The sequence below is a fragment of the Lepisosteus platostomus genome, chromosome 5, assembly GCF_059453375.1.
Source record: "Lepisosteus platostomus isolate fLepPlt1 chromosome 5, fLepPlt1.hap1, whole genome shotgun sequence".
In the NCBI taxonomy this organism is placed as follows: domain Eukaryota; kingdom Metazoa; phylum Chordata; class Actinopteri; order Semionotiformes; family Lepisosteidae; genus Lepisosteus; species Lepisosteus platostomus.
Window position 1 is genome coordinate 44,724,394 of NC_142615.1, and position 72,089 is coordinate 44,796,482.

The 72,089-nt window shown below is 44.7% G+C and overlaps 1 long non-coding RNA gene, 3 other non-coding genes and 2 pseudogenes across 6 annotated transcripts; 3 read left to right on the forward strand and 3 right to left on the reverse strand.

The window, feature by feature from the left end:
- Positions 1-11,934: 11,934 nt before the first annotated feature.
- Positions 11,935-12,027, forward strand: trnar-ucu (transfer RNA arginine (anticodon UCU)). The gene is made up of 2 exons: positions 11,935-11,971; positions 11,992-12,027. It is a non-coding gene; the product is annotated as a tRNA-Arg (tRNA).
- Positions 12,028-16,164: 4,137 nt separating this feature from the next.
- trnam-cau (transfer RNA methionine (anticodon CAU)) lies at positions 16,165-16,236 on the reverse strand. The gene has a single exon. It is a non-coding gene; the product is annotated as a tRNA-Met (tRNA).
- A 4,942-nt stretch (positions 16,237-21,178) lies between these two features.
- On the forward strand, positions 21,179-21,260 carry trnal-uag (transfer RNA leucine (anticodon UAG)). Its single transcript has one exon. It is a non-coding gene; the product is annotated as a tRNA-Leu (tRNA).
- A 13,815-nt stretch (positions 21,261-35,075) lies between these two features.
- Positions 35,076-35,194, reverse strand: LOC148667034 (5S ribosomal RNA; annotated as a pseudogene).
- Positions 35,195-35,731: 537 nt separating this feature from the next.
- LOC148667035 (5S ribosomal RNA) lies at positions 35,732-35,850 on the reverse strand (annotated as a pseudogene).
- Positions 35,851-43,546: 7,696 nt separating this feature from the next.
- Positions 43,547-48,694, forward strand: LOC148667036 (uncharacterized). Of its 3 annotated transcripts, none has more exons than XR_015936964.1 (4): positions 43,547-43,623; positions 45,122-45,323; positions 45,819-46,089; positions 46,543-48,694. It is a non-coding gene; the product is annotated as an uncharacterized LOC148667036 (long non-coding RNA). The 3 variants fall into 3 exon arrangements; XR_015936963.1 differs by having other exon boundaries at positions 43,548-43,623; positions 45,052-45,323; XR_015936962.1 differs by lacking the exon at positions 43,547-43,623 and adding an exon at positions 43,937-44,169 and having other exon boundaries at positions 45,052-45,323.
- The last annotated feature ends 23,395 nt before the right edge of the window (positions 48,695-72,089 follow it).

Here is a 72,089-nt window from a genome sequence, read left to right on the forward strand (position 1 = left end):
CGCTATCACATTTGGCTGCAGTATATTGTGTTGAGAGCAGCAATAACTTTCCTGCAGAGATGGGAATGCCTTTCATACAGCTCTTTCAATCGGACAGAGTAACAGGAACCGACCTAAAGTTTCGGCTGTGGATCCATCTCCGGAGGAAAGAGACAGTAAAATAGCAATGAAGAAACAGAAAGAATTGTGCTCGCTGCAAAGTAGGAAAGAGGTGGTCAGATACATAAAACAGCTTGGTGATAATTTGCAGCGACAGTTTTATGTTATTTAGTACACGGATTTCTCTTCATGTTCCTTAAGATGTGTAATTTGTATGTTGGTTGTATGAGAACAGTTTCTTCTCAAGTCCCGTCAATTGACAGTGGAGAGCTAGCTGGTGCACATCTTCAAGAAGACTCTCTTTAAGGCAATTACAAGTTTCTCAAACAAATCTGTGTCATATTTTTAAAATAATTTAGCTAATGAGCAACGAGAGTATAAATTAATTCTCCCAATCTCCATACAAAGATAAAACTCCATGTGTGAGTCTAAGTTTCTTTGAGGCTACTGATGTACGTCATTATTGGACATTCCCAGTGATATTGACTAAGGAGCTCAATTTTTACATGTTGTAGTTCAACATGTGCAAAACATTCGTATCCCCTGCAAATATCGGCAAGGTCAGTGATATTCTCAACAATGCGTGACATTGCAATTCGTGCCATACTTTTTCCCGATGTATTCTGACATGCCAAGATCAGAGGGTCATATTTAAAAAACTGGTGCATTAAAATTGTTTGTACTTCAGGATTTTGATAGTCTGTTACATTGTCTTTCACACATCAGTGTCAGAACTGTGAGACATTTTCATAATCGGGGGGGAGGCCGTAGAAATAAGCAGAAAGTGCAATCACTTTTTCCCAGTGTAAGTCCGTGTTATGGTGAGTTTTTAAAATTGGTTTGCGATTTTCTGAAATATATTCCATACAAAAATATAGTTTGGACAGTCGCTATTTGGATATTCCCTTTCAGTGAAGATGTCTACAGTTTTCCAGCCGGATTAGTACTGATCGAAGAGAGCCATCTACAGGCGAAAGGCGACATAACATCACAGCAGCAGCATTAAAGGTGGAACGAAAAACACGCATAAGAAGCTGGCGAATAAGAAGCCAACTTCAGCCTCGTAGCAGACCCTGGGAGGCACGCTCAAAATAATCATCTTTCCCAGTACTTCAGAGTCTTATTTAGATCGCTTCACTGCAATTTTATTTGATTGATTGGAGATGTGAAGCCATCAAGCCTGAACTGCGCTTCACATTGAAATTGAAGCCATTTCTCATGTTCTCTCAGTGTCGAGGAAGCAATTGAGTGTAAAGGAGGCGACTTGAAAATGAAACGTGTAATCACCTTACAGAGGGTCTTCACGACGGGGTGCGTCAGCTAGTTCTCCATTATTGTCAATTTACTGGACTTCTGAAGAAACCTATCTACAACGAAAATACAAACTGCACAGTTCAAGGCACATGAAGAGAAATCAGTGTGCCGATTGACTCAAAAATGTCGCTACAAACAATCTACCAGGCTGATTTACTTGTCCGACCACCTCCCTCCGTCCCCCTTTGCTGTTAGCACAATTCTTTCAGTTTCTTTTCTTGTATTCTCCTTGCTATTTCAGTGTTCCCCATGTATAGATGGATCCACAACCGAAACCGTTTTCACCCTGTGTTTCTGCAGCGTCAGTCTGTATGAAGAACACAAGTTGCACAGCTCCAGTGGCGCAATCGGTCAGTGCGTGGTACTTATACAGCAGTGCATAGCAGGTTGTGAGTTCGAGCCTCACCTGGAGCAGCGTCTTTAGCTACTGAAAGCAACTGTCAAGTTTAGATATTATTAGGTATCTGATGGAGATAAATTAACATCAAACGAAGAAGTAAAGGTTTACTTCGAGTCACAATCAAATAAGGCTCCACAGCTGAAACATTGTGTTTCCTTCTCTTTTCAGCATGGAATAAACCTTGACTTTTTCCTTTGAAGCCCATGCATTCTGACGCAGCTCCCTACTTAAAATACCATCAGCTGTGTACCTCCAGCTGACCTGTACACAAATATATGAGAGAGGTCTACTGAGACGAGAGGAGCACTGAAGACTTGAAAAAGCTCTCGAATTAGACTCTGTGTTTTTGTTGTTCCCCAGATTTGTTTTTAATGTTCTTTTTCTTTTGAAGTTGTTGCATTTGTTTTTGTTTTTTTTTGTAGTTGTTAGACTACTACAGGGATTTACCTAGGTTCCTGGAAGACTTCTTGTTTTGTGTTTGTTGTGTTTTCGGGTTAAAATTGTTTTTTTTCTATTTATAGGACCCCACGCATTACTATGGGAGTAGATAACTTTAGTTCTTACATTGTACCTGAAATTACCACATAAACTACTACTCTGTTTCCCTTTTTTTAAAAGGCACAAGTGAAGTTTGTTTTTCCTTGCTGCTGATTGGTAGCTACAATGGGTCAATTGCAATAAACCCTTATACAATAAACTCCACTGAAATTTGTCAGCAGCTCTGTACTAAACCTGTTCTCAATTGCAACAAACCTAAAATAACAGCTGCTGCCCGTTAGATGTTACTGCATTAGGAGTCTAGCTTAAACCACCTCTTCATAGGTTTTAAGCTACTCAGTAGCGGACTAAGCAGAACAATCGATCACATTAGAACTGTCTTGAATGTAATGGAAATAATGTACTCATTAAGTAACAAGCTTATGCACCACTTGCTTGAAAATTATTATTATATTTAACTAAAATTGCTTTCCAGACACCACAAATATTCACAATGAATGTTATCATTACACGTATTTACTAATAAAAGTGTTATTTATTAATAATTATGTATATGTTCCATGTATATTTTTATTAGTAGCTGTATTACAAGTAATGCATATACAGTCTTTATTATAGTTAGTTTTCAGTTATCCTGGGGAGGGAAGAGAATGGAAATTAAGGAAATAAAAATTTAAAGGGCTTTTAAGTCTTCAATGTGTTCTGTCATAGCTGTGTGTTGTCACATCTGGGTGTTAGTTTAGTATATTTGTTGTATTATTTATTGTGATTTAACACTACACTTGTGTTTCTCAGGAGAAAGCAGTAAGATTTTGTTTTATTTGAGGGTACAGAAAATTGTATTGTACGCCCAAATGTAAGGTTACGTTAAGAAAACATTATTGTTACCTTTTGCAACGTTATTTATTTAAGACGGTTCTTCAGAATAGTGTCCCTTACGTATCTGTGACTGTGGTCCAACAATAACGGTGCTGAAATAGCCGGAATGTGTGGGAAGAAGATGGAGATGGAACAGGAGGCTTATTCAGTCGATAGAAAGGTTGTGTAGGACTGAACACACTACGGTTATGGTACTGGGTATAAGAACATTACGATCCTACAGTCTCCTGATCCATAATCAGATGCGTTATCCAATGTACCACTGGCCCTTGTACCGCATTCCTCAAGTGCACCACTGTGAGCTTGCGCCGCTACAATAATACATCGCCCCAGTCCAAATGTTCTCAATTAGGTGCACGTTTTCTATGTGTATTTAGTTAATAAGTCTTTCATTTTGTCTGTTTTAAAAATTGCATCTCTTTAAAACAGACAAACGAGTTTATGTGTTGTGCTGAGATTCACACATGAGGGCATTCAAACGAAAGAAATCACAGAAAAGATATCGCGCTTAAAAAGAAATCAGAGTGGAGACGCTGGTGATAGAAAACAGAGCTTCATACGATGCATGAGATGCTTTACCTCTGAACTAAACTTGGCTCTTTAATCGTGTTAGGAAGAGTGTATAGTCAACAGTGTACATTTTAAAAATCTAAGCAAGATAATGAGACACGAAGTGAATTTGGAACACGAGCCTCTCCTTCATTGTTTAATGAGCTTTTGATGAACATCTAAGTGAAAGACAAATTCACTATTTTCACTTTGTGATTAAAAAACACTTTTATCACACGTTAAGCACTCCTGATGGTGTCGAATAGTTCTCTTTTCTACCCTCATCATTTGAAGATCCCCAGCTAAAATATCTTTTTAAACTACAACAAAATTGCAATATTTTGAATACTATTTAAGTTTACATAGTCACATTCCCAGTGATATTGACTTAGGCGCTCAACTATTAACTTCTTGTAGTTTGACTTTAGCCAAAAGTTTGAAATCTCTGCAACTATCAGGATGCTTAAGGACATCCAAAGAAACCCCATCACATTTAGGGGAGACGGTGTTGAGGTCCGATTAATTTGAAATGCGTCTCTGGGGACTTTTGATTTACCAACGTTATGTTTAACTGAAGGATATGCGGACTGACTGTGCCATAAAAACTAACGCACACATCACCTTTTTTCTACATTCACAGGTTTTTGGCTAAAAACAAAAAAATCGTTTTTGTTTCCTTGCCAGCTGGCAGTAATTCCTCTGCACTGACAAAACAGATGAGTATTTTATCTTTTGCAATTTGTATGGATTTTTTTAAAAACAAGTTGTTCCAAAAATTAAATGAACACTTCCATTAAATTTAATGTAGAAGGATGTTGCTTTCCATAATGATAAACTGTGTGGCAAGACAGGCACCACTGAGACTCAACCCCAGGATCTCCTGTTTACTAGGCAGGCACTCTAACCAACTAAGCCACAGCATTCTCGCATCCTAGTGTTAATCCCGCATCAGCAGGGTCAGCTTGTCGGCACGCCTGTCTCCATTTGGTGGTTTGAGCTGACGCTGCCATGACGTTCCCATTAAATGCGACCGAGAATACTCCAACCGGCGTGCCGCTATGCCTGCCGTCGGAGAACTAAGCCATGGCACTGGCATCAGATATCCCTTTTACAGCCACTTGGACACATCTCAATTGCTCTGAGACACCTGCATTCAGTGTGCGCTGAGCCTGCTCGCTGAGCAAGTGACGAGAAATGGCTTATGTCCAAGGAGCTCAATATGCTTTTTATGTTCAATGGGGTGTCCACTACAGCTAACACTGAAGCGCAGCACAGGCTCTGTGGTTTGACATCTCCCAAGGTAAATGTTGAAATTGTAGGTGGAAGAGGAAAATTACCCTTGAGTATGGGGAAAGAGGCAACTCATGTCCGGAGGGGGCTGAAGTGTGTATGGAGGTGGCCTAGTGGTTAAGGCAATCTCCTCTTAATACATGATACTCTGCACAAGTAGGTTTGAACCCCATTCTCCTCGAGGAAGGGCTTTGACACATTTTGACCTTTTTAAACTTGGTGTGCTTTCGTTTTGTTTCTTCGCTCCTGTCCTACAGCAGTAATATTTCTATAGGTGTATGATCATGGTAGGCTGACAGCAGGAACACGTGGCCCACAAGCAGTGACAATATCAGAGGTGTCTGCAGTGTGTTGGTTTGTAAGCAACGATAAAATAACTTGACATGGAAGCAGGTGTGCCTGCATTAATACAGCTCCATCGAGAGGAAAAAGTAACACAAGAACCGACATAAATTCAACAGCACGTTTCTGCAGCTGAAAACGGAACATACTCCACGTGATGATTGAGCTCACAACCTCGGTATAACTCCACTATAAAAGCACCACAACCTGACCAATTGCGCTACTGGAGCAGCACAGCACAGTAGCACATTTTCCTCAGTGCACTCAAACAGTGCTTCTTCCCTAGCCTACCAGGTTCAAGACTTTTTTAAATTGATCAAAGATTCATTGGAAAAGGTTTGTTGATGGGTCATGTGGGAATCACACCCAGATTCACTGCTTGCAAGGCAGCTATGTTCATCATTATACCCAGGACTGGCGCCAGGGGAATGATCTGTAGGGGGGGGGGGGAGGTCTGAAATCCTGAGGGGGGTAGTGATATTTCGGTTTAAATGGAGCCATTGCAACCAAGTGAATTCTCGCAAGAATGCCACTGATTAGTATTTCATGTTAGAAGATAACGACAAGCAATCTGGTATTTAGTGATGAAGAACAGTTCCACGTTCATCAGAACTCACGTGATTATTTTTGCCTGGAGCGTCAACCATATGTGTTCATTTTTGCAACAACATCAACGGTAACGAGGTTCTGAATCATTAAGAAATCATTGTAAAACCAACAGAAAGTAGAAACTTCTATAACTACAGTCCTAGTTATATAACGATTGTAAGTATAAGGATAAACTACTGCAAGGCATTGGTCCACCTGAGCAAATAAGGTCATAATAATGTTGACACCCCAAAACATAGACACTATGTAACGTGCTGTTCCTGGACAGATAGCCCTTCTGCACATTAAACAGTCTGATGTAGTAACTGTGAATTCGGGGTTAGTGTAGTTATCTGACCATTGACAATTTATCCAAAACTGAGGGGGGTGGGACTGTTCAGTTGAGGGGGCGATTTTGGCATGCCAGTAACATTTTGACAAAACGTCCAAGAGTTACGAAAACACTTACTTTGTGTATAAAGTACATTGTGTACACACTGTAAGTTCAGAACGCGAGAAATACTGCTCAATATGGGATCCTGTCAAGGAATATCAGGGCTGTAAGGGGGTCAGATCTATAGATGTAGTAAACACATTAGTGGAGACAGTGTGTCTGCCCTCTGTGTGAGAGCCAGACAGGAAAAATAATCTGTGGTCTGGGAAGAAGAGACCCTCGTTGGAAGAGCGGTGCTTCTCACAGGAGAGAATGAAAAAAAATATTTTTCTCCTTCGGGGAATTAAAAGCACTTATGGGGAGTGGTGTGATGGTAGTGCATCTGATACCACATCAAAAGGTTGTGTGTTCAAATCATGTTGAGATCGGATGATGTATGTTCAGGTTCAGCTGGTGCCGAACCCAGGAATTAGACCATGCCGTTTGGTTTTATCTGTACACCACATAGATAATCTAAATGAAATAACAGAGCAGTACAGGACACGCATTCAGGAAATTACACAGCAAGTCATTTTGAACATGACAAGAGAAAAGGCACACTGCACATCCGTGAAACATCACGTCCGACTTTAGAGACAGTTACATCACAGAATGGAAGTTTCAGGCCCCTTTTTCATTACAGGTTCAAACTAACCTGAAAGTTACAGAGTTTTAGGTCACTTTTGTATTAAAATGTGTCTGAAGCCTATAAATATAATTTGCCCTTTTTTAAATTGTGGATGAAATCCAATCCCATGTACCAAGACCTTACAGTATATTCATGTTAATTAAAATGATTAATGCTATTGGACATTAGCTGGTGCTTTTTGTAACGATTTGCTATTTCATGCTGGAAAGAAGGAAACCCGACCAACGTTTGCTTTCAGGTGCGGTTCATTCACATAATGGACTTCTATTTCTGAGTAGCCTGATTTAAAAACACACGAACCCGGTAGAAGTCGAACCTCCAATCTCATGATGCAAAATCAGACGCGTTATCCATGAAACCACTGGCCAATCATGTAACTGAATTGCACCATGGTGAGTTCAGCACTGCAACTAGTAATTACTAGTAATAGTAATAATCCCATCCTAAATTTCTAAGTGAGAAACGTGTTTTCTACATTTTTATCAGTTTTAAAATATCATCTCTTTAATACAGACAAAGGGTTTGTGTTTCACTTTGAAATTCTGATTGATTTAGAATTCAAAGAAAAAGATGTTTTCTTCAACAACGCAGTGCAATTATGACATCTTTCACTCTACTTCTCTCTTGTAGTAAAGCAGACCTTGCAGTGTGAGCATTTACTCTAGTAAATTAGGTCATGTATCATGTTAAATCACTTCTTCAAAACAAAACATTCCTGGTGCATGTTTTCTCCATGAAAAAAAATACATTTTTCCCTTACATGATTTCTCTTTTTTTTTCCATCAGAGTACAGAAAGAAGAAAAAAGGGAAAAGCAGTGTCGCAAAAAAACTCCATCGCCCTTGGGAGATGTCAAGCTCATCGGATATGAAAAGTGCCCAATAAAAGCAATTTCTTTTCATTTATCTTAGCGTCAGGGCTGCTATTGTGTGTAGAGGAGGCAACTTGCTCAGCCAGCAGACTCACCGCTTACTGAATACAGGTATGTTTTGAGTGTCATGCTGATCGTCTTATAAATGCAAAAGAAACTTTTAAAGCTGATAAAGTTTTCCATTGTAATTTGCATGTAGCTACAACGTCCCTGGAAGAGAGATTTTATCAGTTGCACGTAATCAGTATTTTTTACTTTTTGTTTAGTACTGGAAATATATATTTTTTAAATTTTTCTAAAGAAGATCTCAAGAAGTATTGCCAGGACCTACCTTTAGCACTCAATAGCGATATTAATGGAGTAGAAATGTAAGGTAAATTGGTGATCTGAGCCAAAATAGTCCTTACACGCCTCCTGGAACAGTGTTCATATTCATAGCAAGTTATATTCTTTTTCAACCCCAAACGTTGCTATTGCATTAAGCTTTGTGTGACCATTAGAGGTTTCGGTAGCTTCTGGAGAGCGCACTTTTCCAAACTGAAACCTATAAGAACATTATTCAAGACGCACCATGTCCCAGAATCATTCATCGGGACTAGGATTAATATCAATGGAAAGTACTTCAAAATAAAAGATTTAACTGAAATATTAAAAGAGTAGGAAAGCATTTAAAGTAGAAAAAAATCAGTTCAGATGATATTTAATTTTTTGAGAAATGGGCACATACATCAGCTCAGTGAGCAGTGCGAGGTGCTCTTCTGGAGATGATGTTAAATTAGTTAAAATCATGTGATAGTTAAAAAAGCTTAATACTTAGTTAAACAGCCAGCACAAATGGTTGCGTTTGTGATTATGTCACTTCTCTACTACAGCAGCGTCGGTAAAAGACCCTCTGAAAGCAGTAAGGCTCTGCACAACTGAATTCGTTGCTATTTGGAGAAATCCACAAACTCGTGTTTTTCATGTGCTTTAAAAGACAGCCATACTCACCGACAAAATAAAGACACTGCTGCTGATTTTTTCCGAAGCACAATTGACCTTTCTGAGCCAATTGATGAAGCTCACCCAATGAATACTATAGCAGAAGGTGGAGGAAAGTGCAACTTTGTAACTATCACAACCACAGGAACAACTGCAAGAAGTAGAATCAATTTCCCATCGAATGGTGGTGTTGTCTGAGGTACGCGATGTGAGCGTGTGCAGAGAATCCCACAATCTCTTCAAAACTTGGACAAAGTATTTCTGATGGAGCGCTGTGCGCAAAGATTGAATAAGCTTTGCTCCTGCCGATGATTCTGCGTGAAAAAGCACAGCATTCAAGTTTCACAGACAAATGCACCATGCCTACTGTAGCGGCGAGGCTTATTAATAAGAAAGAATTAAGTGTTCTGAGCCTTCCCAAATGAGGCCCCATTTCTCTGTTCATCTCTGTGGTGCAGCCACAGAGAAACTATTCATGCAGGCTGATTTAAGGTTCCTGATAAGGACAGCTCCCAAAGGGGGATGCACTTAGCTAAGCCTGGCTATCATGATCAATGGTCATCCATTGGTGCCTATCTATCTAGGGAGTGCCAGTTGGACATCTGGACTGCATTCCTAAGTGTCAGGAGTAAGTGACTCATATCTCACCTTGATCAACCAATCAGGGGCTGGTAGGGCCGAGTAACCCACGTGGGACTCTGATGCCCATGGAACTTTCAGCCAATCAACGAGCTGAAGTTCCTCCAGGTAAAAACAGGCAACTCAGAGAGCCTGAGAGATTCAGTAAGATTCAGGGAGATTCAGTAAGATTCTGGAGAAGGATTCTGTGGACTGTTCTAAAGGGAATTCAAAGGAGAATTCCAGGGCAGGACGGCCCAGGAGCAGAAGGCTCCCAAGGGCAGGACATTCTCGCAGCGTGCCTCCTGACCATCCTGAGACTCAGCTCGGACAACCACGGAACGGCCAGTGTGTCCGAGTGCCAGAACTTTCCTTTGTTCTAAGAGTCTAGAGTGGAGGTTGCCAGAGAGTAACCAGCAGCAGGCCTCGTGAACAGGTCGGAACTGTGGACAGCTGAATCACTATTCAGAACTAGCTCTTCATCAGGAACGAACCGGTCCTCTTCCTGACTTTCTGGGACCCACAGTCATCTTTTCTCCTGTGCACAAACTTTGCTAGTTAAAGCCAACAGTGAGCATCAGCAGTGCACCGTGACAAGCCGCACAGCACAGCCTGGCACCGAGCCAGAGAGCGCGGATTGGACAGCAACAGCCTGCAACTGTTTGTGCCCGCAGGAGATCTGAATCCCCAGAAATTGGATGAGTATTCAACTTCACTGCATTACAGCTCGAGAATTCCATTGTTATCCAAACCAGTTGATATCAATTTAATTCCTAAGAGTTATGTACTTGTTTTGAGTATCTAATGTAGAAGTTGTAACCAAGTTCACTTTACGAAACGGTCTTAATGAATGATATACTGAACGTATGTCCTCTTGATATGTGTAACACTTTGTAACTGATTGAATATATATCTTTTGTATTCTGATAACCCTCTCGATAAGATCTGTTAGGTTTACATGCATATTCTATGTATTAATAAATGTATCCTCGTGTATTAGCACCTGTGTGTGTGCGTTGTTTGAGTTATGTCGCATGGTTGGACTCTAAAGCCATCAAAAGAATCAACTTTGTGATTTACTGCTACAATAAATAATTGTCTCAGTAAATGCCCAAACCCTACAGAACTGGTGCCTTCAGAGAGCCACTACAGTTACATATTTGGCGTCCCTGAACGGCCGGTTTTTCTTACACTACAGAACCAATTTTAAAAACAATTGCGGCACACTACGATTCACACTGACTCAAAAGTGATCACGGCAGATGTTGTTCCCTGCATAATGCTGAAGGGACCAAAGAGCATTGCTGTTGGGAACACAAAATGAGGCATTTTAATGCCTTGATGTTAAGCTGATAAAGACTATCTTGAAACACCTAGTTCAGTCTCTCGACAGACTGCCAAGCAAAGCTTTTACCCATTGACGTCGCAATAGAAGGAAGGTCTTAACCCACCAACACTTAGCAGTGGCAAGATTCAAACCTAACCCAGCGAAGAAAATGGAGCACAAACCCAGCACTTAGACCACCCAGCCACACTCCTTACACCTTACTCTCTTGAGAACGTCGGGTGGGTTCAGCTCTTGTTGTGCGACGCGTGGAAATGACTGCATCTTCATTTTCTGAGATGTTTCCTATCACATCTTTGTCAGCTCTGAATAAAGTGCTTCTTTGGAGCAGGCTTCAGACCTTTTATTTTATTTATAAAGGAGGGCCATTCAGAAACATGTAATTCCTGTTTTAGAAATGCTTTGGGCGGTGTGTTTTATATAATGCACAAACAGTATTCTGATTGTATACTGTAGACCTGTGTAGCAATCATACTGGACGTGACTGGGATTCTGAAATGTTTCTTGAAAAGGTATTCAGGGCTGCTTGAATCTATAATAAAAAAGTGACCCGAAACTTCCAACTTTCCAATCACTGATGTCGCTCTCCCTAAACCTGTACAGGATGTTTTGCTGATGTGCAGTGTGCCTTTACTCCTGTATTAAAAACGACCTCTGTTGGTGGGCGGAGTTGAAGGAGAACTTACTGCACAGAAAAAGTACGTAACGATAAAATATTTCTGCGCGTGAAACACATCAATCGTTCAGCATTTCTAAAATGTTTAATTGAATTGACAAAGAAATCCTCTCCTTAAACTTCGAAAAGGATTATCTGTTGAGCCAGCAGGCGTAACACTGCAGTTGCCCGTTTCTCACAGGTGTTTGAAGTTGTGGATAACATTTAGCAGGTTTGGCACCATGGCTTAGCTGGTTAAGACGCCTCACTAAAAACCAGGAGACCCTGGGTGTGAATCCCAGCGGTATCTATTCGTAGACAACAGGCCACTCATTGTCAATATTTATGGAGCTTAATTTAAAGACAACGGGAGAAGCATGAGTTACAGCTTTCTGTAGCTGTTTTATATAGCGATGTATCGGTTGGCTCTGTGGCGCAATGGAGAGCGCATTGGACTTCTAGGCTTTGATAGAATGAAGTCATTCAAAGGTTGTGGGTTCGAGTCCCACCAGAGTCATGTATCATCTTGATTCAACCTTTCAAAATCCTCTAGGGATTAGTGTTGATCAAGTCAAATAAAGGACTTCTTAAGAGTCCACAGTTGAAAATTAACCAGCAGCCACAAGAAAGAAATTAGCACTGGACTGTGATCACATTACTCCTGTCCTGGACTCCTTGCACTGGCTTCCTGTCAACTTCAAAATCCTCATGCTCACCTATAAGGCTCTCCATGGCTTGACACCACAGTACCCGTCTGGGTTATCGCCCTACTCCCCACCTCACAACCTTCGCTCTTCTAATTCTGGTCTCCTATCTGTCCCCCAGTCCATCTACACTCTATGGGTGACAGGGCCTTCTCCTGTTTTGTACCAAAGCTCTGGATCTTTATTCCCAAAGATATCAGAGAGTCACCTTCTCTAAACTCCTTCAAATCCAGACTCAAAACCCTCTTCTTTAGAAGAGCCTTTAATGAACTATTCTTTACCCCTCTGTTCCTACTGTATTTAATACCACCATATATTGTCTCCTCTAACTGTGTATTCTCATCCTGCTTATCTTGTGTATTTTTTAACTTTCTTGGTTTCATTCTGTAAAGCACTTTGAAAAGCCACCTTTAAAGGCACTATATAATGTATAGATTATTATTATTAATAATAATAATGAACAGCGCATTTAACACTGAGCACATGCGGTCCTTCTTTGCAAAGGATTGCAAAGGCTGGGAATTAGCCTTTCACTCGTGTTGTTGAAGACCGTATCCTGGCTTTGTTGCAGGAAATGTCTGGATGCCATCACCGGATCAAGGAGAGGATCAGGGTTTTGGGAAGTCTTTTTGATGCCTGACACTGTGTGTTTCCTGGTTGTAACGGGTGTCATTCTGGACCTAAACAACAGAGAACACCGTTGAAATAGCTGAACTGCCTAGCGGACACTTTGTCGCCTTCTTCTGACCTGTATTTAATGCGATTCTCTGAAAACTTGGCACGTTATATCTGTGCTACCTTTATGGAGGGCACACTCATAAGAATCATAGATTCGATCACAAGCATCTAAAAATGAGCCTGAGAAAATGACATCACGCTATGAGGCTGAATGGCACAAATTCTCCTGTTACTTCTGCAGCAAATGTGTGTTTTTTGCTTCTTAACACTGAGATAGTTGGAGATATTTGGCAGCAGTGGGATTCCAACTCACACCCCCAAAGAGACTAGAGCTTTAATCTAGCTCTAAATTAAAAACTAGGTGACTTGTAATGGCTGGTAGGAGAGGAAAGGTATAAATGCTTCTTTTTTGGACAAAGTCTTTATCTTTTTTTTCACCAGTTGTTTTGATCAAATTATTGTAACGCAGTGCCATATTAAGGTATAATATGTACATGAACGTCATGTCTGAGTCGATGATGGCAGCTGAGTATCGCTGGAGGACAGTTCATCATGAGTGGGTAAGCCTGCATAATGAGGGAGAATAGATCGGCCTCTCTGATGCAGTGTCCAGTGACACTAACCTTCTGTCCTACTGTTCTCTGCTAATGTAGATGGTGAATGTTTATTTAGGTGAATGTAAGGTTTCATTCTTGTAAAATATTTCCGAGCACTTTTTTTGTTGCTGAAAATTAATCCTGAGCATTTGAATGAATTCCGATATTGTCACCTAATTCCATACATTGTTTCATCAAACTAGAACATTTAGAGGAGGTCAATTGCATTTATGAATTGCATAGTGATAGTATTTCTTTCCATTTAAATACTTCAGTCAAAAATGTAGAGAAGGTGCTCCTGTTTTCACCATTATAAGAACTGTGATGCACCAGTAATATTTACTCTCATAAAAGTATTGTAATTGTATTGTTCTGTTCTGTAACAATCTTGAGTGACACAAACCTTCTATTTTACTGCACTACACTTCTCCAGAGGCCAGTTCAGCACACAAGGATCCTCAGTCAAACAAACACTGCAATCGCTTGATAAACGCTATTTCTCATCCTTTCTCTTAGTGTCGGTGCTACTATTGTATGCAAAGGAGGCGACTTGACAATGAAGAGAGTCTTCATGAAGGTGTGTGTCGGCAAGCTCTCCACTGGCAATTGACTGGGCTTGTGAAGAAATCAATCTCATTCAACAACCATACAAATTGCACAGCTTAAGGCACATGAAGCGAAATCTGTGAGCTGATTGACACAAAACAATGTCACTTCACATTATCTGCAAAGTTGTTTTGCTTGTCTGACCACCTCTTCCTACTTTACAGTGAGCACATATATTTCAGTTCCTTTCTCCCATGTGGAGATGTATCCACTGCCAAAACTGCTGTCTGATTATTTAAATTATCTGTAGAACTGTTACATGACTTCATCTAATTGTAAATTTATAAGACGGTCTGTGAGACATTTGTGAGAGTAGCTGAATCCCAGGGCTGGTATGGAATCACACACAGGCGGGTCTTCTGTGTGATCTGAGTCCCACTGCTCAGAGCTACAGACTGGTCAAATGGTCACTATTGTAGACACGACCATCGGACCATAGGCTACAAATAATCAATATAACGATCATAGTGTCACTACTGGTGTTTATTACATAAATACTGTATATAAATAATAAGATAATTCCACACTCATAAAACATTTATAAACATTTTGGGAGGCTGACATACAGTAAAGAAAGTAATACTGAAGGGTTTGGAAGTCCTGGAAAGCGTTAATAGATCCTTCTTGCTTTCGACCTGGAACAGAGCCCACAACTGCCAGATCAGTGACCCCTGAGCCCAGTTCACAGAGAGGAGAACCAGGAGCTCTTCTATGTCTCTAAGAGGGCTGGGAGGAAAGATAAAAGGGGGAAATGTGACATGAGTCCAGGCTGTTCTGTCTGATATTGTTCATGTAGCAGCACTGATTGTCTGAATATCTTCTGGTTCTGGATTGTGAGGATAGAGAGCAGTACGGAGTTGAGATCCTGTCTGAGTGTGAGTCTGAGCTGTGAATCTGACTGAGAAGAGAATAATGATTTTTTATTCTGCCTGAGAATTTTCCTGAGAATTTTTTTCTTTTCCAAGTGGTGTTACATCCCATTCAGATACTCTACACAGACTGCCAGAGAGAAGAGGATAGAGAGATGGACAGATAAGAGCACACACAGCAAGAGACACCGACGTCTTGATTTACTTTGAAGCAAGTGTTAATTTCTTTTCTGGAACAAGTTGTTTCTGAACTTCAAGAAATTCATACAACTTCTGAAAGATAAAATACAAATCTTGCTTCTCAGGACAGAAGAAATGCTTCCAAAAAATGCCAGTGATTTTTTCTCCTTTTAACGAAAAGTGGAGAAAAACAACAGCAGTGCAACTCCGTCGGCTTGATTTAGCTTAATACAAGTATTCACTTCCTTTTCTGTAGATTACAGCCTGCGAAAGATGAAATGAACTTCTTGGTTACTCTTGGTCAGTGCAGAAGAAATACTGCCAGCTGGCAGGAAAATGACAGTATTTTATTTTCTTTAACTACAAACATGTGAGTTGTGAAAAGCAACGGGAATGTGTCCCTGTGCAGCTGTTAAACAAAGGGCTGGTGGGTCAAACGTACTCAGGGACGTGCTTCAGATTGTGATGATGTAAACAAAATCTCTGCTAAAAATTGAAGGGATTTCTTCGCAAACCCTCTTGAATGTGGCAGGAAATCTTCGTGTTTTACTCGTGTGCAACTACAACAAGTAAACAAATAAGTACCTAAGTCAATGTCCAAGAAAACCATCTTCACGTGTGGAATTTTTCTTTAACTGGCTGTTGGGAGAATTCATTTATACACCCGTTGTATCCTTAGCAAAAATATTTTAAAATTAGAACACAGATTTGTTGGAGAACTTGACAATCCTTGACAATCATTATTAAATGAGCATTATACAAATGTGCGTTGATATTTTTAATATGTACCTTAATTGTAATATATATATACATAATTGCTTTGATATGGATGTTCATTTGAAGGAATTGAGGAAACTATGAAGGATCGCAGAACAACCAAAGATACATTTGGGCATCTGCTATTGGTAAAGATGAAAGAGTACCTTAAGTGTGAAGCTTTCATACACACGAGAGAAAAAAACAGTTTTAATGTACTTCATTAAACTGATGGTATGCTTATCAATCGTGCATAAAGTGTACATAGCAGAGGATGGTTTCGATCCATCGACCTCTGGGTTATGGGCCCAGCACGCTTCCACTGCGCCACTCTGCTGACAGCTGTTATAATGTGATTCAACACAACTGCTCTATCTTTGCTTTCTAAAAGTGCGCCCGAGATGAAAAGTCTAAACGGTAAACGCAGACGTCACTTTGAGCACTTGGTCTTTTATAGTACAAATCATCACCCGCTGCTCTACATGGGCGTGTCTTCAATATCGTTGAGAACCAAACCTTCTGCTTTCCGAGGCAACTGATTCTTTCGTCGTTAATTCCCAAATCTTCAATGAGAATCAGTGAAACGAAAATCAAACACATGTACACACTCGCCTCCTAACCTGAAAGAAAAATCTACACCCACTTTATAATACTGAAAATGATTCAGGAAGTACAGCAAAGTTCTAAAACCAGCGAATGCATCTGCATACAGTACATAAAATGTCAATTTTTCAAAAGTAAAATTTTCAGCTTTGAAAGATTACCATCCATATATTTTCGTTTTTCTCTTTTTTTACATAACACGCTTTCGAGAAACAAACTGTCTTTTAATTAAGGTTTCATTAGAAAATGTGTATCTTGGTGTGCCAAGTTAAAATCGGCACATCCCAGTGGGCAAAAGATGTAGAATATACGACTATTGAACGCATACCAGACGTGTAACTGTGCTCCGTAACTGGTCTAGAATGAAATTGATTATATGTTTATTATACATAAATGGTTGTAGTTCTATTATACGGATAAATTTAGAAGACTACTATACATATATAGTTAAAGGTCTATTATACATCAAAGAAAGATTTTTATAGGTGTAGAAACTAGTAAATAAAGCCAATGATTTATTTTAGAAATTTATTCTTAAAATATACAACTATTCACACCTGAAAAATATGTAGTTCAAATTATACGTTATATACAATATTGTAATCAACAAATGTCTAACCATCATAAAAAACACAACTAGTAAACTTCAGTTACAAATTCTAGTAACATGGCAATATATATATATAGTAATGACAAACACAAACTAATTACATGAACACGCTAATATTTAACTCAAAACCACATTTCGAAACTTCTTTATTTCCACGAAAATATTATTAATGTAGCACAAACGCTACTTTCTAATAAAGACAGAAAGAAACTGTTTGTTTTGTGTCTCATGGTGATCCTCCTCTCGATACTAATGAAATGTTTAATATGATCCCTCGAGAAAAAAAAGGAGTCAATTTCCGCCTGGAATGATTGATGCCCCATCAAACATTTTGTAATATCCCTGGAAGTTTATACAATAGAATCCTGGTTCGTGGCTTAAATTCAAGGTAAACAAGACTAAGGAAACGAGTTGGAAACTTGATGTCGAAGTGGGATTTAAATCACCCGGAACATTTCACTCCATTGGGCAGTATGTGCCAGAGAGCCTACCGCCATCCCTTCGATAGTTCAGTTGGTCGAGCGGAGGAGTGTAGGGGAATTAGCAGGGCGTCCTTAGGTCGCTGGTTCGATTCTAGCTCGAAGGAAGGTGCTTTTTGTGTACTTTAATCAAAGAGTTAAAAAAGCGAATCTGTTTCATTCAGACATTTATCAAAAGTTCAATAAACGACGAAGTAGAGGTTCCTGTTCCGAATTCAGCCCACGTCTGATTGTCTTGTTTTGGCCAAGATCCGATCTTTGAATTAAGGGACTACTCTGTCTGCTTTGTAATTCAAAAATACATACAAATGTCAAGTTTTTTGTAGATATAAAGGTGTTCTCTGTTTTCAAAGGATAGGTACTTAATTGGCATAATGATTTGGTATTGGTTTTATATCGTTGTATTATGAAGTTTGTGCTTTCTGTGTTTTTATCGTATTGTGAACTTATTTTTTAAACAAATGCTTACAAAGGCAAACACGGCACACATCTGTTTATACCAGTGGTGAATTGTACATTTGTACAAGCTACTGTGCACTTCTGGGAGTATAACAGGTTCGATATAAAGTGGCAAAAATATAAAAGGGGAATATACCCCAGACTGCGTATAAGCTCTCGTTGTGACTGTTGTTTTATTTTTAGATAAAAATGGCGTACTGTGCACGAAATGTTGCAGAAACACAATTTGATATTTTAATAATTATTATTTTAATAATTTGATCAAATTGAGACCCAGGATCCAAATCTTCAGTTCTGATTTTTTTAAGTGATATCTTTCCTTCCTGTCGTGGAAGTCACACGATGTGAGCAATTGTTTTTTTTTACGTTGCGATCCAAAGATCCTCAGGCGCACTGTAACCAAACCAGGATGGATTCTGCTCGGAGCCGGACTGAGCTCATTCTCACTCCCTGTGCTAAAAACAGAATTAGCTCTTCCCCGAACATCGTCTACAGCTGCTGGATGGTGCTCTGCGTCTTACTGCTCCGGCAATTACTTTGACGAAAGACAGATCACTTGTGCGCTTTTAACCTTCTCGCAGCTACAGCTATAGCCCTGAAAAAAGCATTAGCTTTATCAGTTTTTACATTAATCTATTTTGAATCAAAGTTTGATATTTTTTTATTTTTTATTGCATTTTACATTACAATTATAATAATAATAATAGTCATTATTATTATTACGCACACTTATATAGCGCTGTTCTGGATACTCCACTCAATGCGCTTTACAGGTAATGGGGACTCCCCTCCACCACCACCATTCTCCTGAATGATCACAGGACCTCGGTTTTACGTCTCAGCCGAAGGACGGCACCTGTTTACAGTTTAGTGTCCCCTTCATTGTACTGGGATATTAGGACCCGCATGGACCGCAGGGTGTGCGTCAAGCGACAGAAACCAGACGTGTGTCGGGCTCGGCTGCGAGCAGGACAATGACATCACAGGGACAAAGTAGAGGAAATCAAAAGGGTTCTATAAAAGACCTGTGTAAGCTGTTGGTTTGCAGTCTGGACTCTAAATCCTCCTATCCGATTTTAAATCTCTCTAATACCTGAGCTGCGGCTTCTTCTGAGTATTTATTCGTATACTTATTATGTGTAAGTGTATAGATGAAACCTTTCATATATTGTTCAGTTTAAATCAAAATGCTTTACTAATACAAGAGAGAAATATAGTATGAAGGATGTGACAAATCTATGATTTCTTGGAACAAAACGGTTTTTATTTGCATTCGAAATGAAGCGGAATTTTAGCGGGACACACAAACCCTTTGTCCTTTTTAGAGTTTTTAGAGTGAACAGACATAAATGTAGAAAACGTGTTTTTTAGCACTACAATAGCAGGGTCAGTGGCATAATGAATAACGCGTCAGGCCTCGCGTCAGAAAATTATAAGTTGGACTGCCGTCTGGCTTGTTGCGTTTATACCACTTACGTTGTTTTATATAAATGAACTCCACCTGAAAGCTATAGAAAACACTTTGGGTAAGTTGTCTGCAGCCTCATGCGAATTTCGACAACTTACCCAAAACACTGTACTGTCTGGAGATCAGCTCCAGCTCTGAACTCAATTGCAATGAAAAACCATGCGTAACAAAACTGGAGAACAGCTGAACTTGTGTTCAGTTCGGTGATGAGGGATCAGAACTGTCCTTGTTGTAATTAGCATGAACTGCACAGGCTCTGAATCAGACCATGTCAATTAGTCTGATCAATGTAGGACACGTTAATGTAGAATTATTAAAAGGTTTATTAGTTAGTTCAGGTTTACCCACCTGAACTAATGTAGAATTATTACTTGGTCTGTCTCTTGTTTGTATATAAATGAATGTCTCTGACAACTTAATGTTAGTTTTACGATGTAGGTCAGGCGTTGACATATGCACGAGTATACTAAATGTCTCACTCCTGATTCAACTCATGTTCTATAGGAGATTGGCGATTCCTCCTGTTTCTCATACAACCATATCAGAACAGAAGCCCGTTTCACCCAGCTCTGATTCAAGATCGACTTGCATCTTTATCCCTTTTTTGTTCGTGATCATTATTTTCTTTAGTTATGATCAATATTGAACTTTTTCTAAATGAAATGACAATAATCAAACATGCAGGCAGATTTTTGAAAAGTATTCGGAATTGACAGGGTGCCCCTTTGGAACAATCGTCAGAAATTGTGAGAAAATGAAAGTTATGTAAGCTCTCACACAAAGCATTGAAGATTGGAATCTGAGTGTAAAAAAGTTACCCGTCTCCCAATGATAGGCAGGGATACACACCATGACTCGAATAGACTCAGCGAACTTTAACACCTATGATATTACGAGTGCTTTGCACGTGTCGAATTTCAAGAAGGAACTACTACAACAGTTGTGGACATAATTCAATACCACCGGCAAAGTCCAATGCCGGCAACATCTGAGAAAATAATGTTCGCTCATGGAATTTGGTCTTTGAATGGCTGGCGGGAAAATTCATTTATACTCCTGTTGCACCCTCAGCTGAAACATGTTAAAATAACAACGCAGATTTGTTGCAGAACCTGACAAGAATTATTGGGTTAGCACTGTATGTATTCTTGTATATTTACTTTAACTTTAATATAAATGTAAACATGCATGCTGTATAAGCTATTGTAATTTTAAAATATGTTAGCTGAGGATGCGAATTATACCTTGTGAAACACGCAAGGAACTGTAAAAAAGGCTGTTATTTGAATAAAATTGGCGATCACAAGAAAACCACAATTTATGTGGTATTATCATCAATATCCTTCAAAATCTACGTTCAAATGAAGGATTTGAAGAAACTATGAAAAAAGCAACAGTAATAGCAGAGGATTTTGATTTTTGCTCTTCAAGTCAGCAGATCACCGTAGAGTTGCACCCCTACAAACAGCACAAAGGATGAATCCCACCACCTTCATTATTGCTGTGTTTGTGCCAGTGAAAGTAGCGTTTGTGTTATTGAAAGCATCTCGGAAGATGAAGGTGCAGTCACTTCCACATGTCATGATATCATTAGATCTGACGACAAGAGCTGAAGCCCCCCCTAGTCCAAGCCAGCAATGTGAAGATGGGTATGGAGGAAGGTAGTGTGGCTGAGTGGTCTAAGGTACTGGATTTAGGCTCCAGTCTCTCTGGGGGCGTGGGTTTGAATCCCACTGCTGCCAAATATTAATGTTTTAAGACCTTCAATACAATCAGTAAAAGCGCTTTTTGTTAGGCTGCGGGAGGTGTTTAGAGATAGACTTTCTAAAAGACAGGCTTAACATCAAGGCAGAAAAAATATTTTGTTTTCTCAACAGAAATTCTCTTTGGCACGTTCAGCTTTATGTAGGGAACAACGTCTGCCGAGATCACTTTTGAGGCAGTGCACATGATAGTGTACCGGCAAGTACATTTAATATTGGCTGTGGTGGTGAGCTGCTTTTGTCTGTGAAACTTTTAATTCTTCACGCCGAATCGTTGGCAGGGGTAAAGCTTATTAAATCTTTGAACATAGCGCTCCATCAGAAATACTTTGTTCGTGATCAAAAGAGATCAGAGGATTAACTTCATGGATTCACATAGCATACCTTACAGGAAAGATTTAAAAGGGGAATTGATTGTGCTTCCTGATGTTGTTCCTGTCGTTTCTTTGGATACAAAGGTGAATGTTCTTTGACGTTCTGCTAGAGTATCCACTGGGTGGGCTTTATCAATCAGCTCGGAGAGGTCATCAGTGCTCTGTCTCTGGAAAATAATCAGCACTGTCGTTTTTCCCTGTGCTGTCTTTTAAAACATAAGATCACGAGTTTACAGATTTCTCCAAATAACAACTATACATTTTAACCCAGCGGTTAGCATTCCTTCAATCCAATAGTTTTATTCCGGGTAAAAAGCAGTGAAATATATAGAGAGATTAATTCAAATATTTCAACGTTCTTATTGGATTACCTGTATGGAGATATCCAGAATTCCTAATATGATTTTGAGTTCAGTTTTGCTTTACTACTTTCAGAGTCTTTTATTGACCTTGCTGAAGCAGAGAAGTGACATAATCACAAATGCGACTTACCTGTGCTGCTGTTTTTGGTTAATAATGATTATTGCAAGGAAAAAAAAACAGCTCCTTGCATTAAGAGCAAGAGCAACCAACACGCTCGCTTGTTGAGTTGGGTTTTTTTTCCGTGGTGCTCTTCCTCAGATGTAAAGTTATTTGGCGAGCAAGGACCTCTGAGAAGGAGCCTGAATCCATCAAGAACTCAGAAATTCTCATATCGCACTACTGTCTTGTGTACAGAGATCTGCTTCTTCCTTTTTGAGTGTTTTGGTGTTTAAGAGCACGCTTCCTACCTCGAATGTTAGTTTCAGGAGATGTGCTACCGGATAAATGATTATCTTGAAAAGGTTTGGGGATGCACTGGCCGGGATTAAAACCCGGCTCAATTATTTGGAAGTCACCTGTACTACCAACACACTTCTAAGAAGCACCCGCACATTTTCGCAATCCTCTCTCTCACCTACAAAGTTATGAAGACACAGACGACCAATGAAAACTAATTTGATTCACTCAAGGCTTCACTCTTCTGTTGTGATGTTGTTTTAATTAGTGTTAGCTGTGATGAGGTATTGTTTCTGTCTCTTAAAGTTTAAGAGTCTGCTCCTTTCTTCCTGGTATAGAAAAAAACATGTTCCATCTTTGTTTACAAACACCACTGTAAATTATTTGTCCATCTCTAAAGCCTGTGTGTATTGACAAGGCAATTCAAAAGCACATATTAAATAAGAACACGATCCTTCTTGTTACCATTCCCGTGGTTGGAGCGTTGTTTCGCCCTTTAACGTTCTTCTACAATATTTACAGACAGGGCTTTATCACTGGAGTTGTGTGCATCGGTCCATGAACATCAACTGTACTGCTGTTTTTCTATGCGTAATTTAATCGCAAGCACTTAAAAGATGCAAAAAGATTTCAAAGAAAACATAATTGAAAGACAGTCGAGTAAGGAGGTAGAAAAACGCTCTCCCCCGTTGAAGAATCAACCACCGTCGCCCATGTGACTGGATATAAAAATAAATTATTCATTTCAATTATTCATGAAGGGTGGATTGTGGTCAGTGAACATATGCACATCTTTAAGTCAGTTCCACCATCTGTGCCATAGGGGATGTAGTTCAGTGGTAGAGTGCATGCTTTTCATGTATGAAGTTCTGAGTTCAATCCCTGGCATCACCAGATGTCTTACATTATTGTGCTCACATCGCAATCTTCTGTTGAGTGAGAACTCTTTGCTCGTGTTCATAGAGAGACAGGTTTACACAATTAAACTCAGTCACACACGAAGTGCTACAGTGTTGCTCTGTTGTTTTAAATGTACCTCCAAAGCATTTTGTTCTGTTAACTACCAAATGATTTGAACTAATTTTACATCATATTCAGGAAATCCAGAGAAGGTCATCAGACTTTTAGTGGCTGTTGAAGAAAACACCTGTTGAATCTCACCAGGGATTTCTTGAGAGATCATTCAGCAAGCGAGTTAACAGGGGTTAACATAGAGAGTGGCGGAGGTGGGATGTCAGGGCCTGACAACACAGCTTAACGCAGAGAGTGGATGGGTGGGTGTCAGGGCCATACAACACTTCTTTACGTAGAGAGTGGAGAGATTGGTGTCAGGGCCATATGACACTGCTTTACACAGAGAGTGGCGGGGGTGGGATGTCAGGGCCTGACAACACAGCTTAACGCAGAGAGTGGAGGGTGGGTGTCAGGGCCATATGACACTTCTTTACGTAGAGAATGGCGGGGGTGGGATGTCAGGGCTTGACGACACTGCTTTATTCAAAGAGTGGAGGGGTGGGTGTCAGGGCTATATGACAGTGCTTTCCGCAGAGAGTGGTGGGGGTGGGATGTCAGGGCCATATGACACTGCTTTACACAGAGAATGGAGGAGGTGGGATGTCAGGGCCTGAAAACACAGCTTAACGCAGAGAGTGGAGGGGTGGTGTCAGGGCCATACGACACTTCTTTATGCAGAGAGTGGTGGGGGTGGGATGTCAGGGCCTGACGATACTGCTTTTCGCAGAGAGCGGTGGAGGTGGGATGTCATGGTTATACGACAGTGCTTTCCATTGAGAGTGGTGGGGGTGGGATGTTATGGCCATAAGACACTGCTTTATGCAGAGAGTTGAGGGATTGATGTCAGGGCCATACGACAGTGCTCCACTCAGGCCTCTGCTTGAATTTGTACTCCTCCTCTCTCCCTACCTCTACCTCTATGATATTTGCACTTTCTGGAGAGGCGATTTTCTCCACTTCAGTAGCCCGATTGCGTGGAGAGGGCTGTAGAATGTGGCACCGCCTTTCCTGCTCCGTCCATGACAGGCGTGCTGGTCTCTGGAGAGAGAGCACGGTCCATCAGCGCACTCCAATAAAGGCACTGGAAGCAGCTGAAACGCATTGGCGAAGCTCATGCTGGGCACATCTTCCCACCGTTTCCGTAGTGTAGTGGTTATCATGTTCGCCTCGCATGTGAAAGGCCCTCAGATCGAAGCCGGGCGGAAACAGACTGGCTTCTTTTGTCGCATACAAATGGGTTGTACAACTTTTAACTAGCAAATGGAAGAGGGCTGAAGTAAGAGACAAGATGTAAATAGGGTTAACTTAAGTCAGTTCTGCCTGAAAATTAGACTTCTAAGCAACAGGGGTTTATGGCAGGAAAGGGGGTTAACTGATAAGGATTCCAGATGCGAGGGGGCATAATCTTAAACTGACCATTTGGCCAGGGTCTCTTAACTGGCCAAATACCACGACCCCCCTACCATAACACCGAATGACGTCTGAAGCAGCAAGGAAGGACTATATAACCTAAAAGTTTGTACCGGCACATCGAACAATACTTCGGTTTTGTTGTTTCTTGTGGGAAACAAGACTTCGGCTTTATTGTTCCTTGTGTCCGTCATGGCAGTGAACAGGTCCTGGTTACAGGATCTCTAAAAAAGGAAATAAAGACTGAAATCAGATCCGACCCACCATGCTGCCACGGCGACGGTGCACTGCCCAGTGAAAGTGGCAGCCTGTCCCTGGACTGTTGGTGGAAACTGGAGCACCTGGAGGAAACCCCCACAGACAAGGGAGAGAACATGCAAACTCCACACAGACAGCACCCACACCGCAGGTCCAGAACTGTGAAGCATGCCCGACGATGCGGAAGGGCTTTTACAAATGAGTGTGTAACTCACACTGGTGCCCAGGATGGCCTGCTACCGGAACGCAACCTAATTTTCTTAATGCAGTTTGTTCGAAGCGGTTCGCAGGAGCTGGAGGTGAGGACTGAGCTGGGGTCCAGTGTGCGAGAGTGACTACTGATGTCGTGTGTGTGTGTGTGTGTGTGTGTGTGTGTGTGTGTGTGTGTGTGTGTGTGTGTGTGTGTGTGTGTGTGTGTGTGTGTCTGGATCATTGTGAGCGCCGTCAGGTTTGTGTATTTGTTTAAACAAGAGGACGTGTCTGTGCGGGTCTGACTCTGTGTGAGGGTGCAGCTCTAACTGTGCGCGCGCTGGCCTGTCTATCTCTCTACACTGCATGAAGGGCTAAATCTGCCTCTGAGAAACTGACTTTTCAGAAGAAAAATCTATGAAAAGGCACGGCCTGGCCCTCTTCTCTTGCTCCCGACGTATAACACACTGGGGGATGAAGCTGGTGTCTTCAGCTGTAACCCTAGCTATTTATGCAAACAGCTCTTTTATGAAAAGCAGCTCTAGGCCTAGACAAGAGGAACAGATAAAACAAATCTTAGATTTATGGCTTATTCAAAGCAGACTGAGCGCTGCTATACTGTATGTAGGAGCCAGAGATGAAGAATGAGCTATTTAAGGAAATCAGGAGTGTGAGAGAGGGACTGTGTGTTTTTCCTCCCAATAGAGAAGGCTTGTGGTTCTTTCTGCTTTTCTGCACAGGCTGCCAACGTGAGTACCTGTTGGGTTCTTGGTTTGAATGCTCGAATTGTCAGGTTGGCGTTTTTTGTTCCTATTGGAGCCCATAATTGTGAACAAGGCGCTTGAGGACGTCTCTGTGCGGGTGTGCGTTTGTAATGACGTGTGTGCGCATCTCTGTAGCGGATGTTTCAGTAAAAAAACGCATTTAAAACATTCAACCTTTTCATGTTCCTAATATTCTTTCATTCTTCACAATAATAACTAAGGTTGCTGCTGGAAGAGGTGTTAGTGGGGCCAGCAGGGGGAACTCTCACCCTGTGGTCCATGTGGGTCCTAATGCCCCAGTATAGTGACGGGGACACTGGAAAAACTGTAAACAGGTGCCGTCCTTCAGATGAGACGTAAAACCGAGGTCCTGACTCTCTGTGGTCATTAAAAATCCCGGGGTGTTTCTCGAAAAGAGTAGGGGTTTTACCCCAGTGTCCTGGCCAAATTTCCCATTGACCCTTACCAATCATGGCCTCCTAATAACCCCCATTTATGAATTGGCTTCATTACTCTGCTCTCCTCCCCACTCATAGCTGGTGTGTGGGGAGCGTTCTGGTGCACTATGGCTGCCGTCCCATCATCCAGGTGGATGCTGCACATTGGTGGTGGTGGAGGGGAGTCCCCATGTCCTGCAAAGCGCTTTGAGTGGAGTGTCCAGAAAAGCACTATATAAGTGTAAGCAATTATTATTCATTATAATGTAATAAGTCCATTATTTCTCACCCCTCCATTGCAAGGCATACACAACACAAACACCAGGAACAATTATCTCAGAAGTGAATTGCAAATGTATTGAGTTGTGATGCAACTGTAACTTGAACCTAACATGACTGTGGCGTGCATTTTTGAAATTGCATTTTCACAGCTGAAATACAAAATGAAGCTGATCGCAGTCCAAACTCAAGGTATTGTTGTAAAACTAAATATTCAACATGTTTCTACCTGTCCCTTTTCAGCTCACTCAGAAGTCCACAGCCTGCAGCCTGGTGCCTCTCTGTCTCCCCCCTCCACACTGCTGGTCCAGTGGAGGTGCTGTTTGATCCTGCTCAATCTGTCCAGAATCGTATAGTCTTACTGAGCAGCGCAGGGCTCCCTGGCCCCAGGTACGAACAGTGAGTGTCAGTGCAGAACAGCTCTCTGACACTCCGCTCCCTCACTCCAGCTGATCAGGGCAACTACACAGTGAGGGACCTTAATGGAAGCAGTATCAGCACTGTGATCGTCACTGTGGGTGGTGAGCAGGTCTACAGTAGGATCACTAGAGGGCTCTATATTCTTGACAGAGTGTGTTCTTATATCATCCTCTGTCCTGATTGTCTTTCAGCTCACAGAGACAATGTCACCCTGCAGCCTGAAGCCTCTCTGTCTGTCCCTCTGTTCACTGGAGAGCCAGTGGAGGTGCTGTTTGATCCTGCAGGAGGTGGAAACTGGACCTCAGTGTGTTCTGTCCAGAACAGCACAGCCAGCTGTGTCCCCCAGTACAGTTTTTTTTTTTTTTTTGATGATTAGCCATATGTTGATTACAATATTGTACATAATGTATAATTTGAACTCGATATTTTTCAGGAGTGAATGATTGTATATTTTCAGAATAAATTTCGAAACCAAATTATTGTCCCTCGATCTCTGTCTCTCTCTCGTCCTGCTGTCTGTCTGTCCCTGCCTCTCTGTCTCTCTCTCTTTCAGCCCCGTCTGTCAGTCTGTCTGTCCTTCTCTCTCCTTCCTCTCTCTCTCTCCTTCCGCTCTCTCTCTCGGTTTGTTTGTCCCTCAATCTCAATCTTTCTCTTTGCCTGCTGTCTTTCTGTGCCTTCATCTTTGTGTCTCTCTCTCCTTCCTTTCTGTCTGTCTCTCTGTCTGTCCTGCGTTGTCCCAGCTGGGCCTGTCTCCCCGGCTCTCTGCCTTCAGCTCTGTTCGCCGATGTCCCACCAGCCCGTCTCTCTCTCAGCCTGTCTCTTGACTTGCAGGAGGAAGAGGAGGTGGAGACAGCTCCTCCGGCAGGAGAGAGGAAGAAGGTCAGTGCTGGTCCCACCCTGCCTCCTGTCCTGTCTGTGGTGGAGTTTCGCCATCTTGTCTGTCTTGTCAGCCCTGTCTGTCAGTGTCTCTCTCCTCCTCCTCTCTGTGCTGTGGTGTCCAGTCAGTGTGTCTCTCTCCTCCTCCTCTCTGTCCTGTGGTGTCCAGGCAGTGTGTCTCTCTCCTCCTCCTCTTCTCTGTCCTATGGTGTACAGTGGGTCAGTATTAGTGGGCTACACCCAGGCTCACTCACTGCGAGTGTGATCTCAGCAGAGTCTCTGTACTCTTGGGACACTTGACTCACCTGTCTCTCTCTTTCTCTCCCTGTGCTGTCCCTCTCCTGCCCCCTCTCTCCCTCCTCGGACTCCAGCTGGAGGAGGTCCAATCACCACCTCCTGTGAGACAGAAGAAAAAGAAGGTGGGTAATGCTCTGATCCTCTCTTTACTCCTGTCCAGTGTCCAGTCAGTGTGTGTGTATGAACCCCTCTCTCTCTCAGTGCAGTGTTCATGTACTGGAGTGTCCAGTCAGTGTGTGTGTATGAACCCCTCTCTCTCTCAGTGCAGTGTTCATGTCCTGGAGTGTCCAGTCCGACTCTTAACGTGACTCTCCTGTCTCTGCTTCAGAAGTGCTGGTGCGTCTTTTTAAAGTCCCTGAGCTGCATGTCGGTGGAGACAGATGATAAGGACGAGCCGATGGAGGCGGCGGAGACCGTGTGTCAGGAGAGGAAGAGTGAGGGAGAGGAGGAGCAGGCTGCCGGGAAGGACAAGAAGAAGAGGAGGTGCAGGTGAGCAGACAGGGGGACGCCGCCCGGTCGTGTCTGTGATTCAAGGAGGAGTCTCCTCTTGCTGTTTGATGTCATGGTGATGTCCGTGTCTGTGTCCTTCACACCTGCAATAACAATATTCTTTCCAGGTTCCTTTCCTGGTTCTGTGCCAGCTAAGATCGGAGTCGCCTTCCCCACCAAGGACTGGACTGGACTGGACTGGACTGGAGCTGAGGGACACCAGACTGGACTGGACTGGAGCCAAGGGACCCCAGACAGTGCTGGACCGAAGCTGAGGGACCCCAGACTGCACTGGACCGGAGCTGAGAGACACCAGACTGGACTGGACTGGAGCTGAGGGACCCCAGACTGTGCTGGACCGAAGCTGAGGGACCCCAGTCTGTGCTGGGCCAAAGCTGAGGGACCCCAGTCTGTGCTGGACCGAAGCTGAGGGACTCCAGACTTTGCTGGACCAAAGCTGAGGGGCCCCAGACTGGACTGGACTGGAGCTGAGGGGCCCCAGGCTGTGCTGGACCGAAGCTGAGGGACCCCAGACTGGACTGGACCAAAGCTAAGGGACCCCAGACTGTGCTGGACTGAAGCTGAGGGACCCCAGTCTGGACCGAAGCTGAGAGACCCCAGTCTGTGCTGGACCGAAGCTGAGGGACCCCAGTATGGACTGCACTGGAGCTGAGGGACCCCAGTCTGGACCAAAGCTGAGGGACCCCAGTCTGTGCTGGGCCGAAGCTGAGGGACACCAGTCTGGACTGAAGCTGAGGGACCGCAGACTGTGCTGGACCGAAGCTGAGGGACCCCAGTCTGTGCTGGGCCGAAGCTGAGGGACCCCAGTCTGTGCTGGACCGAAGCTGAGGGACCCCAGACTGGGCTGCACTGGAGCTGAGGGACACCAGACTGGACTGGACTGCACTGGAGCTGAGGGGCCCCATACTGGACTGGACCAGAGCTGAGGGGCCCCAGACTGGACTGGACCGGAGCTGAGGGACCCCAGACTGGACTGGACCGGAGCTGAGGGACCCCAGATCCCAGTCTGGACTGAAGCTGAGGGACCCCAGTCTGGACTGAAGCTGAGGGACCCCAGACCCCAGTCTGGACTGAAGCTGAGGGAACCCAGACTGGACTGTGGAAAACTTTCACATTATCTCCACCTGAGTCCTCAGATCGTCTGCATGACCTTGTATTATTAAGTATTATTTTAAGGTCCTGTGATGATCGTAAGATGGGGGGGGGGGGGGGTGTCCCTTGACATTAATCTGTATTGTAATTTTTGTTCTTTTGTTAAGCATCATTAAAATGTTTTTTAAAAAAAGCTTTTGGTTTTTTCCCTCCCCCCCCCCGAAACGAACGAACAGAGTCTGTCTTTCTCTTTCATCCCGGAGAGTTTGTGGTTGATGGATTGAGGCCGAGAGCCCTCGTTGTCGGCGTGCCACCAGTTAGCGGGGCTAAAGCAGGGGGGGCATCGTGTCCAATACTCCTTGAAACGAGACAGATTTCAAGCCACCTCCGTCTGAAGAGAAGGAAGTTGACCACGAACTCCAGGGTGTCCTAGGAAGCTCTTTAGCCATCGTTTGCCCAGCAGCCATCTCACCCTGCAGCTCCCAGCTAGCAGCCCCCTCCCCACTGGAGCCCAGCAGGTAGAAGCCTGGTCAGTACCTGGAGGGGAGACTCCTGGGAAAAACTGAGGTTGCTGCTGGGAGAGGTGTGAGTGGGGCCAGCAGGGGGCGCTTTCACCCTGCGGTCTGTGTGGGTCCTGATGCCCCAGTATAGTGACGGGGGACACTGGACTGTAAACAGGCGCCGTCCTTCGGATAAGACGTCAAACCGAGGTCCTGACTCTCTGTGCTCATTAACAATCCCGGGGTGTTTCTGGAGAGGAGTAGGGGTGTTACCCCAGTGTCCTGGCCTGATTCCCCCCCTGGTCTTGACCCATCATGGCCTCCTTATCACCCCCCCTCTCTGAACTGGCTCCATCCCTCTGCTCTCCTCCCCACTGAGAGCTGCTGTGTGCTGAGCGGACTGGAGCATCATCCACGTGGGGGCTGCACACTGGGGGGGCTGGAGGGGATCCCCCTGACCTGGGAAGAGCTCTGAGTGGAGAGTCCAGACTTATTAATTATTATTATTATTCGTGCTGCACTGGGCTTCAGTCCTGGTAGTGAGAGGGGGATCTGTGATCAGTACAGATACTTATGACTGTATAATAATACACGATAGAAATGGAAAACAGGGTAGCGCTGTAGTCTCTTCGAAACGTTTTGAACTGCCAGAAGAAGTTTTCACAACCCGGACTCGTGAAGGTACAGGTCTTCTCCCTTCGTCCGGAGTAAGGTGAGAGGTTATCCCCTCGGGGCGCAGTATCCCCGATGCACCCCCCCACCACCACCCAAAATGACACACACTTCTGTGACGATTGGGAGACCCCGGTTCGATCAGCCCCTGCGGTGTAGGAAACGACCCGCTGGAGAGAACACGCAGACTCCACACAGAAGGGTCACCTCGGCATTTATTCCAACAGCAAAACACCAGAGAGAAACGGGTCTCCGAAAGATGAGCGCACACCGGGAAAAACACGAAGGGGTCATTACAAATGGGAATAGGAGTTCTTTTTTTCTTTTCCGGACGTCAGTTGTATCGTGTCCTGGTGATTTCTCCCGTTTCGAACGGAGTTCAATGTCACGTTTCTACTTTATTAGAGAGAGGCACTGAACTTTGGGGAACGTGACATCCACCCAGTATTACTAGTAGGTTGATAAATATAAATGTTCTTTTTCCCCCCGTATGATACCTCGCGAAATATAACGATGGCCAACTCCTTAAGTCGAAATTTAAACCCTTCTCAGGCTACAAGACAGTCCGTCAGCATCGCCGCGGCCCGAAGCGCGACCTTCGGTATGACGTTGGCGGAAAAGGGGGTAGGGTAAGTGCGTCACAGCCGGGGGTAGCCCCTATCACGTGAGAGGGGTGCGGCGGGCGACGAGCCCCCGGGGGCGAAGAGAAGTTGATTTGCGTGGGGTGTGGAAACACTACACGACCGGGCAAACGAGCCGTTTTTTTTTGTTTTGTTTTTTCAGAACATCAGAACAACCGCAGAGATGACCATCAATCCACCTCCGGACGTTTCCTTTTTTGTCCTTTTTGGCCTCCAAAATAAAAAAAAAAACTGGGATCCATCGTGGCGTTGCCAAATTAAAACGTCAACCACTTTTCGGGCTTTCGTGCTGTCCATGATGAAACCGTCATGGTTGTGTAAGGATACGTTACGTCACAGACCGGCGGCGCTCGGACGTGAGGAGTGTCGTTACGTTTTTGAAACGGGCACGTCAGACAAGATCTCTGACAAGATCTCTGAAAAACCCAAACCTGTAAGATTCAATTTCAATTCAGTTTTTTTTATATAGCGCCTTTCACAACAAGAATGCCCCAAGGCCCCGAACAAAGGAGTTGTTCCACACCCCCGCCACCCTCTGTGTACAGTAGAGCCCCCTGTACTGACTGGAGGAGCTCACCCAGCTGTGTCTGGAGAGAAGCCGGGGTATCGGCTTCAACCACAGGGCTGTGCGGCTTGTTCCCCACCCCCACCCCCTTCTGTGTACAGAAGAGCCTCCTGTCCTGACTCCAGTAGGAAATGTCACCTGGAGGCAACACACCGGCTTCTTTTAACAGATCACCTCGGGAATCGGGAACAACGGAGCTGTGTGCGGCCGTCTGTACGGAGGGGTTCAGCGCGGAAGGGCTCCGGGCTCGGGTCTGGACCCGGGGGGGGGGGGGGGAGACTGTCTGTGTGGAGTCTGCATGTTCTCCCTGTGTTCTTCGGGTCCAAAGACAGGCTTTTGGGCTAATTGGCTTCTGGGAAAACTGGCCCTGGTGTGTGTGTGTCCTATGATGGAGTGCTGTCCTGTCCAGGGTGTGTGAGTGAGTGTGTGTTTGTCATGTGATGGACTGGTTCCTGTCCAGGGTGTGTGAGTGTGTGTGTCTGAGTGTCCTGTGAGGGACTGGTGTCCTATCCAGGTTGTGTGTGTGTGTGTCCTATGAGGGACTGGTGTCCTGTTCAGGGTGTGTGTGTGTGTGTGTGTGTGTGTGTGTGTGTGTGTGTGAGTGTGTGTGTGTGTGTGTGTGTGTGTGTGTGTGTGTGTGTGTCCTGTGAGTGACTGGTGTCCTGTCCAGGGTGTGTGAGTGTGTGTGTGTCCTGTGATGGACTGGTGTCCTATCTAGGGTGTGTGTATGTCCTGTGATGGACTGGTGTCCTGTCCAGGGTGTGTGAGTGAGTGTGTGTGTGTCCTGTGATGGACTGGTGTCCTGTCCAGGGTGTGTGAGTGTGTGTGTCTGTGTGTCCTGTGATGGACAGATGGTACCAAGCCTGGACACCCATGAGACACTGGCTTCCTCAGAAGACTCTCACGGAGGGCACACTGTCCCTAACCCGGGTCCAGAAGAAACTACAGTGATCTATAATTCCTGCGCCTCGGAAGGGTTTATGACGTCTATGTCCGGCGCCCGCGCCCGTGGACCGGCGGTTTGGCGTCGCGCTCCGCAGCTCGAGCTTCGGTGCGAGGCAGGGCGGGAGGGAGCCGATGTGGCCTCGGCGCCATCTTTGCTGGTGAGTCAATTGTGACCGTTGCGGTACAATAAACCATCAATAAACCTTTTCCCACCCCGTCCAGTATTTCTGTCGCGGCCCACGTCCCTTACAATCGACAAACTATAAAAAAAACAGTAGCCCTTCGCAACATTACACGCCATTTTTTTATTTTAAACGTCCGCTAGATACGCAGGTGGCTCGATACCTGTCTTATCCTCGCCGGCGTCTTTATACCGGCAAGTGAATTTTATTTGGGGTCCCTCAGAATTGTGACAAAAATGTCAGTGAACCACAATAAAAAACGAAACTTTTTTTTTAAAGGCGGTGAATGGATTTTTTGAGTAACCATGTAGCGACTAACGTAAGGAAAAAAAATTGTCTTTCCCTACGAAGACGTTTTGGTACAGGACTTTCTTTAAATATCAGTTGTGCATAGCGTTTTACAAAATGTTGATGATGATCTTGGAGATAATTGCAAAGGAAAATTGAGATAACTACCAAAACATTACGTGTGAAACGACAGGACAGAACTTTGAACCCACAAAGAAACAAAGGTATGAAATATTGCCTCGTCATGGGGGGTTGATAATTGTAGTAAGTGTTCCTAATTTTCGTAAAGAAATGTATATTATGGGAGTCACACGTGAGATTTAGTGTATATACGTTTCATATTGTGCATATATACGGGGTTAAAAAGTGGAATGAGTATGATTATAAACTCGTGTGTCCTATAATCAGATAATTTTTGAACAAGCTTTGATTAGACAGGTGAAAAACAACATCAGATCCTTTATTTTAATATATTCTCACGTCTGAATATCAGCTTCTCCCCTCTGGCCAACATTTCAGGGCTCCCAGGTGTAGATCTCAAATTGAAACAAATATTAATTTGTTACCCAGTTAAACAGTTAATAGAAGTGAGTGACCAGGGTAAATAAAGGTGGGTCAGTGTAAACTGTTTATTCTGGACCAGACTTCGTCATGTGTGATATGTCATGACTTCTTATATTAAGTTTTATCTTTATATTTAGTTCTACATGTGTAATAGATGCGATGTGTGTCCATAAAAAGGTTTCTCCAGGGGAAAATCAAGTTCGTTTTAAAACCGTGTTTCCTTTTTAGGGTACGTTTGCATTCCAAGTGTGGGGTTTTTGCCTTTTTATCATATTTTGGATGTGAATCCGTGGTATTTTTGCTGAGACAAGTTGCCTTTCTTATACGCGGAGGGATCTGCTCGTGAGATGTCCGCTTGGTCCATTTCTGAGCTCAGTATAAGGTGTAGAAAGCATGACTGTCATCATAACCCGCATCTCACCCAGGTGTGGAATAATGTTGTGACTATTGCTTCAGCAATAACATGCTGATTGCATGTTTCTAGATGGGTATAACAGAGATCTCAACTACTGAGGGGCCTTATTAATAAAGTCTCCACAGCCGAAGCGCTGTGTCTCTTTTCAGCTGGCGATAAACCTTTCCTCGATCCTTTGCGGACTTGTAAAACTGTTCCTGATCAGAATAAAAAACGCTCACGCTAATACACAAGCACCCGTGTCTCGCCAAAGCTGACAAATAAACAGACGGACAAGCCGCACTGCACGTGTGAACAGGGGAATGAGCAAGCGAGCGGGGATAGGGCGCCTCCTGCGCTTAAAAGCTTACAGCACCTGGTATTCCCAGGCGGAATCCCATCCAAGTACTAACCAGGCCCATCCCTGTTTAGCTTCCGAGATCAGACGAGATCAGGCGTGCTCAAGGGGGTGTGGCCGTAAGCGAGAGCAAGACTCGCTGGCACCCTTCTTATTGAGAGGACAGCTCCGTCACCTCTTTTACGACGCTGCTTTTTTTCCCTTGAGTTTTTCTCTTCTTCCCACGTTCTCTCTCTTCACTGCCTTCGTCCCCGCTCTATTTCACTTCAGCCTTTCACTCTTGCTTCCTTCCAATGAGGACGGAGCTTCGGGAGAAAGGGCGCTATAGAGGATCGCCGTGGAGAGCTGCTGCTGTGCTTTGACATCTGAGCTCTGTGGAAAACGATCTCAATACAATTCTGACAAACGCGACTCTCCAAACGCCAGCCGAACAAGTCTCCACAGCCGAAGCGCTGTGTCTCTTTTCAGCTGGCGATAAACCTTTCCTCGATCCTTTGCGGTCTTGTAAAACTGTTCCTGATCAGAATAAAAAACGCTCACGCTAATACACAAGCACCCGTGTCTCGCCAAAGCTGACAAATAAACAGACGGACAAGCCGCACTGCACGTGTGAACAGGGGAATGAGCGAGCGAGCGGGGATAGGGCGCCTCCTGCGCTTAAAAGCTTACAGCACCTAGTATTCCCAGGCGGTCTCCCATCCAAGTACTAACCAGGCCCATCCCTGTTTAGCTTCTGAGATCAGACAAGATCAGGCGTGCTCAAGGGGGTGTGGCCGTAAGCGAGACTAAGGCTCGCTGGCACCCTTCTTATTGAGAGGACAGCTCCGTCACCTCTTTTACGACGCTGCTTTTTTTCCCTTGCGTTTTTCTCTTCTTTCCACGTTCTCTCTCTTCACTGCCTTCGTCCCCGCTCTATTTCACTTCAGCCTTTCACTCTTGCTTCCTTCCAATGAGGACGGAGCTGCGGGAGAAAGGGCGCTATAGAGGATCGCTGTGGAGAGCTGCTGCTGTGCTTTGACATCTGAGCTCTGTGGAAAACGATCTCAATACAATTCTGAAAAGCGCGACTCCCCGAACGCCAGCCGAACAAGTCTTTAAGTGGAAATCTAATAAGTAAATTGATTCCTAAAATGTAGAGAGCTTTGCAAAGAAATATATTGGGTCTTTTAGATAATATATTTCAAGGATGTAATTCCTGTGCTACAGTACGTGCAGAATTTTAGAAAACAGTGCGTCAACAAAGTACACTGTTTAGGTTACTTTAGAAGACAATGTACCAAAACAATATATGCTGTCTGGGTCGTTAGAATTAGCTGAAAGTAACTGATAAGCTTTGAATAACATATCTAGTGCTTCTTCTTTCGCTTTTTGATGTAATCTGTTTTCTCTTAGGGAAAGTGGAAGTTTTAGAATGGACAAAGCGCTGAGCTTTTTTACAGCGCAACGTCTTATGAAAACCCTGTACTGCTTGTAACAAATTGAGTCTCTGGTTGCTCCCAATATTGAAATAAAGACCTTACTCAGGTGAGAACTCTCTCTTGTGGCTTCCTTGATAGTTATATTTCCATGACACCGGTTTTAATGTCTGTAGATTGTATCTTATTTTTATTTTTTGTTTTGTTTCATGTTCATATTATGTGTTTTCACCCGGTTGACTCCAGTTAATAACAGTTCACCCAGTTAATAGCCACTTTTTATGCGCGAAAAACGGGTTATCTTTCTTTCTCGTGATCAGCTTAGTATCTTTCTGTAAGTTTTTTTCTTCTTAATTAAACGTTTAAAATACATGAATTTCATAAAGACAACACACGTTTCGAACAGAAAAAAATCATATTCTGTTCTCTTCCTGGTATGTATAACAGATCAGCATGTCTTATTTTCCCAATTGCTTTTTTCCACTGTATTTATCATAATGGCTAGCCAATGTCCTCTCTTTGCTAGGTAATGTTACTTGTGGATGTGCTTCTGCGTTGCGTAGAAGCACATGTATCCATAGAAAGTGTATTATACTACTATTTGAGCTACAGTACATAAAAATAATTATATCGTTATTAATTTCTTTAGGTACGTGATTCCATATTATATTCCCTATTAATCAAATTCTAAAAGTATGCTTTTGTTTACTCCGATAACGAGCACATTCACAGAAAATGTGAATATCTTATGACTTTTCACAAAGTATATAAAGTTAAGATGGTCAGAAGGAGCATGTAAAAACGTTTCCGAAACGTGGTAAAATCTTACTACATGTAAGACTTTGATGCTTAAAATGTTTAGGAAGAAAGTGGAATACTGGTGTGTAGTTTTTCTTTAAACTACCAATACCAGCCATATACAGTTTACACTATATGTTTATGTTCCTAAATTAATATAGTTTATGGTGGTGTATCGTGGTTGTAGAGGTTTGATGGGTTTACTGAGACAATTATTAATTGTAGCAGTAATCACGAGGTTGTTCGTTGTGGCTTTTAGAAAATCAATCGTCAGAACAACTAACAACGCACACACACGGGTTCAATACACGAGATACATTTATTAACATAAATTGTGCACCAAACATATACTAGTCTGCCTGGATACGAGCGGCAGACCTTACTGTGAGGGTTATCAATATACAAGGTATATAATCTCGAAGAGATGCAAACACAAAGATACACAGCAGAGAATATATGTCAATATATATCATTCGGTTACCAAATCGCTAATCAGTGTTATTACCCACTGTTACTCTAAACTCGGAAGTAAATACATTACTCATGAATTAAATTGATAACAACTTTTTTTGAGGTACAACTGAATTCTCGAGACAGAATGTAGAACATGGGGTTTACTTATCCACTGTGTATGGATTTGGAATCTCCCGGCACGAACACCAAACCAGCTGACAAGCTCTGTTGCAGCCTCTGTTCCAGCAGTTGTCTAATGGGCGTTGTCCCGGCGTCCTCTGGCTACCAGTCTGAATCCATCAAGAAGACAGGAATTTTAATATCGCACTGCCGTCTTGTGTACAAAATATTTGTTCAGCTCTAACGTCTGTGTGCGTTGACAAGGCATCTCAAAAGGAGGTATTAAATAAGAAAATGATCCTTTCTGTTACCATTCCTGTGGTTGGAGCGTTGTTTCACCCTTTTACGTTCTGCAATATTTACAGACAAGGTTTTATCACTGGAGTTGTACAGAACAAGTGTGCATCAGTCCATGAAAATCATCAGTACTGCTGTTTTTCTATGCATAGTTTAATCAAGAGCACTTAAAAGATGCAAAAGATGGATTGTGGTCTGTGAGCACCTGCACATCTTCGGAAGTTCTCTATGTCGGGGGTGTAGCTTAGTGGTAGAGTGCTTGTCTTACATGTATGAGGTCCCAGGTTCAATTCCTAGCATCTTCAAGTGCTTTATGTTACTGTGCTCACATCGCAGTCTTCTGTCGAGTGAGAACTCTTTGCTCGTGTTCATAGAGAGCCAGGTTTACACAATTAAACTTGAAGTGCTACAGTGTTCTCTGCAGTTTTAGATGTACCTCCAAAGCATTTAGTTCTGTTAACTACCAAAGAATGTGAACTAATTTAAAGTCACATTCAGGAAATCCAGAGAACGTCTTCACACTTGTCGTGGCTGTTGCAGAAAAACCTCACCCGGGATTTCCTGAGAGATCATTCACCGAGCGAGTCCTCCCTCTGGATTCCGCACTGAGCTGAAAGCTGCGCGAATTCCTCACTGCGTGTCCTGTACTGTGTAGCACAGTGACAAGAATGCCTTGAGTTCTTTTCCGTATGTGAAGGAAAATGCAAAAGAGCATGAAAAGTATTGATGGAATAAAATATCCATGGTACAACTCGAGAAAGAACTGACGGACAAAACAATGCCATTTGATGATTACAAGAGAAACACAACCGTCCGAATATGGGCTTGGATCCTGAACGCTTGTGTTAAAAGACAAAGCAAAGGATATAACCTGTAAATGTCTTCATGTCTTACAGTTTATGAAATAACACAATTTCTTACTTTCTTGATAATTTCTTACTATTGATAGATGCTTTTTTTAATTTTAACAGAATCACAATTACAGAAATTTGGGGTTAAACTGTTATTCACATATTCTAACGAAGAGAAACGTTAGTGTCTTCCGGTGTGTGAGCCCATTTCTCAAATAAGAAAAAAATAAGTTATATAAATTGAATTATTCTATTTTGTAGGCTTGCATAGTCTTATTCATATTTCAGTTAAACCTTTTCTTCTGTAGTAATTTCATTTGATATTGTATTAGTCCTGATTTACAATTTTTGGACATGGTTCATCTTAAATCATTTGTATTTAGTTTCAGTTTTGGAAAATCGTGCCCAGAAGCTACTAAAACTGGTAATGTTTGCATAATGTGTAATGCAATATTAGCATTTTGGGTGGGAAAACAAAAGGTATTTCTTGGTATTAATCCTAACACTTCATAAGCGGTGTTCGAGGATTTCTCGCTTCAGATAAAGCTGTCACTACATCATAGATTTTTACTCAATCAATATCAGCAGTGTTATCGCTACCGAACGCTAAATATAGATCCTGGCAATACTAAGGAAGCAATCAATTTATACATTTTGATCATTGATATTGAGGAATAATATTATACAAATTGTGGTTTTCTGTTAATTGCCAATTTTATTGTAATTACATCTTCGTTTACAGATGTCTTGCATGTATCACAAGGTATAATAGTCGCCGTGTGTCCTCAGCTAAAATGTTTTAAAAAGTACAACAAAAGTACAATATGCTTAACAACATTTATGGTTATATCTATATTAAAATGAAGGTAAATATACCAAGATATTAAAAAACAATTGTACAGTCCTAATCTCATAATGCTTGTGAAGTTTTCCAATAAATCTGAACTGTAATTTTGAAATATTATTGCTGAGAATGGAAAGAGAATACAAAGATCAAAATCAACGAGTGAAAATACGAAAGTAGTTCATTAAACTGAGTTTCTTCCCTGAAATGATTTGATTTGCTTGCAAAGTACTGAGCAGCTTTGAAAGGATCGCGGGAATCAAATATACAGATGGGTTCAGAGTGTGCTTTCCAACTTTTGTTTAACATTTGTCTTTGATAGGGCAGAGTCGTCTTCACAATCTGGGTTACATAAACAGGTGACGTCAGTACAAAACAGCTTTCCTTCTTGGGGAACAACAGTTGTGTTCCATATTTCTAACTATTTTGGTTTCTGTGGTTATAGCTGTGACCTTGTGGCGCAAATGTAGCATGCCTGACTCCACATCAGAAGGCTGTGTGTTCAAATTATGTCGAGGTCTGCTTTTAGTTTTTCAGGTTCTGCTCGTCCTGAACACGGAATTCACACCATGTAGTTGAGTTCTATCTGTACACCACATAGATAATCTAAACAAAATAGAGCCCTACTGGACATACAGTTAGGATCTCACTCAGCGAATACCCTTGAACACAAGAGAGAAGGCACAGTTCACATCTGCGAAACATCACATCTGTCTTTAGAGACAGCTACATCAGAGAATGGAATCCCGGAAGTTTCAAATAACTTCTTTTAATACAGGTTCAAGCAAACCTGAAAGTTAGGGAGTTTCTGGACACTTTTGTTTTATTAAAAAGTGTCTGAAGCCTGAAAATGTAATTTGAAAAAAAAACGCTATTGGACATTAGCAGGTACTTTTTGTAACGCTTTGCTATTTCATGCTGGAAAACAGAGGAAACAGACCCAATGTTTGCTTTCAGGTGCGGTTCATTACATAATAGACATCTATTACTGAGGAGCTTGAATAAAATTTACACAAGCAAGGTAGAAGTCGAACCTACAATCTTATGATCTAAAATCAGATGTGTTATTTATTAAACTGCTGGTATTTCACATAACCTGAATTCCCCCATAGTGTGCTCAGCGTCGCTACTAGTAATATAACGCCCTGTCTAAAATTTCAAAGTGAGAAACATGTGTTTTCTGATTTTTTATGAGTTTTAAAATATAATCTCTTTAAATCAGACAAAGGGTTTATGTTTCGCACTGAAATTCCAATTGATTGAGAATTCAAAGAAAGACTGTTTTCTTCCACAACACCGTATATTTATCACATCCACCAGACTCTTCAACTTCTCCAGACCTTGCTGGGTGAGCATTTGCTCCTATAAATCAGGTCACGTATCATGTTAAATCACTTCTTCTCAACACAACATTTCCCGGTCCACGTTTTCTCTATGAAAAAAAGACATTTTTCCCTTGCACGATTTCTCATTTTTTATCAAAGCGGACAGAAATAAAAAAGAAGAAGAAATAGTGTTGCAAAAGAACTCTGTTGCCCTTGGGAGATGTCAAACGCATTGGACATGAAAAATGCCAGATAAAAGCCAATTCTCTTAGTTTCTCGTTGTCGGGGCTGCTACTGTATGTAAAAGAGGCCATTTGCTCTGAGAGCAGGTTCAGCGCTTTCTGAATGCAGATGTCTCAGAGCGATGTGTCCAAGTGGCTGTAAAAGGGGTTGGATGTCATGTCACCGTAGCTTAGTTGTGTCACGACCACCAGGCAGTCAAGACCAAAGCGTAAGCGAGCTAATCAGCCCCAGCAGCGGGTGATTATTAACAAACGCCGCCGCACGAGTTAAACCACCTGCGCACACTCATTGCGGTGCGCACTGCTATTTAAACCATCTTCACCTGCTTCCCACTGCTCGGTATTGCGTCTACTCCTTGAGAGCTCTACCTGGCGTTTTTCCCCGTACCTCGTTTATTCTGGATTTTGGATTCCCCTTCTGCCTTTTCGACTTTGCACCTCGCCTCTCGACTCGGACTGTCTGCTACCGGTGAACTTCCTTAATTACGACTTGCCTTTCGCCTTTTGACTACGACCTTGCCTCTCGTTCTGGTTTGTTCGCTTGCCTCATCTATCACCCGTGCCTGCGTCTGCACAGGATCCGTGTATCTTCTCACCAGGGATTCCTGTTGGTTAAAGTCCCTCTTTATTAAACAAAAGAACTGCGGTTTGAATCCCAGCTGTGTATTTCTTCCTATCTTGTAGTACAGAACGTACCATTTTGGGCACTCACAAAAGGGCTTGATTTCGTTAAATGCATGTGTTCATTTCCTTTCTGGAAAACTTGTTTTTGATTAAATTCACACAGCTTGCGAAACATGAAATTCAGTTCTTGGTTATCAGTGCAGAAGAAATATTACCGGCCGGCAAAAAGAACGGTAAGAGATTTTTTTTTTGATTCGAGAAAATATTCCACCAGTCAGTCTCTGTGGCACAATCGGTTAGCGTGTTCGGTTGTTATCCAAAAGGTTGGTGGTTCAAGTCCACCCAGGGTCGGGTTTCTTTTGCGATGTAAACATTGTTTTCGCATCGGTCGATTGGATTTTTGAGCTAAACCATAGCTATTTTAATATTTGTAGGAAATGCGACTGTTCAACACGTGTCAAAAATGTCCAATAATGCCCAACATCGCAACTCCCCAGAAAACCATATTCACCCAAGAAAAATGATCGTTGAATCGTCATTTATACTCCCGTCACATCCTCTGCTGAAATATTTTAAAAATACAATGCAGATTTGTTTGAGAACTTGACAAGCATTGTTTTGTTAGCACTGTGCAGTTGGATTTTAATATTTTGACATATTTACCTTAATTTTAAACTGTAAATACTGTACAATCTATTGTAATTGTGTTGTAATATTAAAATATGTTAGCTGAGGATGCAAAGGGGTGAAAGGGAAAGGTCAGAGGGTACAGTAACAACAAGGTTAGGATTGGTGGAGGTGGTAGGGGTGTTGATGGTTTTTCTCTGTAGAGGATGATTGAGTTTTTTATCGTTCTCTGAAGTGAGAAACTGGAAGAGTTGGGAGTTGAGAGATCTGATGAGGTTAGTTATAAAAGGAAGTTGATGTGGAGCTGTTAGCTGTAAGAATTCCTTAATGTCTTTGATGTTGTCATCAAAGATAAACTGCAGTAAGCAAAGATAAAAAGAAAATTATCTTTGCATACTGCCCTGTCTTTCTAACAACTGAAGAAGGCATGGAATAACCTTTTACTTGTTCCTTTGCAGCCTACGCATGCCGACGCAGCTACAGTATAGTTCTGCAAGTCCATCTAAAATAACTTTGTTAATATATGCAGGTGATAAATTAACGTGTCTGAGTATCTTTTCCAGCTTTACTGAATTACATCAACTTGCCCACCGAGGATAAGCGTACCTCCGTTGCCCGAGTAACGTGACGCCTGTGAATGACGTGTAAAGAGCGCATTCTATACCTAGTGGAGACGGACAACGTTTCCAGCGCTGGGTTTCAGGGGCTTTCCCAACCTCTCCTCGACCTTTAAACGCCTTACATAGTAAATTTACATTATCCTGTAATATGAATTTCCCTAACAGAAAAAAAAAATGTAACAGAAGAAACTCTCGTAAGGTTAAATTCCCCCCCCCACGATTACAACCTCCGATTAAACTGCTGCCTGACCGGTGTACGCATCGCCAGTCCGCTCCGGCTCCGCAGGAGACGGGCTGTCAAACCCGAGACGGGAATCCGGGTCCGGGCTGCCCCACGGGTGAGTGAACCACCGTCCTCTCCGGGCTTAGTCCGGACGGAAGCTCAGTAGTACCTAGTGCCCTGTTCACTAACTGCTGTAGGGTACGAGAGGTCGGCGGTGACTAAACACTCCGCCTGCAGGGAGAGGGACGGGACGGAGACGGTTATTCTCTTCTGGCAGTTTATTTTAACTGTCACATTTCCACCGTCTCTCTCTCTCTTTCATTTTCATCCTGCTCTCTCCCGTTTCCTCGTCACATGGCCGCCGCATGGCCAGTCAGAGAACAAGGAAACGCGTGTATCATCATCGTAAACCTGTTCAGAGACGGAAGTAGAGCTCTCTTTAACTTAAAAATATTTTAAACTGCATAACCGAATAAAACAATGACAACGGCCCAGGGCATAAACGCGCACCAGTTTCTGACGCGTAGGCGGACTTCAGAGGCGCCTGACTCCTTTTGTCGTTGAACCGACTTCTGTCTTCATTACTTCGGAGTTTCACTCCTACTTCGTATCAGAAATAAATAACTTTCCACACGACTTTACAGGAAGCTGGAAACAACAGGTTCGAGAAGTGATATTTACATGTCTCTATATATAATACTTTCCGTACAAATAAAAGGTATAGATGTCTGGGGGAGGCTCAGTGGTTGTTATTCCTGCCCTGGGATCAGTTCAGAACCTGGGGTGCTGTCTGTGTGGAGTTCTGAACTGTGTTTGTGGGGGTTTCCTCCTGGTGCTCCAGTTTCCTCCCAGTCCAGAGACAGGCTGGGGGGTTAATTGACTTCTTGGTGTGTGTGTATATGTGTGTGTCCTGTGATGGACTGGTGCTCCGTCCAGGGTGTGTGTGTGTCCTGTGATGGACTGGTGCCCTGTCCAGGGTGTGTGTGTGTGTGTGTGTGTGTGTGTGTGTCCTGTGATGGACTGGTGTCCTGTCCAGGGTGTGTGAGTGTGTGTGTCCTGTGATGGACTGGTGTCCTGTCCAGGGTGTGTGTGTGTGTGTGTGTGTGTGTGTGTGTGTGTGTGTGTGTGTGTGTGTGTGTGTGTGTGTGTGTGTGTGTGTGTGTGTGTGTGTCCTGTGATGGACTGGTGTCCTGTCCAGGGTGTGTGAGTGTGTGTGTCCTGTGATGGACTGGTGCCCTGTCTAGGGTGTGTGTGTGCGTGTCCTGTGATGGACTGCTGTCCTGTCCAGGGTGAACCCTGCCCTGTGCCTGTTGCTTGCTGGGATAGACTCCAGCTCCCCCCTGTGACCCTGGACTGGATACAGCTGTTAGAAAATGGATGTCACTGTCCCCGGTCTCTTTGTGTGTGTCAGTGTCCCAGGTCTCTCTATGTGTGTCACTGTCCCCAGTCTCTGTGTGTGTGTGTCACTGTCCTTGGTCTCTCTGTGTGTGTCACTGTCCCTGGTCTCTCTGGCTGTGTCAGTGTCCTCGGTCTCTCTCTCCAGATGCGCTCCAGAGGTGGCAAGGCTGTAGACTGGAGGATGATGGGAGTGTGGCTCTGTTTGATCACTACAGCTTCAATGGACAAGACTTCCTGTCCTTTGAGGTGGACAACATGACCTGGAGAGCAAGTTCCCTGGAGGCAGAGGGCACTCAAAGGGACTGGAACCAGAACAAGATTAAAAACCAGTATACCAGATTCTTCCTGGAGACTGACTGTATGGAAACACTGAAGAGATTCCTGCAGTACAGAAAGAAACACAAAAACCACACAAAGGTGAGACAGAGAGATATCAGATACAATATGAGACAAATGCACCTAGAAGCTCTACACAAGAAGTTCCCCCATGTGCAGAGGAGTGGGTGGCACAGTGCAGTTTCTGGGGTGCTGTCTGTGTGGAGTTTGCATGTTCACCTCATGTTTGTGTGGGTTTCCTCCCACTTGCTGGTGGGTAAATTGGCTTATGGGAAATTGGCTCGTGTGTGAGTGTGTGTCTGTGTCTGTGTGAATGTGAAGCTTGTGTGATCCTGTGTGAATAGGACCTGTCTGCAGTGCTCCAGTTCTACTGTGATCTCCTTTCTTAGCCTGAGGAACAGACAAAGAGAAAATGTGTTTGATTTGTATAATTGTCTAATACTGACATGTTTTGGTTGTAAAGGTTTGCAGAAAGGAGCCACACAATATTTTGTCTGTGCAGCGATGTCGCCTCACCTTGCACAGTGTCCACACTAATTCTCAGTGTGTTAACATTGCTTCTGGTCTCCCTCTCAGTCTCTCCTCAGGTGTTTGTCTCTTCCGAGCATCTGGGAGACACACAGAGCTGTTCCCTGTCCTGTCTGGTCACTGGGGCTTCAGTCCTAGAGTCATAGAGGTCAGTTTGTCCAGGCCTGGAGAGACCGAGGGAGAGGACGTGTGGTCCAGTGGGCTCAGACCCAATGGAGACAGCTGAGGAAGAGTGTGGAGATCTGAGAGAGTAAGATCGAGGAATACAGCTGTACTGTCACTCATCACAGCTCCAACCACAGCGTCACGCTGAGCTGGGGTAAGTGTCTGGAGCAGATCAGTGTGTGTTATACTATATCACACACGGGGGTGAGAGTGGAGCAGATCAGTGTGTATTATACTGTATCACACACTGGGGTGAGTCTGGAGCAGATCAGTGTGTATTATACTGTATCACATACAGGGGTGAGTCTGGAGCAGATCAGTGTGTATTATACTGTATCACATACAGGGGTGATACAGGAGCAGATCAGTGTGTATTATACTATATCACACACGGGTGAGTCTGGAGCAGATCAGTGTGTATTATACTGTATCACACACTGGGGTGAGTCTGGAGCAGATCAGTGTGTATTATACTGTATCACACACAGGCGAGTCTGGAGCAGATCAGTGTGTATTATACTGTATCACACACTAGGGTGATAACAGAGTCACATTATTTTTGTTATGCAGCAGGTAACGTCTGAAACTTTTATTGTCTCTATAACAGATTATGCCGCATGTCTGAACTCTAACCACCTGGATTCCAGACTGCATGTCAGGGTGATTCTGGCACTTCTGTGTGTGATGGCAGCAGGGGCTGTAGTCATCTTGCACCAGAAGAAGCTGTGCTGTGTGCCATTTTTACCACTGTCTTCACAAAGTCTTTTCACAGACCCCAGCTTGCTCTCCATGAGACACACAGACAGGGAGAGAAGCTGGGGGTCAGAGTGCAGGGTCAGCCATTGTACAGCACCCCTGGAGCAGTTGGGGTTAAGGGCCTTGCTCAGGGGCCCAAAGGAGTAGGATTCCTCTGCCGGCCGCAGATTTTTAAAAAAGATTTTAAGATTTTTAAAGTACGCAGGCTGGATAGCCAGTAGCCATATCACCCTGCAACTCGCAACTGGTCAGTACTTGGATGGGAGACCTCCTGGGAAAGCTGAGGTACTGCTGGGAGAGGTGTTAGTGTGGCCAGCAGGGGGCGCTCACCCTGCAGTCTGTGTGGGTCCTAATGCCCCAGTATAGTGATGGGGACACTAGACTGTAAACAGGCGCCGTCCTTCGGATGAGACGTAAAACCGAGGTCCTGACTCTCTGTGGTCATCAACAATCCCAGGGTGTTTCTCGAAAAGAGTAGGGGTGTTTCCCCAGTGTCCTGGTCTAATCCCCCCCTGGTCTTTACCAGTCACAGCCTCCTAATTATCCCCATCTCTGAACTGGCTTCATCCCTCTGCTCTCCTTCCCACTGAGAGCTGCTGTGTGCTGAGCGGACTGGAGCATCATCCAGGTGGGGCTGGAGGGGATCCCCATTAACCTGTAAAGTGCTTTGAGTGGAGTGTCCAGAAAAGCACTATATAAATGTAAGGGATTATTATTAATTTTTATTATTAAGCTGTTTAAGATGGCAACACACTTCAGGCGCATGGAACATGAATGCTGGACACGAATATTAATAAGCTTCCAATGACAACACCACAGAGCAAGAACACGTTTGAGCTGAAAGATGTATATTTCACATTGAAACCGCAGGAAGTCTGATTACAGTGTAATTATGTGGTGAATGTTTCTACCACCCTGGGGGTGTCAAAGCATGGTGTTGTAGTCCTAGATGGTGATGCATTTTTTAAAACTCTGTTTGCTTTTGGACATCCACTTTGTAGGAAGAGATTTAGTTCGAGTTTGCTTTTTATTTTATTTTATAGAAATTGGCCTGTCTCATTATTGTCCAGTGCTTCAGGTTAAGGAGCTAGAATTGTGTTAAGGAGCCTCTGAGACTCCTTATTTGATATATATGGAGTACCTGGGGGACAGCTCTGTGGCTCAGTGGTTTTGCTTGGCTGCCTCGTACTGCAGAGGCCCCGGGTTCAATTCCAGACCCAGAGTGCTGTCAGGGTGGAGTCTGCATATTCTTCCGTGTGTGTGTGTGTCCCTTATTGGACTAGCAGGGTACACCACTATCCATCCTGGATGCATGCACATGATCTCACAAAAGACTTGAACGCGGGTGCCTTGTGCTTCCATTGGATGACAGAGGAGCTACGACCACGATGATTACACAGTACCTAGTTTGGATGATGTCTTACGCTCATGAAAGTCGACTGCAGTTCCAGATATTGAGCAGGTATATTCAAGATTTATACAACCCTGACAGCCTCGATCCTTTCTTGACAGCCTTGTTAGGAACGAAGGCAATTACTGCTATGTTTAATTACTCTGGTGACCGACACCAAGCTGCATGGTCACTATAATCCACTATTTATTCCATACATGCCAGCGTGATTAAGTAGCACTATAACCCTGAGTATGCACAGATATATACAGTATGTCTCCTTCAAGAAGTTCCTTGAAGTATGTTCCTTTTAAATCATTAATACTACACTTTCTTATATTGATTAAATGAAATGGTCTGAGACACATGTTTGAAAAGTTTAAAATAGGCATGAGGGCGTTATCTACAATACAGTATTTCTAAATGTAAGAATGTGAGAGTTGTGTGGACCTTATCTTTTTTTTACCTTGTTTAGTCTTTTTTTTGGTCAAGTGCAATTGTATTACAGTATGTAGCCCCTGACGGTGTTATTGGTGTTATATGTTATATGTACTCTTGTTTGTACGGTATAAATTTTTGCTGTTGCAATAAAAAAAAACGAAAGTCGTGCATAGCAACGGTCACTAAGGAAGTGCGGCTTAATCCCGGAATTCCGGTGTCCGTGCAGTAGAGGGAGACACTCCCTCCGCTCTCACAGTGGATCAGCTGTCACCCTGCTCACAAGGGGGTGGAGGGGATCCCCATTAACCTGTAAAGAGCTTTGAGTGGAGAGTCCACAAAAGCGCTATATAAGTGTAAGCAATTATTATTATTTATAACAAATCAAATTACTTAAGAACATATGAAACGTTAATGATACCAATAGACAATTCAGCTTATTAGAGCTCAGTGTTTGTTCTGTACACATGTACTTATAATACATGGAATAATTTACAAAGATCCCACTACGTCCCCCTGTGTAGAATAGATGTTCATAATCTGTTTAGTCTATTGTTAGTCTCTAAACTGTCAAAATTGAAAATCTGACGTTTAATCATATTCCACTTACTGTAAGTCCACCTGTTCTGATCTGTGGTTTCAATGTCATCAACCATCAACTAACCAACCATTTTTATTCTCCTTAAAACTTTTGAAATCCAACTTTTGAGCAGCTGGTCAGAAAGTCAAGTTGCCCAGTAAGGCTGATCGAATGTTCCCTTCCAAACATACGTGAGAGGAAAAATACACCAGTGATTGCCAAAGCAAACAATTCTCAAAAAGTATTTCCTTGGACCTGAATACTACTACTACATTTAAATGTGATAATATATATATATATATTCATTAAACAACTCTCAATGCATTTTCACTGTACTGAGACCAGACCTTGATGTTTAAACAGAGAACCACTCATAGAGAAAATATTATACTATATCCATATATATTGAACCTTAATATAAATGCTACGGTATTTGAAGCTTGCATTATTCTTAGACGTCGGTCTGTCGCCAGTGGCCAGTCGCCAGTGTTTCACAGAGGAATCCTGTGCAGACTGATCCTCCGACACTCAGTCTCCCATAGGGTGGCACTGCCCTGTGGAGCAAAGACATCACCGATGAAGTTCCTGGCGTTCAGAATGCGCGTCGCCAAGGCTGTGCTGCTTAAGCATCTCACCATCTTCCTCCTTGTCTTTCGAAAACACCACGCCATTGTCCTCCTGGCCCCAGCGCAGGCTGGTGTTGCCCAGCTCGGTGTGCCTGGACAGCTCTCTCGTCACCTGTGGAGGGGACAGTACCACAGCAGCCCGGGTCAGAAATCAGGGCCCGGTACGTCTTCCTGAACGAGAGCCGCGGTCTTGTCGCGGCAGGGAGGACGCGATCGCCGGGCGAAACAGGGAAGCAGCAGCAGACAGCGCCTGTGGTGGGTGATAGTGGTCTGTAGTGGGAGGTGGCAGCTGGAGTGAGCGCTCTGGAAAACGTGGGACGTAGTGGGATTCAAAGTTGCAGAATGAAGCAGGGAGGCAGCCAGATAGGTGACGTCGAAAGCAAGCAAAGCCCGGAGCCGATAGATACCCAAGCGAAGCAGCTAAGAGACGAAGTCGAGGCGAGAAATCTTCGACGCCAAGGAGCAAACACAAGGGCAATCCAAGAGCAAGGTCGAGGGAAATGGGGTCAAAGAATCAAGGAAAACTTGACTAAGGAACACCAAGGCTCAAGCCTGAACTCCCTAACACTGAGCGAGTGGAGGGCTGACTGTGAGCAGGTGGAACTGATCTTCCACCCAATTGCACTGTCACGGCAACCAGGTGACTGACAGGTGGCCACGTCGGTTGCTGTGGTTACTCGGAAGGGTCTTTGAGCAATCCAACGTGAGCAGGCATGATAAAATAAACAAAGCCAGCAAGGGAAAGGTCAGCGCTTCGATATAACTGCAACTATGATCTCCAGTATTCTCTCTCTTATATTCTAGTTTAAAGCCCTTATTAACTCTATAACTCTACCCTGCACTTTTGGGCCTATTCATATGCTCCCTTAATTCAAAATGCCAAAAGGAAGATAATAGTAATTTCTTCTGTTTGTTTTGTATTGTGTTTATTAATCACTTCCACTCCCCAGTTTATAAATACTCCCAGTCTGTCCACAGCTCTGCGCTAATCTTCTCTTGCTCCCCTCCCTCCATCCTATCTTGACCCTTGCAACTGCCTCCCTGGCTCATTCTTCACAAATGATTTCCCCAGCCAGGTGAGGTAACACTACAATAATAAGTACACTATCCCTTTATATTCATCTGATTGTTTCCTGAATTCCTAAAATGCTGCTTTTTAACCAAAAAAAATCCCCAATAATGATTCATATTGGTAGGAACCCACTGCGTGCAATGTGTGACAACCATTATGATTGAGTGTATTTCTGATTTCTGTATAACAAAGCAATGTGTGGCTCATTATGCATAGCATTGACTGGATGATCTTTTTTGTCTACTGCAGCTCCAACAGTATGATTTGCTTAGTTTCTTCTTTACGAGGAGCCTGGAATATCGCAAGCCACCTATGCACACTGACACAATCTAGTAGTCGATTTCCTATACCTGGACCAGAAGCCACTCTTTAACATCTGGGTCATTAGGATTCACTTCCGAGTCCATTAATATCCTTACTCTCAGCACCACTCTCTTCCCTGTGGAGGAAAGGATGAAAACAGCATAGAAGACAAAAAAAGAGGCAAACCCCATTCTGAAGTAGCATTAAGTGATTCACCCTGCCTGGTCTGAGGGACAGTTATATGGTCAAGGACGTCAAAACATCACTTACAATATTACAAAAGACTGGTGCTCTGAAGGTGGCTCCAGAGTCTATCCCAGCAAGCAACAGGTGCAAGGCAGGGTTAACCCTGGCAGTAATGCCAGTCCGTCACAGGGCACACACCACAGCTCATTTTCCCAGGAGCCGATTCAAAACCTACCAGCATGTCTTCGTACTGCAGGAGAAAACCCACGCAAAGACAAGGAGAACATTCAAACTCCATGCAGACAACAGCCCAGATACTGAACCCAGAGCTCAGGCACTACGAGGCAGCAATGCTAACCACTGCACCCAGTGCACCCTGGGACCGACTCTGGGCCACCACAAGTGCGAACTGGACAAGCGGTCGTGGAATAGCAAAGTGAAGGCGATGTTCCCCGCAAGGTTACCCCCATAAGGCTGTCGAAGTGGCACCGCGATAACTTACCACTGTAGCAGAAGAAAGCGTAGGTGGTGTTGCAATTATAGTCATTCCAGGAGCCTCTCGCACTCCCCTGAAGATTCACGGCGCCACAGCTCTCAATGCCGCCATAATTGTTGGGCTTGCCCACGTGCCAGGGGCGGAAAGTGGAGACGTCCCCATCGGACCACTTCCAGGGCTCGGTGAACAGTCCGATCCAGACCTCCCTGCCTCCGGCCGTAACTCTTACTAACTCATTCTCGCTCTGGCTCCTCACCCGGGTCAGGTCGGTGTAATGTTCTCTGCAAAACGTCAGGGCTTCTGTCCAGTTCTTGGCCTCAGCCACCAGGAAGTATTGATCGGCTGCGCCTTCCCCCCCTGAAGAAGTGAACCCCAGTCAGTAGTCGGGTTGAGGGTCGCGGAGCAGCCTCGGCAAGCAACAGGCAGGATACCACCTGGATGGGACGCCAGTCCACTGCACGGAGGCACAAGCACCTCATACAGTCACACCAGGGCCAAACATTCCCAGCAGCCAATTCACTCACCAGAGCGTCTTTGGACTGTGGGAGGACACTGGAGCACCTGGAGGAAACCCCCACGCACAAGGGGAGAACATGCAAACTCCACCTCGCCACCCCAGGATTTGAACCCAGGGCCCCGGTGCCGCCATCCCATCAGCCCAAGAGCCACTCAAAGGATTCAATTCCGAGAACAATGGGGAATTTCATAAGGAGGAATTACTCCCAAGCCCCCCCCTCCCTCCACCACCTTCACATGCAGGAGTCGCGTGAGAAAGACCGTAAAAGGCCGTAAAAGACTCAGGGGCCATTTACCTTGATAGCAAACGGAATAGCTCGTGAAACTGCAAGGGCGATCTGCCTACAACCCGCCGCCGACCATCGCCACGCAGTTCTCCTTGCCGCCGTAGTTGTTTGGTTCTCCCGCACGCCAGCTGGTAAAAGCAGACCTCCCCACGCCGTAGAGGTAGCCCCCCCCGAGGGACCACTGCCACAGGTCCCAGACATAGTACAGGCCGGTCCAGGCGCAGCCCGTGACCGGCTCGGCGGTGGCAAGGAGCTGCTCCAGGTCGGCTGGCCCACTCACGGTAGCCATGTCCGTGTACTGGCCCCTGCAGTATGCCCGAGCCCCCGCCCACGTCCTGCGCTTGCTCACGAAGTGGTAGCGGTGAGGTGAGACCAACTCCCAGAGGCCTGAAACACAGGAGGCAGGGTTGAGGCTTAGGAGCAGGGGTGACCAGCTCGCGATGCCTGGCCAAGCCTGCGCACGACGTGCCAACGCGTCGGAGAAGCAAATCCGGTCGGGGAATGGCCCGGCACTTCTCAACCCGACATTTGTGGCTGTCGTTTTGAGTGGTTTTGTCTTCCCTGGGGGAGGATTTCAAATGGGTCTGCCAATGCACTGTGAAGTGGCACAGGGGCTTTTGGACTGCAGTTTCTCAGCGTTGGGATGCTGGGTTCAGCTCTGCTTCTGGTCTGGTTTGTATATTCGACACTGTGCTCACGTTGGGTTTCCTCTAGGGTGCTCCAGTCTGCTCCCCAGTCGAAAGGCATGCTGGTATGTTCACTGACGTCTGGGAGAGTTAGTGCCAGTGTGATGGAGTACCACTCCTTGTGCCTGCTGTTTACTGGAATAAGCTCTGGCTGTCCCACCACCCTGAACTGCATGAGGTGGAACAGGTGGGAGGATGGAATATCATATAATCAAGAGCACCGCTGATATCAAAGTCAGGCGGAACGATTCATTGGCACAAAGCAACGGCATCAACAAGACCAGGTGATAATCAGTCTAACATGGCGCCGTGTTAGTGGCAGCCTGCTACAGCAGCTCTGTGTCTTTTTGTTGTCTTTTTGTTCCTTTCAGTTAGTTAATGCTAGTGTGTTAGTGTTTTTTCCTCATACCTTTGCCGGCAACTAAATTTGCGATCACAACATGATGGATACTAGAAAGCTGAGATGCTTTTCTCGTTTTTTCTGATACTCGGACCTCTGTTTCTATCGGGATGCAAAGGCGAAGAGAAGGAGATTTAAACCCTACCTTCCTTCGATCATCCTGGGAAATGTGAGGTCCTTAGCGAACAAGATGGACGAACTGGGAGCATTGGTGAGAAGCCAGAGGGAGTATCATGAATGCAGTATCATGTGTTTCACCGATACGTGGCTGCAGGAACTTATTCCGGACTCAAACATTACCATTGGCGGCTTTCAGACGGTGCGGGCGGACAGAAACACCGAGAGCGGTAAGAGGAAAGGAGGGGGGCTCGTGGTGCTTGTCAACAACAGATGGTGGACATACTCATTTTAAGGAGCGCGTCTGTAACCCGGACACCGCGGGAGTTTACATGCGCCATCTTTGTTGTTGTTTACATTCCACCTACGGCAAACGCAGAGGTAGCGTGTGACGTCATAAACACAGTCACAGCCAGGCTACAAACAAAGCACCCTAGCGCTTTTATAGCTATTTCAGGGGACTTTAACCACGTATCTATTTCCACCACTTTGCCTACTTTCCACCAATTTGTTAAGTGCCCGACCAGAGAAAACAAAAAACTGGACTTATTATATGCCAATGCTAAGGATGCATATAGTTCCACAGCCCTTCCCCCCCTTGGCAGATCAGATCACAACCTTGTCTTGCTTACACCACTATACACGCCTATTGTCCAGCGCCAACCTGCGACCATGAGAACTGTGAGGAGATGGTCTCAAGAGGCTATGGAGGATCTACGTGGTGCTTTGGAGGCCACCGACTGGGATGTGCTGTGCGAACCACATGGGGACAACATAGACATCATGGTGGACTGTGTCACTGACTACATTAACTTCTGCGTAGACAACACCATCCCCACCAAAGACGTACACTGCTTTTCCAATAACAAACCCTGGATCACCAGCGACCTGAAGGCTCTTCTGAATGACAAGAAGAGAGCCTTTAGGAGGGGGGATAAAGAAGAGGTCAAGCGTGTACAGAGGGAGCTAAAGCAGAAGTTAAGAGAGAGCAAGGACGCCTACAGGAGGAAGGTAGAGGACAAGCTGCAAAGGAATAGGGTAAGGGATGTATGGATCAGCATGAGAGAGATCACTGGCTTCAAACAGGCTGGGGGTGCAAGAGAGGGGAACCTGGAGATGGCCAACGAGTTGAACCAGTTCTTTAACAGGTTTGATTCTGGGTGCTCTGTGGCTCAACACCCATCCCCCCACAGCCACACGCTCCCTAACCCTTCACAGCTGCGACTGCCTAACACCTCCTCCATCCCCCCACAAACATGGCCGCCTACAGCTACAACCCCCGACAGCTACTCACCCACCCATCCCCCACAGCTGCCACTCCAACACCTCCGCCATTAACACCTGCAGCACTGAAAGCCCTATGAGCACCATCCCCCAGGCCAGGCTGACCATCACAGCTGACCAGGTGAAGAAGGAGCTGAAGAGGCTGCACCAGGGTAAGGCCACAGGGCCAGATAACATCTGTCCCAGAGTTCTGAGGGCCTGTGTTGATCAGCTGAGCGGAGTGCTCCAGCGACTATTCAACCTGACCCTGCGCTTGGAGAGTGTCCCGGTGCTCTGGAAGACATGCCTGGTCCCGGTACCAAAGAAAGGGCGCCCCTCTGTCCTCAACGACTACAGACCAGTTGAACTGACTTCTCACGTCATGAAGACACTGGAGAGGTTGGTCTTATCCCACCTGAGACCCCTTGGTCAGCTCATCACTGGACACCCTACAGTTCGCCTACCAGCCTAGTGTTGGTGTGGAGGATGTGATCATCTACATGCTGCAAAGGGCCTACTCACACCTGGACAGGGCTGGCAACACTGTAAGGATCATGTTTTTAGACTTCTCCAGTGCCTTCAATACCATCCAGCCCTTACTTCTAAGGAGGAAGCTGGAGGATATGCAAGTCGATGCCTCCATGACCTCGTGGATCACTGACTACCTGACAGGCAGACCACAGTCTGTGAGACTTCAGAACTGTGTGTCTGAACAGGTAGTGAGTAACACAGGGGTACCTCAAGGGACAGTTCTTTCTCCATTCCTCTTCACTCTCTATACTTCGGACTTTGAACTTCGGGTTGAACCACTTGGAACTAAATGTAACAAAGACAAAGGAACTGGTGGTAGATTTCAGGAGGAAAAAGGTCAAACCTACTCCTATCTACATCCATGGGAGTGGCGTGGAGATGGTGGACTCGTACAAGTACCTGGGAGTGCACATCGACGATAGACTGGAATGGTCTAAGAACATCGAGGCCATCTATAAGAAGGGACAGAGCCGGCTTTACTTCTTGAGGAGGCTCAGGTCCTTCAATGTATGTAGTAAGATGCTACATTTGTTCTATCAGTCGGTGGTGGCGAGCGCCATTTTCTACGCAGTGGTATGCTTGGGCCCTGGGATTAGAGCTGTGGATTCTAAAAGGCAGAACAAGCTCATCAGGAGAGCAAGCTCTGTCATTGGGTCTGACCTGGATCCCTTGGAGGTAGTGGCTGAGAGGAGAATGGTGTCCAAACTAGAGGCCATCTTGGACAACATCTCCCATCCCCTCTATGACAGGCTTGTAGAAATGAAGAGCATGTTCAGCAATAGACTGATTCATCGACGGTGCGACAGGGAGCGCTACAGGAGGTCATTCTTGCCTTCTGCCATAAGACTGTACAACGCATCCACCTTGCGTCTGGGCAGAGGAAACATTGACAGTGACCTATTTCTGGACTGAACGCATCTACACATCTACTGCTACATCTGTTCTCTTCTTTTCTTTTCCCGTTTACAACCGTTTTTTGTGCAATATATGCCAGGGACCCGTGCAATACATTTATATTTATATCTATATCTATATTTAGATCTATATTTATTTTCATATGTGTGATACGATTTTTCTGCGTACTGTTCTGTTCTAGTTTGTTCTTTGTGTGTCCGGACTGTGAGTAACTCTTTTAGTGCACCCCTCACTGTACTGATTGTATTGTATGTATTGTATTATTATTTTTAATATTATTGTATCATTCGTTACACTGTGGCTGTGTTGTCTGTGTAAAGCTGCTGTTGCGCTGCACTTTCCCTCACGGGATCAATAAAGTATCTATCTATCTAAGGAGGTACAACCTCCGAGTTGGTAGGCTGGTGGCCACAGGTTCTTTGATGAGCAATCGGCCCCCTGGTCATTTCTGTACTTTGCTCAGATCCAGACTGCAGACGATCGCAGGTGATACAGCGGGATTAGCGGAGGCCGAGAAGCGGGCAGCAAATGAAATTCAAATGATTTAAATCAAAAACACCTGACAGATCATGTCTAAGTGTGGGGTTCTGGCGTGCCGGCAGGAAAAACAAACTTTCAACGCAAAACTCAGGGAGGATACTCGGGGAAAAGACAGGTGTTTATGCTGATGCGTCGTTTGCATCCTCGAAACAATGTGAGCGAGCCATAAGCCACAGGCACAAGGCAGGACAGATGAATGACTATGTTAACACAGGGACACCAGCCTATTGCAGGGCACAGATATGCCCACACTCACACCAGGGCCAATTTTCCCAGAAGCCAATTAACCCACCAGCATGGCTTTGGACTATGGGAAGAAACCGGGGCAAACCTATAAGAAACACACATGAACTGGAGGCACATACCAACTCCAGACAGCAGACAGCAGAACTGAATCCAGGGTGCAACCACTCCAGTCATTGGTGAGCCAAGTGCTTATGAGACTTTAGCCATCTTGATCCTGCAGAAAGAGACTGTGTCCCCAACAGAAAAAAGTCTTGAACAGTCTCCTCACAAAGCACATAAGTAAAGGAAAGGCTGTGGAAATATGAAGATAACATGGAATGAAGGGCCAATCCTGGCCACAGAGCTCTGATATTCACTTTTGAGACTATAAGACTGTTATTCACTGTTGAGACTTTAGACTGCTAAATAGCCAACCTGCAGCTCCTTTAGCAAATCACCTGTAATGGCTACATGGACACACAGTTTTCACTGTATTCAGCATAACTGCACTACTTGTATATATTGCATACACCATGGACACATAGCAGCTCTACTCATATTGAGTTTTATTCCATTTAAAAAAATGTAACCTCAATTTTGTGATTTTGTGAATTTTGTGATTTCTGTGATTCTTGTGGTTTTTGTGAGCTCGCAGAAAAAGACAATTCATTGCCAGCAACTACTGCTGCTGCATGCCATTTTGTTGTGCATCTGATAAATAAACTTTGATTTGATTTGATTTGATTTCTGAGCCTGGAGGGCTTTTGTATCTTTTAATCTTTATTCCATCCTAGGCTCTTAATACCTGGATTTGGACCAGGACTGAGACCTCCAGATTTAGAAGCATCTTGAACCTTTCCCAGTGGGTTTTAAAGGGAGCCTGCAAATAATCAAAGGGCATATTGATGTCCTTTCCTGGACTCTTAATGGTTTGAATACACTCTAAATGCAATTAGACTCAATTGGCACTGTTATAAGGCTCTCACTCATAAATTTACCTGTCACACTCCAGGACCAGGAGTAAATAACAGTGCTTTGATCAATTAATAAAGGCCTGGATCACCTGGACTATGATCGATTAAACAGGTGGTCTGTTCAATAAAGTAACTAAGGGATCATTGGGAGCAAACATCAATAAAACTGGCGATTCAGGGTGACCTGTAAGATTTACTAGACCTGAGCTCTCCCTGGGTCAGGATCAGAGAGCCCTGCACTGACTGGACCAGAGTCATAGAGCCCTGGACTAACTGGACTGGTGGCACAGATCCCTGGAATGACTGGACCAGAGTCACAGACCCCTGGACTGACTGGACCAGAGACACCGGCTCCTAGACTAACTGGAACAGAGTCACAGACCCCTGGACTGACTGGACCGGGGACACAGACCCCTGAACTAACTGGACCAGAGTCACAGATCCCTGGACTAATTGGACCGGGGTCACGGACCTCCTTGACTGACTGGACCAGAGGTCACAGACCGCCTGGACTAACTGGACCGGGGACACAGACCCCTGGACTGACTGTATTGGGACTGATTGTAAGCTCCAGCCCTTTCAACACCGAAGTTCAGAGGTCTTTTCATCTTCCATCTCTGCCGGTCCATTTTGGAAAGGAGAGAAAAAGCCCACATGAGGAGATTACAATACATATACTGTATATAATCATTTTTTTAAAACCAGCCATAAATTAACCTTGGCAAATTGTCTATAACCGTTCACTGTTTTTTTTTTCCCTATGACACTATATAAATTTGTGACCAATTCTAAATAAAATTAACAAGTAGGCAGGAGCAAACGGTGTATTTGAATGAAGCTGCACACATATTTCTTTGCCTCTTTACTGGAGAACTCCGAAAAGGTCGATCGTGCGCCCCAGGAAAAACCTTACAGGCCATCATGGACATCTCCCATCTTTCCCTCTAAGACATGCTTGGGAGAATGAAGAGCACATTCAGCGACAGGCTGATCCACCCGCGGTGGGACAGGGGGTGCTACAGGAGGTCATTCATGCCTTCTGCCATCAGACTGTACCACTCATCCACTGTGTGTCTGGGCAGGAGCAGCACTGACACTGACCTGGTTTTGGACTAAACAGTAAACTCTGCTTCCCTCAGTTTTTTTTTTCCCCGTTTACAACTGTTTTTTGTGCAATACATGCCAGGGACAATATATTTATATTGTGCAATACAACTTTTTTGTGTACTGTTCTGGCTTGCTCTTTGTATATTCTGGACTGTGAGCGACTCTTCTTAGCGCACTTCTCACTGACTGGACTGATTGGATTGTGTTTTTGTATTGTTGTATCATTTCATTACACTGTTGCTGTGATGACTGTGCTGCTGTCGCACTGCAATTTCCCCTCACGGGATCAATAAAGTATCTGTCGATAAGTAACCGTCGTTGTGTTTCAGATAGTTACAGAGAGCTGGTGACACAGTTCTGTTCACATACTGGGGCTGCCCTCCCATCTATACAGGACATTGATGACAGATGGTGCCTGAGGAAAGCTCTAAGCATCATCAAAGACCCCCACAGACCCCAGCTACAGACTGTATGACCCTCTACCATCTGGAAAACTGTACCGGAGCATTTGGCCCCAGGCTACCAGACTCAGAAACAGTTTTTACCCCTGCACTATCAAACTATTAAACTCCCAGCCTCTCTCACTCTCACCTCACCTCTCACCTATGATCTGAACCTCACAGTGCCTTCTTTCTTACCAAAAACTCAAACACACATTGAAAATCTACCTCTACCTTACATGTCAAAAAGCTCACTCCCCATAATTTCTATCCTTTTATTTCATTCTGTTGATGCATGTTTTTGTACATCTGATGTTGTTTTGCACATTACCTGTTACCTTTTGTTGTTTTGCACACTGCCTGTTGTTGTTTTTGCACACTGCCTGTTGTCTCTGTCTTTCTTTTATTATACAATTGATTTGTTGTTTTTTTGTACTACGTATCGTCTGAGAGCTCGCTAAATAGCATTTCGTTATACCATATACCTGTATATGAGTATAGTGACAATGAACTTGAACTTGAACTTGAATACTGTGCAGTAAAGCAACATCATCTTTCCAAACAGAGGTTCAGGGTTAGTCCACACAAATGAAAAAAGGACTCACTAACCTGAGACGATTAAGGTGAGGCATATCTTCTTAGCCATCACTGTGGGTCGGTGAATCTGCAATCAGAGAAACACTTAAGAGGTCCTTTCAGATTTCTTCGATTTTCATTTAGATGTAGTTTCCAATTAGGTTCCAGACTTTAGTGGCCCAGATGGGAACTTGGCTTTGCCGGACAAACACAACACATACTATATAATATAATATATAATATAATATAATAAAGACATAATACATGATCAATTTACCAAGACCTGGGATGGAGTGGCGTCCTGTCCAGAGTGTAGCCCGCCTAGTGCCCTTTGCTTGCCAGAATAGGTCCTGTGGCCTTGAATTGGTAAGATCAGATCACTTTTATTAGCCCTATTCAATTTCTTGCATTAGGAATTTGTCTTTTCACAGACCCCAGCTTGCTCTCCATGAGACACACAGGCAGGGAGAGAGAAGCTGGGGGTCAGAGCGCAGGGTCAGCCATTTATACGACACCCTTGGAGCAGCTGGGGTTCAGGGTCTTGCTCAGGGGCCCAACAGAGTAGGATTCCTCTGCCAGCCACGGGACTTGAACCGGCAAACCCTTCCAGCCACAGGCACAGAGCCTGAGCCACAGAGACACCGATTTGTTTTTAACTGGATAAGCAGTTACTTAAAGCAAGGTGATGTCATGAAAATAAAGGAGAAGCTGATCGTTTTTCATCTTTCTCATCAGGTTCTCCCTGGGTCAACATCGCTTGACCGGTACAGTTTCACTTAAGGCAGAGCCTGGCTTTGGAGTCGCCACTTACTCCAATAAAACAACCAACCACTCCCTCTTCAAAACAAGTCACATTGCGGGCTTAAAGTGAAATAAACGCTCTTTTTGAGCCCTGTCGGTTCGCTTGGTACTTAAAAAAAAACCTACCCGCTTAAAAGTTCCCAGACTCTCAAACGAACAAAGCTTACATTTCTCGCAGGTTTGGACATTGATAATCTTTAAAATGTCCTGAAATTTCCCTATAATCCTCAAAATCTTCTTCCACACCTCGAAACAGTAACATCGGGATTTCCTAATAAGTCACTCATTACACAGCGTTTCTGAAACTTTGCACTTTTTCTGAAACTTTGCTCCTCGATATTTTTTTCCTCTCTAATTTAGTCACCACTCACCCTTCTTCTCCCCTCTGGATGCGGGGAGTGTCTCCGACGTCCCGGGATGCTGCGTAGACGCGGACTGTTACCAGGACTGTACAGCCCTCGGATCACCTAGCTGCGGTCCCCAAGGAAACCATTTGGGCTTAGCTAGGCCCTATCTAATTGATTCTCTGCAGGGACAATATTCAAATCGGACTCCTCCCCCCACCCCGTGCCAGGTGCCTAGGCAAATCAGTCTCTCTGCTTTACTTTGGACTCATTTAAATTTTAATCCCTGGCAAATCAGGTTTGGATTTATATCTATTGGGGTGGGGGGATAAATTTGTTTTCTTATGGCCAAGGTCCAGCAAAACCAATACGACAAAGACAAAACACTGTCAACAAAGAAGGTGGCGCAACAAAGTTTCAGCAGATTATTTCAGAAAATTAGTTTACACTGTTCAGAAGTCAGATGGTGGCACAGTTCTGGTACAGTGGTTAGCATCCTTTGACAGACTGGCACCCTTTCCATCAAAGGTACACTGACAGGCTGAAAGAAGTCTTTAGTCTGAAGGAACTGAGTCTCTTTAGTCTGAAGGGAGTGTCCCACACTGACAGGCTGAAGGAGCTGAGTCTCTTTAGTCTGAAGGGAGTGTCCCACACTGACAGGCTGGAGGAACCGAGTCTCTTTAGTCTGAAGGGAGTGTCCCACACTGACAGGTCTGAAGGAGCTGAGTATCTTTAGTCTGAAGGGTAGTGTTCTACACTGACAGAATCTCTTGAGTCTTGAACATAGATCAAAGTCAACCCATCTGATTTCTTCGGAATGAACCATGAAAGTGGAAACTACCCTAAATTGAGAAGAAGAGGCACCAACATTATATGCACTATTCTAAATGAGATCCTCCTACTCCTACTGTGCGATACAATCTTAACACAACATAGTTTCATCTCTGCTGGCAGTGTCACGGACATCCAAAGGGACTAACCGTGGGGAGCAGGAGAGCGGAAAAAGACCCATATGCGTAGCGGCGAGACGGGAAAAAGGCCCGGGCTCATTAGTGCAAAGAGTTCACGAATGCCGTATAGAAACCTATGCCCTCAGGGAGCGGACGTGGGGCGCCCTGGTGCTAGGCGGGTCTCAGGACATCCGAACGTCAATGCTGAGCGAGGACAGAGTGCAAGACCCAGAAATATATAGCCCAAGGGAAAGAGAGGGACAGGAAGGACAGCAGACCGGAAACTAGGGAGAGGACAGAGAAGGAGCGCCCTCTGGCTGCAGAGGGCGTGACAGTACCCCCCCCTTTATGGGCGGCTCCCGACGCCCATACAAATACATGAGCTGCCCAGCACTGGGGGGAGTAAAAACCTCATTTAACTGAAAGGAAACCTCCGGGAGTCCACGGCTGAGAGCTACCCCCTCCTCCGGGGTATTAACCTTTATTGGGTGGAGGAAGGGGGGTCGAGTAAAGCTCCGGAGACTTAAAACAAAAAAGTACACAAGCACAAACACAACAAACAAAAACCTGGGCTTTACACAGAAAGCGGTGGGGTTGGGATGTCAGCGCCATAAGACACTGTTTTATGCAGAGAGTGGAGAGATTGGTGTCAGGACCATACGACACTGCTTTACGCAGAGAGTGGTGGGGTGGGATGTCAGAAGCTGACGAAAGTACTTTACACAGAGAGCGGAGAAGGTGGGATATCAGGGTCATACGACAGTGCTTTACACAGAGAGTGCTGGTGGAGGGATGTCAGGGTCATACGACAATGCTTTACATAGAGAGTGGAGGGGATGGGATGTTAGGACCTGACAACACAGCTTAACGCAGAGAGTGGAGGGGTGGGTGTCAGGGCCATATGACAGTGCTTAACGCAGAGAGTGGGGGGGGGGTGGGTGTCAGGGCCATACGACAGTTCTTTACGCAGAGAGGGCTGGGGGTGGGATGTCAGGGCCTGACAAAACTGCTAAACGCATAGTGTGGAGGGGTGGGTGTGAGGGCCATACGACAGTGCTTTACTCAGAGAGTGGAGGGGTGGGATGTCACGGCCTGACGATACTGCTTTACGCAGTGAGTGGCTGAGGTGGGATGTCAGGGTCTGACGATAATGCTTTACGCAGAGAGTGGCGGGAGTGGTTGTCAGGGCCATAAGACACTGCTTTATGCAGAGAGTGGCAGGAGTGGGATGTCAGGACTATACGACAGTGCTCTACACAGAGAGTGGTGGGGTTGGGATGTCAGGGCCTGATGATACTGCTTTACGCAGAGAGTGGCGGGGGTTGGATATCAGGGCTGTAAGACACTGCTTTATGCAGAGAGTGGAGGGGGTGGGATGTCAGGGCCGTAAGACACTGCTTTATGTAGAGAGTTTAGGGGTGGGTGTCAGGGCCATAAGACACTTCCTTACGCAGAGAGTGGCGAGGGTGGAATGTCAGGGTTATATGACAGTGTTTTACGTAGAGAGTGGAGGGGTGTGATGTCAGGGCCATACGACAGTGCTTTACGCAGAGAGTGGAGGGGGTGGGATGTCAGGGCTTGACTTCACTGCTTTAAGCAGAGAGTGGAGGGATTGCTGTCAGGGCCATAAAACAGTGCTTTACGCAGAGAGTTGCGGGGGTGGGATGTCAGCGCCATAAGACACTGTTTTAAGCAGAGACTCGAGGGATTGGTGTCAGGGCCATACGACACTTCTTTACGCAGAGAGTGGCAGAGGTGGGATGTCAGGGCCTGACAATACTGCTTTATGCAGAGAATGGAGGGATTGCTGTCAGGGCCATACGACACTTCTTTACGCAGAGAGTGGTGAGGGTGGGATGTCAGGACCTGACGATACTGCTTTACGCAGAGAGTGGCGGGGGTGGGATATCAGGGCCATACGACACTTCTTTATGCAGAGAGTGGCAGGGGTGGGATATCAGGGCCTGACAATTCTGCTTTCCGCAGATAGTGGAGGGGGTGGGATGTCAGGGCTTGACGATACTGCTTCACGCAGAGAGTGGCGGTATTGGGATGTCAGAGCATGAGGACACTGCATTATGCAGAGAATGGAGAAGTGGGTGTCAGGGCCATACGACTCTTCTTTACGCAGAGAGTGGCGCGGGTGGGATGTCAGGGGTTGACGACTGTGCTTTACGCAGACTGGATGAGGTGGGATTTCAGGGCCATACGACAGTGCTTTACGTAGAAAGTGGACGGGGTGGGATGTCAGGGCCTGACGATACTGCTTTACGCAAAGAGTGGCGGGGGTGGGATGTCAGGGGTTGACGACACTGCTTTATGCACAGAGTGGAGGGGTGGGTGTCAGGGCCATACGAGAGGGCTTTACGCAGAGAGTGGCGGTATTTGGATGTCAGGGCCTGACGATACTGCTTTACGCAGATAGTAGCAGGGGTGGTATGTCAGGGCCTGACGATACTGCTTTATGCAGAGAGTGGTGGCGGTGGGATGTCAGGGTCTGACGATACCGCGTTACTCAGAGAATGGAGGGGTGGGTGTCAGGGCCATACGACACTTCTTTACGCAGAGAGTGGAGGGGTGGGTGTCAGTGCCATATGACACTTCTTTAGGCAGAGAGTGGCAGGGGTGAGATGTCAGGGCTTGACGACACTGCTTTATGCAGAGAGTGGCGGAAGTGGGATGTCAGGGCTTGACGACAATGCTTTACGCAGAGAGTGGAGGGGTGGGTGTCAGGGCCATACGACAATTCTTTACGGAGAGAGTGGCGGGGTTGGGGTGTCAGAGCCTGACAGCACTGCTTAACGCAGAGAGTGGAGGGGTGGGTATCAGGGCCTGACGACACCGCTTTACGCAGAGAGTGGCAGGGGTGGGATGTCAGAGCCTGACAATTCTGCTTTACGCAGATAGTGGAGGGGTTGGGATGTCAGGGCTTAACGATACTGCTTTACGCAGAGATTGGGGGTATTGAGATGTCAGGGACTGAGGACACTGCATTATGCAGAGAATGGAGGGGTGGGTGTCAGGGCCATACAACAGTGCTTTACACATAGAGTGGTGGGGGTGGGATGTGAGGGCCATATGACACTGCTTTTCACATAGTTTGGCGGGGTTTGGATGTCAGGGTCATATGACACTGCTTTACACGGAGAGTGGCGGGGGTGAGGTGTCAGGGCCAAACGACAGTGCTTTACACAGAGAGTGGCAGGGGTGGGATGTCAGGGCCTGACAACACAGCTTAATGCAGAGAGTGGAGGGGTGGGTGTCAGGGCCATACGACACTTCTTTACGTAGTGAAGTGGAAATCTAATAAGTAAATTGATTCTTAAAAATGTAGAGAGCTTTGAAAAAAATATATTGGTGCTTTTAGATAATATATTTCAAGGATGTAACTGCTGTGCTACAGTGCGTGCAGAATTTTAGAAAACAGTTAGTCAACAAAGTACACTGTTTAGGTTAGTTTAGAAGACAATGTACCAAAACAATATATGCTGTCTGGTCATTAGAATTAGCTGAAAGTAACTGATAAGCTTTGAATAACAAATCTAGTTTTTCTTCTCTCGCTCTATGATGTAATCTGTTTTCTCTTAGAGAACGGGGAAGTTTTAGAAGGGACCAAGTCCTGAACTTTTTTACAGCGCAACGTCTTATAAAAACCCTGTACTGCTTGTAACAAATTGAGTCTCTGGTTGCACTTTGCGAAGTGGCAGCAGGGCTCCCAATATTGCAATATTGAAATAAAGACCTTACTCAGGTGAGAACTCTCTCTTGTGGCTTCCTTGATAGTTATATTTCCATGACAGTAGACAGTGGCGGGAGTGGGATGTCAGGGCCTGACGATACTGCTTTTCGCAGTTAGTGGTGGGGATGGGATGTCAGGGCCATACGACACTTCTTTACGTAGAGAGTGGTGGGGTGGGATGTCAGGGCTTGATGACACTGCTTTATTCAAAGAGTGGAGGGGTGGGTGTCAGGGCTATATGACACTGCTTTACACAGAGAGTGGCGGGGTTGGGATGTCAGGGCCATATGACACTGTTTACACAGAGAGTGGCGGAGGTGGGATGTCAGGGCCGGACAACACAGCTTAATGCAGAGAGTGGAGGGGTTGGTATCAGGGCCATACGACACTTCTTTACGTAGAGAGTGGCGGGAGTGGGATGTCAGGGCTTGATGACACTGCTTTATGCAGAGAGTGGAGGGGTGGGTGTCAGGGCCATAAGATACTGTTTACACAGAGAGTGGCGGAGGTGGGATGTCAGGGCCTGACAACACAGCTTAACGCAGAGAGTGGAGGGGTGGGTGTGAGGGCCATACGACACTTCTTTACGTAGAGAGTGGCGGGGGTGGGATGTCAGGGCTTGACGACACTGCTTTATGCAGAGAGTGGAGGGGTGGGTGTGAGGGCCATAAGACACTGTTTACACAGAGAGTGGCGGAGGTGGGATGTCAGGGCCTGACAACACAGCTTAACGCAGAGAGTGGAGGGGTGGGTGTCAGGGCCATACGACACTTCTTTAGGCAGAGAGTGGCGGGGGTGGGATGTCAGGGCCTGACGAGACTGCATTCCGCAGAGAGTTGAGGGGAAGGTGTCTCTTCTTTATGCAGAGAGTGGCAGGGGTGGGATGTCAGGGCCTGACGATACTGTTTTACGCAGAGAGTGGCGGGGGTGGGATGTCAGGGCTTGACGACACTACTTTATGCAGAGAGTGGAGGGGTGGGTGTCAGGGCCATACGACACTTCTTTACGTAGAGAGTGGCGGTGGTGGGATGTAAGGTCCTGACGATACTTCTTTACACAGAGAGCGGTGGAGGTGGGATGTCATGGTTATACGACAGTGCTTTCCACTGAGAGTGGTGGGGGTGGGATGTCATGGCCATAAGACACTGCTTTATGCAGAGAGTTGAGGGATTGATGTCAGGGCCATACGACAGTGCTCCACTCAGGCCTCTGCTTGAATTTGTACTCCTCCTCTCTCTCGCTACCTCTACCTTTCCCTCTCTCTACCTCTCTCCCTACCTCTCACTTTTCCCCTCCCTACCTCTCTCCCTACCTCTACCTCTCCCTCTCTGTGGGGCCAGCAGGGGGTGCTCACCCTGCGGTCTGTGTGGGTCCTATTGCCCCAGTATAGTGACGGGGGACACGATCTGGCCCACCAGCGATGAGCAGGTTACCAGATCTAGACAAAGGGGGCAACGCTTGGTCGTATGAGCTTAGTCACACATCGCAGCGATTAAAAAAATAAAACAAACATATTATGTCTGTTACTAACGACTTATTTTTCCTACATTGAAAGTCTCTTTCTGGGTGATTTTCTAGCGCAACTGGGGCTCTTCATTTCTCCTCGGTGTCTCATCGCGGGCGGATTTGAAACAGACCACAGAACCTGCCGCTGCAGTGCTCTCGGTTAGGGGCTCTCATCCTGCATCACCAATCTTCCACAGGAGGGACGGAGCTGGATTTCTGTCTGGAAAATAAACTCCAGAGTGAGAGAGAGAGAGCAGAGAGGGGTAGGGAGAGGTAGAGAGGTAGAGAGAGGGAGAGAGGTGGAGGGCGAGGGAGAGGGAGAGTGGTGGAGAGAGAGGGGGTTAGGGAGAGAGGGAGAGGTAGAGAGAGGGAGAGGTAAAGATAGGAAGAGAGAGGGAGGAGGAGTACAAATTCAAGAAGGGGAAAATCCACAACACAACACATGCGTCGGCATGCGTCGGCTACAAAAGGAACAAGTAAAATGTTTCTTCCAGGCTGAAAAGAGAAGGAAGGAAAACACACCATTGCGGCGCTACGACACGAAGACGCCGAGCCAGTTGAGCACAGCAAACCCAACCTGTTCTCACAAGTTGCTTGCGCTTCAGGCGAAATAAAAGCTGCTGAGCTAAATCAGGAAAGCGGTAACTATTAGGACTGCTCACTGTTCCTCAGGCTGGGACAGGAGATCACACACTGTATTATTATTATTGAGAGACAGGCTCACTGTCTGTTCCTCAGGCTGGGACAGGAGATCACACACTGTATTATTATTATTGAGAGACAGGCTCACTGTCTGTTCCTCAGGCTGGGACAGTGGATCACACACTATATTATTATTACTGAGAGACAGGCTCACTTTCTGTTTCCCAGACTGGAACAGGAGATCACACACTGTATTATTATTATTGAGAGACAGGCTCACTGTGTCTTCGTTTGGGGTGGGACAGTAGATCACACACTGTATTATTATTACTGAGAGAGAGGTTCACTGTCTGTTCCTCAGGCTGGGACAGGAGATCACACACTGTATTATTATTATTGAGAGACAGGCTCACTGTCTGTTCCTCAGGTTGGGACAGTAGATCACACTGTATTATTATTATTGAGAGTCTGGCTCACTGTTCCCGAGGTTGGGACAGGAGATCCCACACTGTATTATTATTATTTAGAGATAGACTCAGTCTTTTCCTCAGTCTGGGACAGGTGGTCACACACTATATTATTATTGAGAGACAGGCTCACTGTCTGTACATCAGGCTGGGACAGTAGATCTCACTGTGTTATTATTATTAATATTACTGAGAGTCTGGCTCACTGTTCCCCAGGCTGGGACAGGAGATCCCACACTGTATTATTATTATTTCGAGACAGGCTCACTGTTTGTTTCTCAGGCTGGGACAGGAGATCCCACACTGAATTATTATTATTGAGAGACAGGCTTACTCTCTGTTCCTCAAGCTGAGAGAGGACATCACACACTGCATTATTATTGATTGACAGGCTAACTGTTCCTCAGGCTGGGACAGGAGATCACACACTGAATTATTATTATAGAGAGACAGGCTCACTGTATGTTCCCCAGGCTGGGTCAGGAGCTCACACAATATTATTATTATTGAGAGATAGTCTCACTGTCTGTTCCTCAGGCTGTGACAGTAGATCACACTGTATTATTATTATTATTGAGAGTCTGGCTCACTGTTCCCCAGGCTGGGACAGGAGAACACACACTGTATTATTATTATCGAGAGACAGGCTCACTGTCTGTTCCCCAGGCTGGGACAGTACATCACACTGTATTATTATTATTGAGAGACAGGCTCACTGTCTGTTCCCCAGGCTGGGAGAGGAGATAACACTGTATTATTATTGAGAGACAAACTCACTGTCTGTTCCTCAGGCTGGGACAGTAGATCACACTGTATTATTATTATTATTGAGAGTCTGGCTCAATGTTCCCCAGGCTGGGACAGGAGATCCCACACTGTATTATTATTATTTAGAGACAGACTCACTGTCTTTTCCTCAGTCTGGGACAGGTGGTCACACACTGTATTATTATTGAGACAGCCTTACTGTCTGTTCCTCAGGTTGGGACAGTAGATCACACTGTATTATTATTATTAATATTATTGAGAGTCTGGCACACTGTTCCCCAGGCTGGGACAGGAGATACCACACTGTATTATTATTATTTTAAGACAGGCTCACTGTTTGTTCCTCAGGCTGGGACAGGAGATCACACACTGAATTATTATTATTGAGAGACAGGCTTACTCTCTGTTCCTCAGGCTGAGACAGGACATCACATACTGTATTATTATTGTTTGACAGGCTCATTGTTCCTCAGGCTGGGACAGGAGATCACACACTGTATTATTATTATTGAGAGACAGGCTCACTGTATGTTCCCCAGGCTGGGACAGGAGGTCATATATTATAATATTATTATAGTGAGACAGGCTCACTGTATGTTCCCCAGGCTGGGACAGGAGGTCATATATTATAATATTATTATAGTGAGACAGGCTCACTGTATGTTCCCCAGGCTGGGACAGGAGGTCATATATTATATTATTATTATTGAGAGACAGACTCACTGTCTTTTCCTCAGTCTGGGACAGTTGGTCACATACTGTATTATTATTATTGAGAGACAGGCTCACTGTTCCTCATGCTGGGATAGTAGATCACACTGTATTATTATTATTATTATTGAGAGTCTGGCTAACTGTTCCCCAGGCTGGGACAGGAGAACACACACTGTATTATTATTATCGAGAGACAGGCTCACTGTCTGTTCCCCAGGCTGGGACAGTACATCACACTGTATTATTATTATTGAGAGACAGGCTCACTGTCTGTTCCCCAGGCTGGGAGAGGAGATAACACTGTATTATTATTGAGAGACAAACTCACTGTCTGTTCCTCAGGCTGGGACAGTAGATCACACTGTATTATTATTATTATTGAGAGTCTGGCTCAATGTTCCCCAGGCTGGGACAGGAGATCCCACACTGTATTATTATTATTTAGAGACAGACTCACTGTCTTTTCCTCAGTCTGGGACAGGTGGACACACACTGTATTATTATTGAGACAGCCTTACTGTCTGTTCCTCAGGTTGGGACAGTAGATCACACTGTATTATTATTATTAATATTATTGAGAGTCTGGCACACTGTTCCCCAGGCTGGGACAGGAGATACCACACTGTATTATTATTATTTTAAGACAGGCTCACTGTTTGTTCCTCAGGCTGGGACAGGAGATCACACACTGAATTATTATTATTGAGAGACAGGCTTACTCTCTGTTCCTCAGGCTGAGACAGGACATCACATACTGTATTATTATTGTTTGACAGGCTCATTGTTCCTCAGGCTGGGACAGGAGATCACACACTGTATTATTATTATTGAGAGACAGGCTCACTGTCTGTTCCTCAGGCTGGGACAGGAGATCACACACTGTATTATTATTATAGTGAGACAGGCTCACTGTATGTTCCCCAGGCTGGGACAGGAGGTCATATATTATATTATTATTATAGAGAGACAGGCTCACTGTATGTTCCCCAGGCTGGGACAGGAGGTCATATATTATAATATTATTATAGTGAGACAGGCTCACTGTATGTTCCCCAGGCTGGGACAGGAGGTCATATATTATATTATTATTATTGAGAGACAGACTCACTGTCTTTTCCTCAGTCTGGGACAGTTGGTCACATACTGTATTATTATTATTGAGAGACAGGCTCACTGTTCCTCATGCTGGGATAGTAGATTACACTGTATTATTATTATTACTGAGAGTCTGGCTCACTGTTCCCCAGGCTGGGACAGGAGATCACACACTGTATTATTATTGAGAGACAGGCTTACTCTCTGTTCCACAGGCTGAGACAGGACACCACATATTGTATTATTATTATTGATTGACAGGCTCACTGTTCCTCAGGCTGGGACAGGAGATAACACACTGTATTATTATTATTTAAAGACGGGCTCACTGTCTATTCCTCTGGCTGGGACAGGGGATCACACACTGTATTATTTTTATTGAGAGACAGGCTCACTGTCTGTTCCTCAGGCTGGGACAAAGGATCACACACTGTATTATTACTGAGAGACAGGCTCACTCTCTGTTCCTCAGGCTGGGACAGGAGATCACACACTGTATTATTATTATTGACAGATAGGCTGACTGTCTGTTCCTCAGACTGGGACAGGAGATCACACACTATATTACTATTATTGACAGATAGGCTCACTGTGTCTTCGCTTGGGCTTGAACAGGAGATCACACACTGGATTATTATTATTGAGAGACAGGCTCACTGTATGTTCCCCAGGCTGGGACAGAATATCACACTGTATTATTATTA